This window comes from Oncorhynchus mykiss, chromosome 9 (genome assembly GCF_013265735.2).
Source record: "Oncorhynchus mykiss isolate Arlee chromosome 9, USDA_OmykA_1.1, whole genome shotgun sequence".
NCBI classification, from domain to species: Eukaryota; Metazoa; Chordata; class Actinopteri; order Salmoniformes; family Salmonidae; genus Oncorhynchus; species Oncorhynchus mykiss.
This window is the reverse complement of record NC_048573.1, coordinates 12,839,892-12,911,980: the sequence shown is the minus strand read 5'-3', so window position 1 is coordinate 12,911,980 and position 72,089 is coordinate 12,839,892. Positions and strand designations below refer to the sequence as shown.

Genomic DNA, 72,089 nt, shown 5'->3' with positions numbered 1-72,089 from the left:
TGGGATCAATATGATCACAGACATATTTGTTATCAGAGCTGAAAGGTTGTTAATTCAATTCTTCATGACTTTGTCAATCAACTTGTTCTTAATACATCAAAATTATTGTTTAGTGGGCCTCCTGAGTGGCGCAGTAGTCTAAGGCACAGCATCACACTGTGCAACTAGGGATCCTGGTTCGAGTCCAGGCTCTGTCGTTACCGGCTGTGACCGGGAGACTCTTGGGACGGCGCACATTTGGCCCAGCGTTGTCCGGGTTAGGAGAGGGTTTGGCTGGTAGGGATGTCCTTGTGCGCTCTAGTGACTCCTGTGGCAGGCTGGGTGCTTCAGCATGCTGACACGGTTGTCAGGTGTATGGTGTTTCCTCTGACACATTGGTGTCAAGAAGCAGTGCAGCTTGGTAGGGTTGGGTTGTGTCTCGACCCTTGCCTCTCCTGAGTCTGTAGAGTTGGGAGTTGCAGCGAGACTGTAGCTACCAATTGTATACCATGAAAAGTTTTTAAACATAAGGGGTTATGAGACAGATTTAAGGTGTGTATCATCCTAAGGTGTTCTAGAACATGACATGGTGTGTTGTAACACAACTTAATCAAGAGTTGTGCAGCACCTTGAAAGACACAAGGAGCACTAACACAGAAAAGGTTGAGAACTTGGTTTCGAGTTACGCCCAGTGCAGAATTAGATGCCCTTAGATTAGATTCTCTTTTGGTGCAGTTTCCTCGATCTAAAGCTCCTAAACACTTTGATGGCTTTTAGAATCAGGTCTAGTGCAGAATCCCTTCTTCTGGAGTTTACAAATACGGTAAATGGGATTCCTTCCTCCTGTGTATTCCAGGCTCTTGTAATGGTGTGCTGATAAACTCCTCACTGGTAAACATACATTATTATGCTCAAACAAAGGATATGATAAAAGATAGTTTTGTGAAAATACAAATTAATAAGTTTGTCCAGGTTAATAATTAATGAGTACAAAATTACTTTTTCAAGACATGATTCTGAAGCTTCCAGTGCTTTCATATTTCCTTTGCAAACGATCAACTGACAACAAAACATTTAACAGGTCTTTCACAATAATGTAAGACAGTTCAAATATTTGTCATATTCTCCAACATTCCTTTCACATTTCCACAAACTTCAAAGTGTTTCCTTTCAAATGGTACCAAGAAAATGCATATCCTTGCTTCAGGGCCTGAGTTACAGGCAGTTAGATTTGGGTATGTCATTTTAGGTGAAAATTTTAAAAAAGGGGCGGATCCTTATAAGAGGTTTAAATCATGGCATTATATTTCAAGGTCATGGATAAAAAATACAGGCAATGACTGCTAATGTTAGCAGAGTCTCATTATGCTAATATCTCTGACCTGATTCAGGTTCAGATGATGGTACATGGAAGGTTGTTCAGATGGGTTGTGTCACAGTACAGTTGAGTTAGAGGATATGATTGACTGTTGACAGTACAGTTGGCATTAGTCTGTGATCCTTGTCTTGATTGGCATTGGTTAGGATTGGCCAGCCTGTGGGTAACGCAAGATGTATGTTTTTCTGCAGGAAGACAGAGAAATAGCAAAAAATAACACGCAATAATGACAGTACATGAATGCATATTGAAGTTATTAATTGCTACAATGTTCATAAATTGCAATATGAATATGCAATTATTAAATATATCAATATGCAAAATGGTGTTGCTATAGCAATAACAACAATATGAATGTCAAAATAATTATCAAAAGTGGGATGCAATAACAAGTGGCGTGGTAGGCCAAAGCTAGAGCAGGCTAAAATGGCCATGGCTATTTAGGGTAGATTACAAACTGGCTGGTTCTAGCCCTGAATGCTGATTGGTTGAAAGCCGTGGTATATCAGACTATTTACCACACAAATATGACAACACATTTATTTTTTCTGTTCTAATTACGTTGGTAACCAGTTTATAATAGCAATAAGACAACTCGGAGGGTTTGTGGTATGTGGCCAATATACCTTTGCGTCAGTTAGCCGTGGTATATCGGCCATATACCACACCCCCTCATACCTTATTTCTTAAATATAACGTTTGGGGCAAGTATCAAACAATATATAAAGCTCAAAAAGCTATTAGGTCAACAAACCAGCAGTATCAACTAAAAAGCAAGCCTTCATTTGCATAAGAAACAAGTGCATGACAGGTGCAAACAAAAACATTAACAACTACATGTAGCGTCAAGAATACGAATCATGAATCAAAATGGCTGTTTGACTTGGACTACAGACAGTATAAGCATAGAGCGACCAATAGCAGCCGAAAGGCTACACAAAACAAATGTTCTTGTTCAGTGAATTCCATTTCTCTTTCCTTCTTCACGGTCATAACATTTTGTACTCATGTTGTCATTGAAGCATACTTTCTTGGATTGTTTTGGAGAGTTTCACCTGGACATTTGGTGGGCTCTTTCCTGGCTGAGTTCATGAAGGACCTGAATACAGAGGAGGCACCCGCAAACTTGCCTGTTGTTATACTTGACCATAGATTTTGCTAGATGGCACATCAGACATCAGACATCATGTTACCCCTGTTGTAACTTATGTTGCCCTGAACATTTTGATTGTGACATCATTTATAATCTCACAATCTCGCATTGTTTACGGACATATTCAATCAATCCCTATCCCAGTCTGTTGTCACCACATGCTTCAAGATGGCCACCATTGTTCCTGTTCCCAAGAAAGCTAAGGTAACTGAACTAAATGACTATCGCACCATTGCACTCACCTCTGTCATCATGAAGTGCTTTGAGAGACTAGTCAAGGATCATATCACCTCCACCCTACCTGATACCCAAGACCCACTCCAATTTGCTTACTGCCCCAATAGGTCCACACTGCCCTGTTACATCTGTACAAGAGGAATACCTATGTAAGAATGCTGTTCATTGACTACAGCTCAGCATTTAACCCTCCAAACTCATCATTAAGCTCGAGACCCTGGGTCTCAACCACGCCCTGTGCAACTGCTTCCTGGACTTTCTGACGGGCCGCCACCAGGTGGTGAAGGTAGGAAACAACATCTCCACCCCACTGATCCTCAACACTGGGGCCCCACAAGGGTGCATTCTCAGCCCTCTCCTGTACTTCCTGTTTACCCATGACTGCGTGGCATGCACGCTTCCAACTCAATCATCAAGTTTGCAGACAACACTACAGTGGTAGGCCTGATTACCAACAACGACGAGACGGCCTACAGGGAGGAGGTGAGGGCCCTCGGAGTGTGGTGTCAGGAAAATAACCTCTCACTCAACGTCAACAAAATAAATGAGATGATCGTGGACTTCAGGAAACAGCAAAGGGAGCGTGTTAGATATCCCTTCCCCTAACCCTAACCCTTTTAGCTAACCCTTCCCTTCCCTAACCTTAACCTTAACCCTAAATGCTAACCTTAACCCCCAATGTTAGCAACAACAACTTGGAATTGGTAACATATATGTTTTGCAAATTCTTAACATCTCATGCGACATGTATGATGGGCATCAACAAATTAATACATACCAAACAAAACATTAAATATCATATTAAATGGTGTGATTTATGTACAGAATAATACGAACTGCTCTGAGACCAGGTTGTTTTTAAATACACAGACACCAAAAATTGTTTTCACAAGACTTGTTTTAAATCTTTTTAAAAAAATCACAAACACCAGATCTCAGCTTATGTTCAGCACTTTTCATGGTTTCACTACACAATGATGGTATTTTCAGTCTTTCTATTTTAAATGGAAACTTCATATTCATCATCCCCAGCACCACCCCAACATCAACATATGTTTTGTAGCAAAAAACATAGAGGAAGATAAGTGTAATCATTAACCAATTAGTAGACAATCAGTAGGCAATACCTACTCATAATTTGTTAAAATCACACGATAAACAGAGATGATGTCATTGGAAACACTTATGTTCCTCTTCCTTTAAAAAAAAATTCAAACATAGAAACACCAATTTTCACATATGCTGATGTTGGGGTGGTGCTGGAGATGATGAATATGAAGTTGAAATATTACTACATTTCCTTTAAATAGTGTAGTTATTCTTGGACAAATCTTAAAAAGTATTTATTTGAATCAAGGTTTCTTTGGAGATATAATATGAAGCTATACATACTGTATCCTCAGAGGGTATCGGTGATTTTGACCAGATGGACAAATCACCTGCAGAAATGAAGCACCTTATGAACACCTATGGTTATAACTGGTTATAACTAGGTATGAAGAGTGTGAAGAGGCGACTCCGGGATGCTGGCCTTCTAGGCAGAGTTGAAAAGAAAAAGCCATATCTCAGACTGGCCAATAAAAGGAAAAGATTAAGATGGGCAAAAGAACACAGACACAGGACAGACAAACTCTGTCTAGAAGGCATCCCGGAGTCGCCTCTTCACTGTTGATGTTGAAACTGGCGTTTTGCGGGAACTATTTAATGAAGTTGCCAGTTGAGGACTTGTGCGGCGTCTGTTTTTCAAACTAGACAGTCTAATGTACTTGTCCTCTTGCTCAGTTGTGCACCGGGACCTCCCACTCCTCTTACTATTCTGGTTAGATCCAGTTTGCGTTGTTCTGTGAAGGGAGTAGTACACAGCGTTGTATGAGATCTACAGTGTCTTGGCATTTTTTTTTGCATGGAATAGCCTTCCTTTCTCAGAACAAGAATAGACTGACGAGTTTCAGACAAAAGTTATTGTTTCTGGCCATTTTGAGCCTGTAATCGAACCCACAAATGCTGATGCTCCAGATACTCAACTAGTCTAAAGAAGGCCAGTTTTATTGCTTCTTTAATCAGGAAAACAGTTTTTAGCTGTGCTAACATAATTGCAAAAGGGTTTTATAATGATCAATTAGCCTTTTTAAATGATAAACTTGGATTAGCTAACACAACCTGCCATTGGAACACAGGAGTTATAGTTGCTGATAATGGGCATCTGTACAACTATGTAGACATTCCATTAAAAATCTGCCATTTCTGGCTACAATAGTAATTTACAACATTAACAATGTCTACACTGTATTTCTGATCAATTTGATATTATTTTTAAATGGACACATTTTTGTTATTTCTTTCAAAAACAAGGACAACTCTGTGACCCCAAACTTTTGAATTGTAGTGTAGATAGAAAACTATTCCTTTAATCTCAACATTGAAATATTTTTTCCAAAATCATTTTGGAGCAAATTCCATGTGTAAGTGATACATTTTCAAAACCCTTAGCAAAGAACTCAATTGATAACACGCATATTCCAGTGTGAAAGCTGATAGATATGAATATCTATTGAATGTGAGAGGGATTTGGTTCAGTCGACAATAGAAAATGTATTTACTGTTTTGAAACATGAAGGATTTTGATGATTTGTTTAGATTTTTGTGCTAAGAGTTGTTACAATTGTGCACATACTTGCACCAAAGATATTGACTGAAAAAACTGTATATGGCATATAAGTTGTAAGTTCCTGTTAGCAACCACTAATGTAAGACATATATGCAATATCTATCATGAATATATCTATACTATAAAATTACTTATTTTCATTAGATTTTATTTAATAATCCCTTTTGTATTCCATTAGTAGAAACACTTTCAGTCAGACGATGGGGTGGAGAACCATTCTCTTACTAACAGGTCAGTACAGTAATTGTGTGTGCGTATGCGTGTGTGTATACATTTTATGTCTGTTTGTGCAAGTTACAGTTCTCTGTTGTTAGCTCTGGATGGAGGTTTGTGACCGTGTAAACAATAGATAATTATGCACTAAATGATAGTTTTGTTCACAGGGCTGTTTTTACCCTCTCCATGTCTCCCTCATCAGTACCACTTTGTGAACATGGGCAAGAACTGGACTGAAGCGCAAGCCTACTGCAGAGATAAGTACACTGACCTGGCCACCATAGACAACATGGAGGATATGAACAGATTGCTGAACTTAGAACATTTTGGTGATTACAATAATACTGTCTGGATAGGGATGTATGACGATGTTAACAGCTGGAGGTGGTCTCTGGAAGACAGTGACTACTACAGTGAGGGAGGGGCTGAGTTCAGAAACTGGCAGATTGGACAACCTGATAATGTGAACAGTAATGAACACTGCGTGGTCATGACAGAGGGTGGGGAGTGGCAGGATGAGGATTGCAACGAGAAACCTCCCTTCATCTGCTACACCTCCATCGGTGAGAAAGGTGTTTTCATTGCTGTATTTCAACTATAATATAATGCAACATGTTACTGGTGGTAATTGCAGTCTGTATATACAGAGGTGTAACAACACGTTTGTTAACATGCTTGTTACCATGCTGGTTTTCCAGTGAATTCTCCAATTCAGTGTTTTTGTTTCTTCTCAGTAACAACCATCACAAGGTTATAATCTCTCGTGGACAGATGTGCCAGGTGTCCAAGATTAGAAAGGTTGGAGGCTCAATAGGCTCTAATTACCTAACTGTGAATGTGCACGCTTCAAAATCTCCATTCTCCAATCTCTATCTCAAAATATCCACTCCCGGTCACGGCCGGCTGCGACAGAGCTGGACTCGAACGAGGTTCTCTAGTGGCACAGTTAGCACTGTGATGCAATGCCTTAGACCACCACGCCACTCGGGAGGCATTTCTCCCCTTTTTAACATTGCAAGTTACATCTGTTTCTTGTAAGCATGTTCCCAAGATAATTTTGCAAAGACACTCTACAATTAGCCTACAAGCTAAGCTAGCTAGCTATCATCAGAGACGGTATAGAACCCTTCCTCCAATATCTCTACTGTCATTATTCTAATGATTTCTATCATTTAGGGTTTAGGCCTATAGCTAGGGCTAGCTACCTAGTTGTTGTGTTTTCCAGCTAGCATTATTCTAATAATGGTACATGCTAGCTAGTGTTTACAATGAGCTAGCTAGTGTTTACAATGAAAAGGAACTACTCATGTGGCTTGACATCTAGCTAGCTAACATTAACGCTCTGGGTGTGTCTCACGTAATAGCATTGGGTACGGATACCATGAGGACAAGGTTCAGGGAATATAAGACCATTGAGTTCAGCTTGCTAGCTATTTGTCAGCTTTAGGTAGCTAGCTATCTAGTGTTAGCTGTCAAGGCATGGAAAGTATATACTATTAAGGCATGGAAAGTTTATTCTGTAGATGTTAACTAAGTTGGAGAGCTAACTAGCTAACCTAGTTGATAAGCCTACAAAAACGGCAGCAACATTTGCTTGCTAGCTAGCTAGTTTTTGATATTCTGCTGGACAATTTAGCGTAGGTAACATTATTTGGTTAGCTAGCATTTGCCAGCTAGCAAGCTATCATTAGCTAGCTAGCCAACACTATGCTAGCTAGCTAACTTCCGAGCACTATACTAAATCGTCCAGCACAATTTCTGTATCCAAAAAGCAAAACTAATTTCATGGAAAATCTACCTTCTCTGTCCTGTATGGATGTCTTAGTCTCCTCTACAACACATTGTTTCTTTCCTGAAATCGCTTATGTCTGGATTTTGCACACAACCTTCTTCTCGACCCCGGTTCTCTCTCTCTGAGTCAATGGGCTTGTTCATGGGCTTGTTCAACATTGCAGCTGACAGTGCAGGAGACAGCTGACTGATCGATCTACAGTGCCTTGCGAAAGTATTCGGCCCCCTTGAACTTTGCGACCTTTTGCCACATTTCAAGCTTCAAACATAAAGATATAAAACTGTATTATTTTGTGAAGAATCAACAACAAGTGGGACACAATTATGAAGTGGAACGACATTTATTGGATATTTCAAACTTTTTTAACAAATCAAAAACTGAAAAATTGGGCGTGCAAAATTATTCAGCCCCCTTAAGTTAATACTTTGTAGTGCCACCTTTTGCTGCGATTACAGCTGTAAGTCGCTTGGGGTATGTCTCTATCAGTTTTGCACATCGAGAGACTGAAATGTTTTCCCATTCCTCCTTGCAAAACAGCTCGAGCTCCGTGAGGTTGGATGGAGAGCATTTGTGAACAGCAGTTTTCACCTATTGTCAAGCCCCACTCTTTTTAGCTTGTTGTTACACCTCTGTACACCTCATATTACACCTCTGTAATATGGACTGCAAATACCACCAGTTACATGTTGTGGGTGCACCGTAACTACGAAATGTTACAATTAATTACAATACTTACTTGTATTACTTACTTACTTGTATTACTTACACTGTAATAAGGACATCTTAAAATGAAGTGTTACCAAAATACCCATCCATCGTGATTTCAAAATCCTACCGCTATTTGCAGGTGAGACAACAAACAAGTCAACATTTATTTTCATTGATGAACCAATAAAAGCCTTCAGTGAAGCTCAGAGTTACTGCAGAGAGTACCACACAGACCTGGCCAGTGTGAGGAACCAGACTGAGAACCAGGAGATACAGAAGATGGTGTCCAAGGGTAGTAAAGTGTGGATCGGCCTGTTCAGAGACTCTTGGAAGTGGTCGGATGGGAGTGACTCCTCCTTCAGGTATTGGAATCATACACAACCCAATAACAATGGAGGGGTTCAGTCCTGTGGTGCTGCAGTGTTCAAAGGAGGAAAATCGTGGACGGAGAGATGGTTCGATTGGAACTGTAAAGACAGACATCCCTTTGTTTGCTACAGTGGTGAGTTACTTTAAACTCCTCTACTAAAGCAGTGTTTCCCAGTCCTGGCCCTGAGGACCCAAAGGGGTGCACAATTTTCTTTGAAAACTCACCTGTTTCAAATAATCAAAGGCTTAATTATGAGTTGAATTAGTTGAATCAAGTGTGTTAGGGCTCGGACAAAAACAAAAATGGGCACCCTTTTGGGTCCCCATGACCAAGATTGGGAAACACTGAGTAATATCTGGATTGCTTGTAAAGAAAACTAAACCAAGAACAACCCAGAGCCCAGGCGCAGCCGGCCGCGACTGGGATGTCCATGGGGTTGGCCTTTAAAAAAAAAAAATTCACCTTTATTGAACTAGGCAAGTCAGTTAAGAACAAATTCTTATTTTCAATGACAGCCTAGGAACAGTGGGTTAACTGCCTGTTCAGGGGCAGAACGACAGATGTGTACCTTGTCAGCTCGGGGATTAGAACTTGCAACCTTTCGGTTACTAGTCCAACAACTAGGCTACCCTGCCGCCCCGGCTACCTGGCCTAGTGTCGTCCAGGTTAGGGAGGGTTTGGCCGGTAGGGATATCCTTGTCTCATCGCGCACTAGCGACTCCTGTGGCTGGCTGGGCACAGTGCACGCTGATCAGGTCGCTAGGTGTACGGTGTTTCCTCCGACACATTGGTGCGGCTGGCTTCCGGGTTGGATGCGCTCAGTGCGGCTTGGTTGAGTTGTGTTTGTGAGTTGTGAGGACGCATGGCTCTCGACCTTCGTTTCTCCTGAGCCCGTACTGGAGTTGTAGCGATGAGACAAGACAGTAACTACTAACAATTGGATACTACGAAATTGGGGAGAAAAAGGGGGTAAAAATAATTATAATAAAAAAAAAAGAACAACCCTATATTCTCCCATTTGTGGTATTGAGTGTTTAGGTCTACACCAGTGGAGTGTGTTCATGAATGCCATGGGAAGCCAGGCTTCCTCAAAAAATGTACCAATAAAAACAACGAAAATACATAAAAAATAATGTACCTTTCATCTCTCTATGTTTCATCAATTTCTTTCAATTCGCAAGAGGCTGATTGTACTGTATCTCACCCGGGAAAGCATCAAAGTGAACGAAATAGCGCCCCTTTGTTTTAGTATGTCAGGCCATCTATCTGATTCTCTCTGGTCAAAAAGAGTATGACATTGCTGCAACCCGTAGCATTGAATGCAAGGGAAGCAAGTGAGCTTTTGGCCTCCCTTGATAACAAAAATAATAGCCAATCAGCGTTGATCTAAACTAAGTGAGCTCAGATGTGAATGGTCCTGGTGCACCCCAAAAACGTTTCAAGGGAAGCCAGTTTGGAATTGGCTTCACACCAATCACATCAGACGCCAACAGTCATTGACAGAATTTTTTAAAATTGTTGCATCTCATTGTGACGTTTCCCTCTGGTGGCTAGCTAGCTAGCTAAAATCGTCCCTTTCCTAAATTCGCCAATAATGGAGATAGGGATTTGGACTTGTGGTTTTGCTTAATTCTCCGTTCGTTCAATGAGTATAATGACATTTCTGATCCAACCATAAATTCATACATCAAATCAAATTTTATTGGTCACATACATGTGATTAGCAGATGTTATTGCGGGTGTAGTGAAATGCTTGTAATTGTGCCCCTGGACCGAGGATGGAAGTTCAACATGTAGCTAGATGTAGTAGGCTAATGTTAACAAGCTGGCCTAGCGCATAATTACCCATGAAAGAAAGTTAGGCTAGCCAGCAAGCATTTTAGCCAGATAGCATAAGACAACAAAAACTTAAAGCGTGTACTGTATGACAGTCATAGACAGTTTAAGCAACATGAAAGAGGAGGATGGCATTGGTGTTTCTCTACACCAGTAGGGTGAATTAACATGCTTTTTCTACTTGCATGCAAGCACGAATACACACACACACACATACACAGAAATCAGTACAATGGACAGCCACATCATATTTAGCTTACGTTGATTGGACTAAATAATTGTTGGTATATTTTATTTGTCACTGTATTAGGCCAAGCATAGGTGATGTTGAAATTGAAATGATCAAATCAAACCAAATTTTATTTGTCACATACACATGGTTAGCAGATGTTAGTGCGAGTGTAGCGAAATGCTTGTGCTTCTAGTTCCGACAATGCAGTAATAACCAACAAGTAATCTAGCTAACAATTCCAAAACTACTACCTTATAGACACAAGTGTAAGGGGATAAAGAATATGTACATAAGGATATATGAATGAGTGATGGTACAGAGCGGCATAGGCAAGATACAGTAGATGGTATTGAGTGCAGTATATACATATGAGATGAGTATGTAAACAAAGTGGCATAGTTAAAGTGGCTAGTGATACATGTATTACATAAGGATGCAGTAGATGATATAGAGTACAGTATATACATATACATATGAGATGAGTAATGTAGGGAACATTATATTAGGTAGCATTGTTTAAAGTGGCTAGTGATATATTTTACATCATTTCCCATCAATTCCCATTATTAAAGTGGCTGGAGTTGAGTCAGTGTGTTGGCAGCAGCCACTCAATGTTAGTGGTGGCTGTTTAACAGTCTGATGGCCTTGAGATAGAAGCTGTTTTTCAGTCTCTCGGTCCCAGCTTTGATGCACCTGTACTGACCTCGCCTTCTGGATGATAGCGGGGTGAACAGGCAGTGGCTCGGGTGGTTGCTGTCCTTGATGCTCTTTATGGCCTTCCTGTGACATCGGGTGGTTGCTGTCCTTGATGCTCTTTATGGCCTTCCTGTGACATCGGGTGGTTGCTGTCCTTGATGCTCTTTATGGCTGGCATAATGAAGGCAGCACCTGCATTCTTTGCAACTTGCGGTAACTCTCTATGCGTTCAAAATCAATAGTTGTTTAGTAGTCAGAAAATGTTGGTAACATTAACTTACACGATCTACAGCACGGTCAAGCATCTTTTTTTACATGCAATATGTTATGTGGACTTTACCAGACAGATGTTGCTCTCTAGTTTTGTAATGAAACAATATATCTAACAGAAAATAAGGCCATGTTCATGAAAAAAAATGGTTCTGCCTCATCTTAACATCACTACTGTTTGCTCTATAATCAGTTAGTTCATATGCCTTGACACTGTGATCAGTGTCAAGGCATATGAACTAACTGATTATAGAGCAAACAGTAGTGATGTTAAGATGAGGCAGAACCATTTTTTTTCATGAACATGGCCTTATTTTCTGTTACAGCATATTTGATGACTGTCATTCATATTCCATTCACCCAGTTCAATGTAAAAGCAATATGTTTTGGCTACTACATGGTACTCAAATTTTCACTATACCCATCATGAGGTTGCTACAACCTAGCCTATGAATGAAAGTTTACAATGTAGGTGCACATAGGTCTGTCCAGTGACACATGGACAGTCACAGATTGAATACCGTCTTGCACGCTCTTGCTTGCATCTATCTGATATAGGGTGTAATCATTAGTTCAACCATTGCAAACAAGAGTTTCTATTGGACAAATTCAGGTATGTTTATCCCCGTTTTGTTCCGTTTGCTTCCTTTTAAGAAACGTTTTTCAACAAGAATGAATACACCCCTGATTGCAAATAGACAAATATCACTTTCATAGCAGCCACGCTGTATTCCTTCTTGCATCTATGCACTCTTGTTTGAGCAGGGTGTTTGAGTAAGCAAAACTAGCTAGCTGCATTTGCTAGCTAAGTAAGTGAAACTGAAAGTGAAAAATTATGACAGAATATCTCTCTCGTCTTTTCTCTCTTGCTTCTTCTTCAATTTGGAAGAAATGAATTTGTTCAAAACTGTTCAACTATTGTCTTTCTCTTTCTTTGAGTCAACTACTCACCACATTTTATGCACTGCAGCGCTTGCTAGCTTTAGCTATGCTTTCAGTAATAGTTTCATTCTCTGATCCTTTGATTGGGTGGACAACATGTCAGGTCATGCTGATTGAGCTCTGATAGGTTGGAGGATGTCCTCCGGAAGTTGACATAATTCATGAGCTTCCTAGGTTTTGTATTGAAGTCAATGTACCCAGAGTAGGACGAAACCTAGCTGTCCTCTGGCTATACCATGGTGCTACCCTACAGGGTGCTGTTGAGGCTAATGTAGACCTTCATTGCAAAATTGTGTTTTTTAATCAATTATTTGCTGACGTGATTACATTTAGTATAGTCTTATCTAAAAAGGGACATTTTTAAAATGTTTTACAAACTTATTTTTATGAAATTCACTGTCCTCCCCTTCCTTCTCTGAGGAGCCTCCACTGAGAGCAAACAACTCAATTAACACAACGCAATTAACACAATATGGCTTTTTTCCCGGTGATTTTACCCACGCAACGCTACAGGTCTACACAATGTTAATATAACTTTCCCGTCATTTTACTTTGTAACACGCACTGCGATCAACATGACAAACATTTTATCTACGTGTCTGTGTATTTCTATGCTCCTCCCACCAGTAAAGAAGACACAGCAGGTTGTGAGAGTGAAGCTGACCCCAAAGGACCAGAACATGGACCTGACTGATATTGTCGTGCAGAAGGCCATTTTGCAGCAGGTGAATCTCATGTCATACCAATTATCTCCGTAAGGCACACAGAGGGGTGGCATGTAGCCTCGAGGTTAGAGCAGTGGACCAGTAACTGAAATGTAGCAGGTTTGAATACTGTAGCCGACTGGGTGAAAAGTCTGTTGAGCAAGGCACTTAACCGTCATTTCTACAGGGGAGCTGTACAATGGTGACCCTGGCCGTGACCCCACTCCCTGCAGGTGACTCAGGGGGAGTTGGGATATGGTGACCCTGGCTGTGAACCCACTCCCTGCGGGTGTCTCAGGGGGAGTTGGGATATGGTGAACCTGGCTGTGAACTCACTCCCTGCAGGTGTCTCAGGGGGAGTTGGGATATGTTGACCCTGGTCATCACCCCACTCCCTGCAGGTGTCTCAGGGGGTGTTGGGATATGGTGACCCTGGCTGTGAACCCACTCCCTGCGGGTGTCTCAAGGGGGAGTTGGGATATGATGAACCTGGCTGTGAACCCACTCCCTGCAGGTGTCTCAGGGGGAGTTGGGATATGGTAACCCTGGTCGTGAACCCACTCCCTGCAGGTGTCTCAGGGGGAGTTTGGATATGGTGACCCTGGCTGTGAACCCACTTCCTGCAGGTGTCTCAGGGGGAGTTGGGATATGGTGACCCTGGCTGTGAACCCACTCCCTGCGGGTGTCTCAGGGGGAGTTGGGATATGGTGAACCTGGCTGTGAACCAATTCCCTGCAGGTGTCTCAGGGGGAGTTGGGATATGGTGACCCTGGCTGTGAACCCACTCCCTGCAGGTGTCTCAGGGGGAGTTGGGATATGGTGAACCTGGCTGTGAACCCACTCCCTGCAGTATTTTTCTGTTCCACAGATAAAGAAGGAGCTGAGAGATAAGGGGATGCCTGATGGCATCAAACTAAGATGGAAGGAGCAGCCCAATGAAAAGATATTCCACAAGGAAGAAAATAAGGATTACCAGAAGAAGAAGGAGATGAAAGACATCATGACAAAGAGAGAATTCTAAATTCAGAAGTTTACATACATTTTGGTTGGAGTCATTAAAACTTGTTTTTCAACCACTCCACAAATTTCTTGTTAACAAACTATGGTTTTGGCAAGTCGGTTAGGACATCTACTTTGTGCATGACACAAGTACTTTTTTCAACAATTGTTTACAGACATATTATTTCAATTATAATTCACTGTATCACAATTCCAGTGGGTCAGAAGTTTACATACACTAAGTTGACTGTGCCTTTAAAAGCTTGGAAAATTCCAGAAAATGATGTTATGCCTTTAGAAGCTTCTGATAGGCTAATTGACATAATTGTAGTCAATTGAAGGTGTACCTGTGGATGTATTTCAAGGCCTACATTCAAACTCAGTACCTCTTTGCTTAACATCATGGGAAAATTAAAAGAAATCAGCCAAGACCTCAGAAAAAAAATTGTAGACCTCTGGTTCATCCCTGGGAGCAATTTCCAAATGCCTGAAGGTACCACGTTAATCTGTACAAACAATAGTACGCAAGAATAAACACCACGGGACCACAGCCGACAGAAAGGAGACGCGTTCTGTCTCCTAGAGATGAACATACTCTGGTGCAAAAAGTGCAAAGGACCTTGTGAAGATGCTGGAGGAAACAGGTACAAAAGTATCTATATTCAAAGTAAAAACGAGTCCTATATCAACATAACCTGAAAGGCCGCTCAGCAAGGAAGAAGCCACTGCTCCAAAACCGCCATAAAAAAGCCAGATTACGGTTTACATCTGAACATGGGAACAAAGATCGTAGTTTTGGAGAAATATCCTCTGGTCTGATGAAACAAAAATAGAACCGTTTGGCCATAATGACCATTGTTATGTTTGGAGGAAAAAGGGGAAGGTTTGCAAGCCAAAGAACACCATCCCAACTGTGAAGCATGGGGGTGGCAGCTTCATGTTGTGGGGATGCTTTGTTGCAGGAGGGACTGGTGCACTTCACAAAATAGATGGCATCATGAGTTAGGAAAATTATGTGGATATATTGAAGCAATCTCAAGACATTAGTGAGGAAGTTAAAGATTGGTCGCAAATGGGTCTTCCAAATGGACTATGACCCCAAGCATACTTCCAAAGTTGTGGCAAAATGGCTTAAGAACAACAAAGTCAAGGTTTTGGAGTGGCCATCACAAAGCCCTGACCTCGATCCCATAGAAAATGTGTGGGCAGAACTGAAAAAGTGTGTGTGAGCAAGTAGGCCTTAAAACCTGACTCAGTTACACCAGCTCTGTCTGGAGGAATGGGCCAAAATTCACCCAACTTATTGTGGGAAGCTTGTGGAAGGCTACTCAAAACGTTTTACCCAAGTTAAACAATTGAATAGCAATGCTACCAAATACTAATTGAGTGTATGTAAACTTCTGACCCACTGGGAATGTGATGAATGAAATAAAAGCTGAAATAAATAATTCTCTCTACTATTATTCGGATATTTCAAATTTTTTAAATAAAGTGGTGATCCTAACTGACCTAAGACAGGGAATTTTTACTAGGATTAAATTGTGAATTGTGAAAAACTGAGTTTAAATGTATTTGGCTGAGGTGTACGTAAACTTCCGACTTCAACTGTACGTGTGCAACTGTATGGAATTACAATTATTGGTTTGTACATCAAGTTTTGGACAAATTAATGATATATAGCCATTGATTATTGAAGAATATATATGCCTCAAGATCTAAATTCAACTAATTTACCCCTCAGAAGCCAAAACAAATCTTATTTGAACTATTGTTTTTCTACAATGTAATTGTGAACAGCACATTATAGATTTAAATTCGATCACATGGATAGTCAATCCTTGCATCCTTAGCTCTATGAATTTGACAGTGGTTTCCCAGCCTCAGCTGTTTACCAAAAAGGGTGCCACTTTGTTGTTTTTTGAATCCAAGATTGCTCTTTAGAAGATTCAAGTTTTGTTCTTCAGAAGAAAGTATCCAAATATATAATGTAATGGTCACTTTTCCAGTAGAATACTGTTATGCCTCTTTTGAGAGCCTTTATATTGCTCCAGTCAGCTCTTGATATGCAATGCTTTGGGACTGTCGCTTACAGTGTGCAATGCCGTTTTCAAGAGAAATTCAATAATATGTAATAATGTAACTTTTTTGTACACTTAAACAGAGCTGGCACTTGTCAAAGACATGTCAGGAGTTGTCTGTATGTAAGGGATAATCAACAAGGGGCTATGCGTTCTATCAAAAATAATGCACAACGTGGAAGGTGTGTGCCACGATGTGCAGCGATGTGGCACTAACCTTCCAAGCCCAAAGTTTATTATACTACTTATACCACGGCTATAATTTAACACACTAAACATTTGTTGCTGGAAAATGATTTCATTTTCTGGTAGAAATGTCTTCAACATCCACTGAAGTTTAGATAGTGGCTAGAAGTGTTAATAGCTAGCAAGTTTGGATAGGTGCTACAGTAGTTTGCTTTGGTAACAAAACGACTTGTTAGCTAACCAAACCCTAGCCATGGTATATTGGCCATATACCACAACCCCCTGAAGTGCCTAATTTCTATTATAAATTGTTTACCCATGTAATTAGAAGAGTATAAATAAATGTTTTGTCATAACCGTGGTATACGGTCTGATATAGCACAGCTTTCATCCAATCAGCATTCAGTACTAGAACCACTCGAATTATACAAGCTCATTGTTGAATACTTGTTGCTGATTGGCTTAAAGTGCATTCTAGAGCATGCATTATTTGCCTATAACGCATGGTATATTCGCACGGTAGAATTCAATGGCTATAGTTCATTCTTACATGTTCTGTGTTTGTGCTGCTTTTGAAAGCAAAAGTGTAATTGAAAACATTTTCATAACAGCAAGCTAGGACTGATGGTTTGGTTAGCTGAGTCTGTTGTTTTGGTTACCATGGCAACTGCCGTAGCTATCTAGTAAACTCACTAGCTACTTCAGTGGATGTTGAACACATTTCTACCAGCAAATGAACACATTTCTAGCGGAAAATGTGCTAAATTATAACCATGAAAAAGGGATAATCAACTCAGGGCTCTATGTGTTCTCTGGAAAATGTCAGTTCCACTCTGCTAGTGTGTCGTGGAACACACTTTCCAGGTAGTTCATTATTTTCCATAGAACGCATAGCCCCGTTGATTATCCCTTTCATAATACACACAGCAGAATGCCTTTCAAGCCATTCAAAAATGTGTTTTCAGCAATGCTGTGGTATATACGTACACATAACATGTGTATACATCTATGTACATGGAAAAGTAATATGTGTGACCATTTTAATTATATACTAGTTTGCAGTGATTAGATTTTGAAGTTGTGTGTGTGACCATTTTATATATTCCCTCCAAAAATAAACACATTTTTAGCATTTATTAGTAGGGGGTGCTAGCTACATTACAGTGTATGCTGTCATACTCATTAAAAACTTTTTTGTTTCAGTTGATGATGGATCAGAACCTAATTTGAGATACTGGTATGATAAATGTTCATATACTATATTGTAGCAACCTTAAACAATACCTAGAGACCTCGTCAAGAGGTTCGGACTTCTGGGCATAACGGCAAAGGTGTTGCATTGACATTTGCTAGACCCAGATTTGAGTCCTAGTCTGGCCTCACTATCTGTCTCCTAGAAAATAATCAAGGTCCTTGCCATATGCCTAACCTACAGATACCCAAAACTACACAATTAATCACAATAGCAATACCATTGTCTTAAACAAATCTTAGTTCAGTCACCAGTTTAAGTTGAGTGGGGGTATTCATGGCATTTTCCAAATATGTCCCTATTTTACAAGTCTAAAAAAAGAGAGAACCTTTCATAATGTTGCCAAACAAAGACTTAACGAACTTGCCTGAGACTCCCTGTCTCTGCCAGTCTGTCTCTGCCAGTCTGTCTCTGCCAGTCTGTCTCTGCCAGTCTGTCTCTGCCAGCCTGTCTCTGCCAGCCTGTCTCTGCCAGTCTGTGCCCAGCTCTGGTGCCTGCTTTCCATTAGCATTTCACTTCTTTCTTATGAACATTTTATCAACTAGTCTTTGAGATATTAGGCTAGTAGGGTTCTTACTTTGCTTTTAGGTTTACTGAAAAATACTCTGTCTTTTTTCTGCCATTTTTTTACGTGGCTGGCTACACACACACACACACACACGCATGCACGCACGCCCACACACACACACGCACAGTGTGCAGGTGATTTACAGTAGGATATGGGCTTCTATCATCTCTTTTCTTCTATAATGGGCTTGGATCTACAAGGAAGCTAGCTGGTCAGCTAGCAAATGAGAAACGGATTGCAGTGACAAGTGTTGACAGCTGTATGAGTTCACCATAAGCTGCAACCTTTTGTAATTTTAATATGGTTTATGTTGTCATTTTATATTTGCTGGCTTCCCACAATAGCTGCATTTGCAGAGGTAGCGAGCAACAATTCCGTTTCTGTGGTATTTGCTATAATCTTTGCTATCGTCAGTTTACTCGACACACAGGTGCTTCAAAGTCCCCCAGCGACAATTTAGCTTTTGCAACGAGACCAATAAAGATATTTAAGACAATGGTAGAAGAGAATGTAGTTATTTTCAGTTTAGAGTTCAGTTTATTGCTAACCTTATCATAGGGACATTAAGGACATTAAAAGCACTACAGCTGCATGCTGATCTTGGAATAAACTGACGATAGCAAATATTCCATCTTTGACGACGCCACATAAATGGAATAGGTACAAGCTAGCTTGCTAGCTAATGTTTGATTTAGTTTGCTCGCTAGCTCTGAAAATTCAGCTATTGTGTGTGTGAATCCTGCCAATATAATACAAAATCACTATGGTGCTACTGACTGGATTAATCTCACGTTTGTTACGTGCATTAAGTGCCATTCAGACGGTAGACATGAACCCTCCGTTACCTTGCCAGTTAAGGAACACTGCGTTCAAATCAAATCAAAGTTTATTTGTCACGTGGGCCGAATACAACAGGTGTGGTAGACCTTACAGTGAAATGCTTACTTACAGGCTCTAACCAATAGTGCAAAAAAGGTATTGGGTGAACAATAGGTAAGTAAAGAAATAAAACAACAGTAAAAGGACAGGCTATAAAATTAGCGAGGCTACATACAGACACCGGTTAGTCAGGCTGATTGAGGTAGTATTTACATGTAGATATGGTTAAAGTTTTTTATTTTACCTTTATTTAACTAGGCAAGTCAGTTAAGAACAAATTCTTATTTTCAATGACGGCCTAGGAACAGCGGGTTAACTGCCTGTTCAGGGGCAGAACAACAGATTTGTACCTTGTCAGCTCGGGGTTTTAAACTTGCAACCTTCCGGTTACTAGTCCAACGCTCTAACCACTAGGCTACCCTGCCGCATAGACGATGAACAGAGTGTAGCAATAACGTAAAAGAGGGGTTGGCAGGTGGTGAGTGGCGGGACACAATGCGGTTAGCCAATGTGCGGGAGCACTGAGCACTGTTGAGCACTGTTACATCAAACCATTTGTTATGGGTGTAAGATGGCACAGTGATGCCATCTGTTGGTAAATGTTCATTACTGCAACTCATGTGTTTTAACAGAGTGCTTGAGGTAACCGGATGTATTGTGATGTACTGAACAAGACTGGTTACTCGCATCAATGCCTCTGTCTCGTCATTTAACATTCAAACATGGTGTCAGAGTTGGATAACTAACCATGCTCTCCGCTCTCCACATTAGAGTCACCTGTTCTGGTTTACCAAACAAATGCTTATTTGAGTAAAATTTCGCCGGAATTGGCATTAGCTAGAGTGAGTTTTCTAGTTAGCTTCGGTGTTGTTCGCACCGGTTAGACATGGCAGCGAACATTCCCCCTCCCGCCGTTATGAAGCTCAGCGGGGTTTGGAGCACGAACTGGGATACGTTTAGAGGTGAATGGGAGGACTATGCGCTAGCAACGGGACGTCTGGAAAAGGACGATGAGGTAGTGGCTGCCACTTTGAGGACTATAATGGGAACTGAATGACGACATGTATACAAACACATCCTGAACCTAACAGCAGCTCAGCAATCTAACGCTATAGCCATTCTTGATGCTCTTGAACATTACTTTAAGCCAGCAAAGAACGTCATCTACGAGCGTTATGTTTTCGGTTGTTGCAAACAGGAGGACGGGGAATCCATTGACAGCTTTGTCACTAGGTTAACGGAAAAGGCAGCTACATATGACTATGGTGCTTTAAGAGATGAACTGATCAGAGATAAGATTGTGCTTGGCATAACTGATGAGGGCATCCGCAGACGTTTGCTGAGAGAACGTGACCTGACGCTGATCTTTGCAGTGGAGACATGCCGTGCAGCAGAGCTTACTGATATACGGATAAGGTCTATGGAGCTAGAAAGGCAACATATGGACAATGTCAATGCTACATTCAGGTAGCCAGTAAAGAAATTCCCCTTTGCCACAGCTAATGCTAATACTACAGTCAACTCTGCAGTAGACAACCCCAATACATGCCGATATTGTGGCATTTCTCATGGACGAGGAAAAGAACTGCCCAGCCTATGGAAAAATATGCAAATCCTGTGGTACAGCTAATCACTTCGCAAGGGTCTGCATGAAAAGCAAGAGAAAGGAGGGTAAAGTGCACTCCATGGAAACAAACACAGATGAAGGGAACGACAGCACAGAGGATGTACATGCTAGCGAGTGCATAGGGGCAGTGAGGGCAAAAGGACAAAAGTGGTTGCCCCTGAGCAAGGAGACACTCCTAAGCAAGTACCATGATGTCTTCAACGCACCGGTTGAGTCAGTTCCCGGGGAAATCCTCTTTGAGTTGGACGCAGCAATCCAGCCTGTCCAGTGTGCACCCCGCAATGTACCAGTGGCCATGAAAGCAGCTACGAAGGCTCAGCTTGACAAATACGAAGCAGATGGCCACATCATATCCGTCACCGAGCCTACGGACTGGATAAGTAATATGGTTATCGTCAATAAACCAGACAAGCTACGGATATGCATTGATCCTAAACACATCAACCGGGCTCTGCGACATTCACATTACATTATGCCCACGTTCGAGGATGTTCTTTACAAGCTCCCAAAGGCCAGAGTTTTCACGCTCGTGGATGCCAGAGATGCCTTCCTGCAGTGCAAGCTCTATGAACCCAGCAGCTACATGACCACCTTTTGGACACCCTGGGGCAGGAAGAGGTGGTTGAAGCTTCCGTTTGGTGTCTCCGTGGCCCCAGAGGTGTATCAGCGGAAACAGCATGAGCTGTTGATGAGACTCAGTGGCGTGGAACCCATAGCAGATGACATCCTCGTAGTGGGCTGTGGAGACAGTGATGAGGAGGCAGAATGTGACCATGATGCCAAGCTGCTGGCCCTGATGGTCAGATGCAGAAAGGTCAAGCTAAGGCTAAGCATAAAAAAGCTTCAGTTTAAAGTGCCAGGGGTCTGCTTTCATGGGCACATCTTGTCCTCCACCGGACTGAAGGCGGATCCTGAAAAAGTGAAGGCTGTCTTGGAAATGCCCCACCCATCTGACATGAAGGCAGTGCAGCGCTTCGTCGGATTCGTCACCTACGCGGCTCTCTGAAGTGTGTGAGCCACTAAAGAGGCTCATGAACAAGGACACCATCTGGCATTGGCTCCCAAAACATGACGTAGCGGTGAGGGAAATAAAACAACTGCGATACTACAATGTGTCAAAACCTGTTACGATTCAGAGTGACTCAAGTCAGTATGGACTTGGCTGTTGCCTCATGCAGGAGGGCCAGCCTGTGGCATTCACCTCTAGGGCACTCACCCCAACAGAGCAGAACTATGCCCAGATAGAGAAGGAGTGCCTCAGCATTGTGTTTGCATGCCAACGCTTCCACCACTACCTGTACGGCGCGACAATATTACCGCAGAGACAGATCACAAGCCCCTTATTGCTATATTCAGCAAGCCTCTTCTGAATGCCCCAAAACGACTGCAGAACATGCTACTGGCCCTACAAAACTACAACCTCAAGGTGGTGTATAAGCCAGGGTCAGAGATGTGTGTGAGTGACACGCTCAGCAGGGCTACTGCATCAGGCACTCACACTTGCTCCATGCATGAACAACACACAGTGTGCAGCTTACAAACAGAGCAAGTGGATGTTGAACACATCAACCAGGCGGACTACCTCAATGTTATGGACCAGCTCCTTATACAAATCAGACAGCACACAGACAGGGACGAGCAACTCCAGGCATTGAGGTCTGTGATTCTGATGGGCTGGCCCGACTGCAGGGAAGAAACTGCTTTAGCCGTCAGAGAATATTGGCCAGTCAAAGAGGAGCTCAGTGTTCAAAATGGAGTAATATTCAAGTGTCAGAGAGTCGTTATTCCCCGGTCTCTGTGCCCTGAGATGTTGGTGCACGTGCACTCAAGTCACATAGGAGGTTACAGACAAGCACGTGACACACTGTATTGGCCAGGAATGCAGAGTGAAATCAAAGACTATGTCAGTAAATGCACAATCTGCAATGAATATGCCATTGAGCAACAGAGAGAGACGATGATGTCCCACGAGCTACCGATGCGCCCCTGGCAGATAGAAAGTCAAAGACTTTCTGCTGGTAGTCGATCATTACTCAGACTTTTGGGAGATTGACCTCCTCCCCGACCTCTCAGCAGAGACAACGATCAAACGCTGCAAGGCTCAGTTTGCCCGCTATGGCCAGCCAGAAAGGGTAATTTCAGACAATGGACCCCAATTCTCCGGAGTTGAGATCCGAAAATTTGCTGCAGGATGGGAATTCGAGCACGTCACTTCATCACCACGACACCCAAAAGCTAATGGGACGGCGGAGTCCGCAGTAAAAATCGCAAAGAACCTCTGCAAAAAGGCTCTGCGAGAGGGCAAAGATGCCTGGAAAGCAATTCTGCAGTAGCGCAATACCCCGACAGAAGGCAGGAATAGCAGCCCGGCACGGCGCCTCATGGCACGGCGCTTAAAAGCAGCTCTGCCAGTAGCCAGCACTCTCCTGGAGCCATATGTGGTAACAGACGTGCTGGTGAAGCTACGTAACAGAAGACAGGTCTCCAAGTTCATCTACGACAAATCAGCAAAATACTTACCTGAGCTCGGGGTGGGTGAAACGGTGCGAATGAAGCCACTACCAGGAGACCGGACAGGCCTCTGGAGACTCTGATCCTGTGTACAGAAAGTGGCACCACGCTCCTACTTGGTCGAAGTGAATGGATCACTGTACCGTCGCAACAGGGTTGTCCTTCAGATTGCTGAGCCAGCACCTACTCAGAACCCTGATGGCCAAAGGGGTCGCATGACAAAAGACAGAACCCCAGCAAGTCACATGGGGCCTGAGGCACTGGGCGAAGAGCCAGGAGATCACAGGTCGGCCGCTCCCTCGCCCATCAATACTCCCCTTAGACAGTCAGGTGACACGCCTGTGCGGGAACCCGCAGTCCTCGCAGACAAGCCTTTTCACGCTGCAGGTGTCTGTCCCAGCCACCAAAAATACTTAATCTGTAGGTTTCCCAACAGGGATTGTTTACAGACAGAGATAAAAGTGAAGAGAATATCAAAATGTGTTGTTGTTACCTGAGAAAAATAACAAAAAAATGCTACACTGGTCATGTTGGAAATTATTACTAGGTTTGTTTTGTTAGTGAATTGTCACCTCCTGTCCTATTTTATTAAAGAGAAGATGTTATGGGTGTAAGATGGCACAGTGATGCCATCTGTTGGTAAATGTTCATTACTGCAACTCATGTGTTTTACCGGTGTGCTTGAGATACCCGGACGTATTGTGATGTAGTGAACAAGACCGGTTACTCGCATCAATGTCTCTGTCTCGTCATTTAACATTCAAACACCATTGGATCAAACCCTTATAAGGCAAAGGGTGTGAGGTCGCAATCTTTTGAAACTTAAAAACGCGCTATTAAGTGTCTATAATCAGCACAAGTGCTTTCATTGTGTATTATTAATATTATTGAAATTATATAGCTATGCGTGTGTGTCCTCTGTACCTGGGTCTCTTTCTCTTGTCAATGACGGGGAAGTACATCCTGTGCATCCTGCATGTTGAAAAAAAAATAATAATCTTTGTCTAATCCGAGGTGAGTGATCACTGTCCTGATATCCAGAAGCTCTTTTTTTGCAGTAAGATACGGTGGCAGAAACATTATGTACAAAATCAGCTACAAATAACACGGAAAAATAACACATAATAGCACAATTGGTTAGTCGCCCGTAAAATGGCTGCATTGACAAACTGTCTGCAATAATAGTGTTTATCATTATTTTTGAATGACTACCTCATCTCTGTAGCACACACAAACATTTATCCGTAAGGTCCCTCAGTTGAGCAGTGAATTTCAAACACAGATTTAACCACAAAGGCAAGAGCTGTTTCCAATGCCTCGTAAAGAAGGGCACCTATTGGTAGATTGGTCAAATGTGTATACACTAACGGTCAAAAGTTTTAAACACCTACTCATTCAAGGGTTTTTCTTAATTTTTACTATTTTCTACATTGTAGAATAATAGTGAAGACATCAAGACTATGACATAACACATGGAATCATGTAGTCACCAAAATTAAAATATATTTGAGATTCTTCAAATAGCCACCCTTTGCCTTGATGACAGCTTTGCACACTCTTGGCATTCTCTCAACCAGCTTCACCTGGAATGCTTTTCCAACCTTCTTGAAGGAGTTCCCACATATGCTGAGCACTTGTTTGATGCTTTTCCTTCACTGTGCAGTCTGACTCATTCCAAACAATCTCGATTTGGTTGAGGTCGGGGGATTGTGGAGGCCAGGTCATCTGATGCAGCACTCCATCACTCTCCTTCTTGGTAAAATAGCACTTACACAGCCTGGAGGTGTGTTGGGTCATTGTCCTGTTGAAAAACAAATGATAGTCCCACTAAGCCCAAACCAGATGGGACGGTGTCTACCTGCAGTATACTGTGGTAGCCATACAGGTTAAGTGTGCCTTGAATACTAAATAAATCACAAACAGTGTCACCAGCAAAGCACCCTCACACCATAACACCTCCTCCACCATGCTTTACGGTGGGGAATACACATGCGGAGATCATCTGTTCACAAACACCGCATCTCACAAAAACATGGCGGGTTGGAACCAAAAATCTCCAATTTAGACTCCAGACCTAATGTCCATTGCACATGTTTCTTGGTCCAAGCAAGTCAATTCTTCTCATTGGTGTCCTTTAGTAGTGGTTTCTTTGCAGCAATTCGACCAGGAAGGCCCAATTCACACTGTCTCCTCTGAACAGTTGATGTTGAGATGTGTCTGTTACTTGAACTCTGTAAAGCATTTGGGCTACAATTTCTGAGGCTGGTAACTCCAATGAACTCATCCTCTACAGCAGAGGTAACTCTGGGTCTTCCATTCCTGTGGTGGTCCTCATGAGAGCCAGTTTCATCATAGCGCTTGATGGTTTTTGTGACTGCACTTGAAGAAACTTTCAGTCATTGACTGACCTTCATGTCTCAAATTATTGATGGACTGTCGTTTCTCTTTGCTTATTTGAGCTGTTCTTGCCATATGGACTTGGTCTTTCACTAAATAGGGCTATCTGCTGTATACCCCCCCTCCCACACACACACACACACAAACACACACACATCTTGTCACAACACAACTGATTGGATCAAACGCATTAAGAAGGAAAGAAATTCTGCACACCTATGTGTAATTTCATAGTTTTGATGTTTTCACTATTATTCTACAATGTAGAAAATAGTAAAAATAAAGGAAAACCATTGAATGAGTAGGTGTAGGTTATTATTTACACTTTGGGTGGTGTATCAATACACCCAGCCACAACAAAGAAACAGGTGTCCTTCCAAAATCATTAGCCAGAAAGGAAGAAAACTGCTCATGGATTTCACCATGAGGCCAATGGTGACTTTGAAACAGTTACAAAGTTTAATGCCTGTGATTGGAGAAAACAGAGGTTGGATCAACAACATTGTAGTTACTCCAAAATATTAACCTAAATGACGGAGTGAAAAGAATAACAAAAGCATTACATTATACGTCTGTTTGTTTGGTTACTACGGTAGCAGGTGTGTTATAGTTATATCATAGCACAGCATATTTATACTGCATTCCGTTTCTTTGTGTTCCTCGTGTAAAGAAGCAGCTGAGGGAAAAGGGGATGTCTGATGACGTCAAACTGAGATGGAAGGAGCAGCCTGAAGAAAAGAGGGATTCCAAAAAGAAGAAAATGAAGGAGAGAAAATCAGTTTGGACAAAGATAGAACTCTAAACTTGGAGAATTATGTTTCTTGATTTCTGGAAAGCTTTCCTATATATTATTTGATCTAATTTTAATTTTTTTAATGGTTAAGGATTGGGGGAGGGGAAGCTGATCCTAGATCTGTACCTAGGGAAACTTCACTCTAGAGAACATTTTTTCAGTCATCATTCAACACCCCATGTTGGCAGCCTAATGTCTATTCTATAGGCTTTAGCTCAGTCACCTGGCAAACACAGATGACCTAGGTTCAAACCAATGTTTTCACCTTGGTAGGCGTCTTCATCACTGGCCACTAATATTTGCCAGGTTAATGGAGGGAGTGCCTATTACCATGGTGAGCAAGGCTAGTTTATTAGCATGGTGAGCGAGGCTAATCTATTAGCATGGTAAGCTAGGCTATTCTAATTACCATGGTGAGCGAGGTTAGCCTAATATTATGGTGAGTGAGACTAGCCTATTATTATGTTGAGGCAGGTCAATAGGAGTCTTTGATGGATAATTTGGAGTTAAGGTGGGTTAGGGTTAGAAGCCCCAGAAGGTTGTACAATGTGGAGGCCAAGGCTCATATCTATTATTAAATTAATCTAAAACATAGGAACATCAGGTTTTTGACTGCACTGGACCTTTAAAGGGCAACTCCTACCCAGAACAATGAGGGCAGAGGTGGGTTGAGTTAAGAGGGTGACAGTCTGTTCCCAGATTGGATGATTATGAAAGTGTTTGGAAACTGGAAAGTTCCGACAACAACCCCACCTGCAGGAAATCTGATGCAACTCCACTGCCACTTGACCTACAACAACTATAGTTTACATACCTATTATGTTGGGAATAAAAATATATATATATATATGAATGTACATGTGTAATATGTGTAATGTATATGTAGTTATCTAATGTAACAAGATGGTGTCATAACCTGATGTTGTGAGGTTCCTATCGATATGATTGAAATATATGTATGTAAATTACATGTTACATCTTTTGAAAATAAAGCTTTTTTGTCCTAAATGCTTGCATGTTTGACCTGTGATTTAATATAGATATTTAAAATTAATTATGAACAAGGCATGCAGTATTTGGTATGTTTGGTTTGTGTGGTTCTACAAGTATTAAGATGTGATGTCACAGTGAAAAACCTTTCTGGCGTGGATAGGGTTAAAAAGCAGGGTGGAAGACACAACCTAGTATCTATACTATATATCTATTCACTGTAGAATAGGGTGGGGCTAGGCTTTACCTCAGCATTAGAGCTTCAATGCATTTTGCATACTTGAGCTGAAACCTGCAGTAACCTCAGAGAACATTTTCACATTTACTCAATTAGGGAAACAAATGTGTTTGCGAGACAAAGTGATTTGTTTGAGCAGTGCAAGATGACCAGATTTGTTGCCATGGAAACCGGGGCAATTTCTTTGGACGGGAGGGGAGCGAGGTTGATGAAGGTGTGTCAAATGTAGGGTCAAATGTAGTCAAACTCAATTTCTGGAGGGCCTTGTCTGCTGGTTTGGTTATTTCCCTTCAATTCCAAGTTAGGGGAGTTCCAAACTAATCAATGACCTTAATTGACCAATCAAATACAAGGGAAGACCAAAAACCTACAAACACTCAGCCTTCCAGGAATAGAGTTTGACACACAACCTGTTCTAGACAAATCAAATCAAATGTATTTATATAGCCCTCTATACATCAGCTGATATCTCAAAGTGCTGTACAGAAACCCAGCCTAAAACCCCAAACAGCAAGCAATGCAGGTGTTGAAGCATGTTAGAAAGGCCAAAACCTAGGAAGAAACCTAGAGAGGAACCAGGCTATGAGGGGTGGCCAGTCCTCTTCTGGCTGTGCCGGGTGAAGATTATAACAGAACATGGCCAAGATGTTAAAATGTTGATAAATGACCAGCATGGTCAAATAATAGGTCTGGGACAGGTAGCACGTCCGGTGAACAGGTAAGGATTCCATAGCCGCAGGCAGAACAGTTGAAACTGGAGCAGCAGCATGGCCAGGTGGACTGGGGTCAGCAAGGAGTCATCATGCCAGGTAGTCCTGAGGCATGGTCCTAGGGCTCAGGTCCTCCGAGAGAGAGAAAGAAAGAGAGAATTAGAGAGAGCATACTTAAATTCACACAGGACACCGGATAAGACAGGAGAAGAACTCCAGTTATAACAAACTGACCCTAGCCCCCTGACACATAAACTACTGCAGCATAAATACTGGAGGCTGAGACAGGAGGGGTCAGGAGACACTGTGGCCCCATCCGATGATACCCCCGGACAGGGCCAAACAGAAAGGATATAACCCCACCCACTTTGCCAAAGCACTGCCCCCACACCACTAGAGGGATACCTTCAACCACCAACTTACCATCTTGAGACAAGGCCGAGTATAGCCCACAAAGATCTCCGACACGGCACAACCCAAGGTGGAGCGCCAACCCAGACAGGAAGATCACATCAGTGACTCAACCCACTCAAGTGACGCACCCCTCCTAGGGACGGCATGAAAGAGCACCAGTAAGCCAGTGACTCAGTCCCTGTAATAGGGTTAGAGGCAGAGAATCCCAGTGGAAAGAGGGGAACCGGCCAGGCAGAGACAGCAAGGGCGGTTCGTTACTCCAGAGCCTATCCGTTCACCCTCCCACTCCTGGGCCAGACTACACTCAATCATATGACCCACTGAAGAGATGAGTCTTCAGTAAAGACTTAAAGGTTGAGACAGAGTTTGCGTCTCTCACATAGGTAGGCAGACCATTACATAAAAATGGAGCTCTATAGGAGAAAGCCCTGCCTCCAGCTGTTTGCTTAGAAATTCTAGGGACAATTAGGAGGCCTGCGTCTTGTGACCGTAGACCATTGGAATGGTGCATCATGCATGTAGGATACCTCTATGATAAATGCATAAATATCACAATGTATTTGTAGAAGACCATAATATTCCAATATTCTGGTAGAAGACCATAATGTTACAATATCAGTGACAATATGAACTCAAAACCTGTGTTTTAACATAATAGGAGTGATTATGATGTTAATGGAGAAGATTTCAGTAACCGACCTCTTCCACATGGATACAGTAGAAAGGGAGGCAAGTGATGTTAGTGAGGGGGAATACAGAAGGAGAAGGAAGAGTGCAACGTTTAAAAGGGCACTTACAACAAGAAAAGGAATGTAAACTAATATCAGGAATGTGAAGTATTCAGATTTTGTGTAATTATACAATATTCAACTCTTGTTACACCAGCATATCCAAACATTTGGAGGCATAGAATGATAGGAAAAGGGATAACTTTTTCAGGAGATCAATGATCAGTGGATGACAGATCTCTTGCATGTCGTCATCATAAACCTGACATTTTTAAAGAGACATTCAATAGGAAAATATTTATTTTACACAAACTCAAAAGTAACTTTGTTATTTCAATGACAAGAATGCATATCAACATTTTAGGTTTTATAATAAACTAATGTTCTTAAAGTGTGACATATGAGTTTTTAGGGCATAACATGTGCTTCAAAAGTAGCTCGAATTTATAAAGGCCCAATACAGGCAGTACCTCAATCAATAAAAAAACATTATTTTCTGGTGCTCCAAAATGTCATGTGGTGCTCCTAACTTTATAAAGTTGGGAGCACCATTGCTACCAATGGCATGTTTTAATTTAAAGCCCTGCCTGCGATATACTAGCATCCTATTCAAGGGGTGTACTTACTGCATCAAGCTGCCTTGTGCTACAGAAAGAGGTGACAGGCTATTGCCAAATAGGCCATTCTGGCTTGGACAATAATTACTTACAGTACTTTCTTATAGGCTTTAGCTCAGACGGTTAAAGACGTTTCATGCTTCCCAGTCAAAATAGTTTGAGCATATGTTACTATGACATTTTGTGACATTTTAGTTCATTTTGGTGTTCAGCAGGATATTTTCCAGCTGTTCCCTCACACACATTCTTTTGTTGAGGCAAGTCCGAGTTCGGTAGCTGAAGTCTATGCCCCTATGTCAGTGATTGGTAAACCTTACTACTCCTAGTAGGAGTGGGAACTATGGACGGAAATCTTCAATTAAGTGTTGTAATTCAATGAGAGACAACTAGTTGTATGCATGTTATTTCCCTTCACAAATACTGCACCAAACATCTTACAGTAGTTAGATGTAAAATGGTGCGACTAAGACCTCTTCAGCAAAAACATCAAATTAATGACAGATTTCTTGATTTATCTTAGATTAATTCAGACTATTTGAGAAAGGCTATGTTGTTGCTATGGTGTCTCAAAGGGATAAACAGTAATATTTTCAAGTGAAAATCTTTTAAGGGGGAATGTGAGACACAGACATTCCCTTCACTTAGCTGAGTTCTGCTAGGAGGAAACCGAACCTTGTATGCGGGCGCCTTAACATAGTCAACTGTGAACACAGGTGACCAGGGTTCCACTCCAGTTGATAATATCAATCATTGGTAAGTTATATTTGCTAAGCTAATGGAGGGAGTGCCTATTACCATGGTGAGTGAGGCTAGCCTAAGACGAGGGAAATGACCTGTCATTAGAAGTGATTGATGGCCGCTTGGAGCAAGGAAGTTGACAGAAGGAATGAGCACGGCCCTAACTGATGCGCAACCAAATTCAAATTCCCGAATGGCCGAGGCATACCTTTTTGAGAATCAGAGCTCAATGTTACCTTCGCCCACGTGACCATGGCTTTCCCCTTATGGAAGTGTTTCCTAATCCTGGTCCTGGGGAGACAAAGAGATGCATATTTTTGCACATTTAAACATAACATGTAAAAAGTTGTCTCAAGTTTTATGAGCTGAAATAAAAGATCCCAGAAAATGTCCAGACTCACGAAAAAAAATATTTCTCTCATATTTTGTGAACACATTTATTTGCATCCCTGTTAGTGAGCATTTCTCTTTTGCCAAGATAATATCATGATGCTGATTAAACAGCATGATCATTACACTGGTGCACCTTGTACTAGGGACAATAAAAGGGCGCTCTAAAATGTGCAGTTTTGTCACACAATACAATACCACAGATGTCTCAAGATTTTAGGGACTGTGCAATTGGCATGCTGACTTCAGAAATGTCCACCCGATATTTCCAGATAATTGAATGTTCATTTCTCTAACATAAGCCACCTCCAAAAATATTTTAGAGAATTTGGCATAAATTTAACGGTTACATGTTCATCAATCATTTCAGTCACCTTGTTCATGTGTGTCAGTGATTGTGAGCATCTGCGCTACTTCGGGGTGCAGGATAGTTTGGGATTTTGACAATGAAGCCCTTTACCTTCTTCCCCAGAGACAGATGAACTTGTGGATACAGTTTTTATGTCTAAGTGTGCAGTTTGAAGGAATATGCTAACTAGTGTTAGCGCAATTGTTAACTAGCATTGGCTCACGACACTACCTCTAACTTTCTCCATACTGGAAGCAGATACAGTTGAAGTCGGAAGTTTACATACACTTAGGTTGGAGTCATTAAAACTTGTTTCTCAACCACTCCACAAATTTCTTGTTAACAAACTATAGTTTTGGCATGTCGGTTAGGACATCTACTTTATGTATGACACAAGTAATTTTTCCAACAATTGTTTACAGACAGATTATTTCACTTATAATTCACTGTATCACAGTTCCAGTGGGTGATAAGTCTACATAAACTAAGTTGACTGTGCCTTTAAACAGCATGGAAATTCCAGAAAATGATGTCATGGCTTTAGAAGCTTCTGTTAGACTAATTGACATAGTTTGAGTCAATTGGAGGTGTACCTGTGGATGTATTTCAAGGCCTACCTTCAAACTGAGTGCATCTTTGCTTGGCATCATGAGGAATCAAATGAAATCAGCCAAGGCCTCATACATTTTTTTGTAGACCTCCATAAGTCTGGTTCATCCTTGGGAGCACGTTCATCTGTACAAACAATAGTACGCAAGTATAAACACCATTGGACCACGCAGCCGTCATACCGCTCAGGAAGGAGACGCGTTCTGTCTCCTAGAGATGAACGTACTTTGGTGTGAAAAGTGCAAATCAATCCCAGAACAACAGCAAAGGACCTTGTGAAGATGCTGGAGGAAACAGGTACAAAAGTATCTATATCCACAGTAAAACAATTCCTATATCGACATAACCTGAAAGGCCGCTCAGCAAGGAAGAAGCCACTGTTCCAAAACCGCCATAAAAAAGCTAAACTACGGTTTGCATCTGCACATGGGGACAAAGATCGTACTTTTTGGAGAAATGTCCTCTGGTCTGATGAAACAAAAATAGAACTGTTTGGCCATAATGAATATCGTTAGGTAGGAATCATGAGGTAGGAAAATTATGTGGATATATTGAAGCAACATCTCAAGATATCAGTCAGGAAGTTAAAGATTGGTCGCAAATGGGTCTTCCAAATGGACATTGACCCCAAGCGTACTTCCAGAGTTGTGGCAAAATGGCTTAAGGACAACAAAGTGAAGGTATTGGAGGGGCCATCACAAAGCCCTGACCTCAACCCTATAGATTTTTTTGGGGCAGATCTGAAAAAGATTGTGCGAGCAAGGAGGCCTACAAACCTGACTCCGTTACACCAGCTCTGTCTGGAGGAATGGGCCAAAATTCACCCAACTTTTTGTGTGAAGTTTGTGGAAGGATACCCAAATTGTTTGACCCAAGTTAAACAATTTAGCCTGTCTGGCACCAGTGGGACGGTAGCGTCCCACCTCGACAACAGCAAGTGAAATTTCAGGGTTCCAAATTCAAAACAAACTGAAATCCCATAATTAAAATTCCTCAAACATACAAGTATTATACACCATTTTAAAGATGAACTTCTTGTAAATCCAACCACAGTGTCCGATTTCAAAAAGGCTTTACGGCAAAAGCACACCACGCAATTATGTTAGGTCAGCGTCTAGTCACTTAAAACCATACAGCCATTTTCCAGCCAAGGATAGGGCTTGCAAATGTTAGAAATCGCGCTTAAATGAATCACTAACTTTTGATGATCTTCATCAGATGACACTCCCAGGTCTCCATTTTAGACACTAAATGTTTGTTTTGTTCAATAGTGTCCCTCTTTATGTTCAAAAACCTCTGTTTTGTTGGTGCGTTTAGTTCAGTAATCCAAAGGCACAATGCGCGCTCTCAACATCCAACAGCTTGGTTCATGTCTGGAAATGTCCACTGTCCACTCATTGAAAGTGCTGTATCTCCATCATTATTCAGAGTAAAAGCCTGAAACAATGCCTAAAGACTGGTCACATGTAGAGAAAGCCATAGAGATTGTGAACTGGGTCCTAAGTCTTTGTATGGTGGATAGGCAGTCTTTCAAAATAATAGTACTTCCTGGATGGATTTTCCTCAGGTTTTCAACTGCCATATCAGTTATGTTATACTCACAGACATTATTTTAACAGTTTTGGAAACTTTAGAGTGTTTTCTATCCAAATCAATTATAGCTTCTGGGCCTGAGTAGCAGGCAGTTTAATTTTGGCACGCTTTTCATCCAAAATTCCGAATGCTGCCCCCTACCCTAGTGAAGTTAAAGGCAATGCTACCAAATACTAGTTCAGTGTATGTAAACTTCTGACCCACTGGGAATGTGATGAAAGAAATAAAAGCTGAAATTAATAATTCTCTCTACTATTATTCTGACATTTCAGATTCTTAAAATAAAGTAGTGATCCTAACGGACCTAAAACAGGGAATTTTTACTAGGATTAAATGTCAGGGATTGTGAAAAACTGAGTTTAAATGAATTTGGCAAAGGTGTTTGTAAACTTCCCACTGTACATACATTTTTTTTTTCTACGAGTTCATCTGACTCTGGGGAAGAAGATCAAGGTCCTCATTGCCAAAATCCCAAACTATTCCTTTAAGCCTAACCTTAACCAACGCCTTAACCCTAATGTTAACCCTAAGCTTAACCAAAGCCTTAACCCTAATGTTAAGCCAAACCTTAAACAAAGCCTTAACCCTAATGTTAAGCCTAAACTTAACCAAAGCCCGGTTTGGAGTCATGGCAGCAGTGGCCATATTGTTTGACCTGTGGAAGTGGAAAAATACTTTGCATCTGAGCCCTCTAAAGAGCTCTGCATAGAGGAGAGGCAACCATTAAGAGAGACGACACCAGACACAGCAGGAGAACTCAGTCCACAGAGCAGAGAACCAGACAAGAGCAGACCATAGACCTCAGTCCACAGACCAGAGAATGAGAGAGAGACCAGACAAGACCAACTAAACAGGTTCTTATATTTTAATTAGATTTTCTGAATCCAAACTGAATTATCAATCAAACTGTGGGAAATGTTTTCTTTGGTGCTTGAGATTGATATTTAACTTTAACCTTGAACATGTCGTTTTTGGGGGGTGCTAATTGATTTCTATGCTTAAAAATTGCCCATTTTTGTTACTAGTTAATAACAATTTTGAAAAAAATTACATGTTGAGGAGTGAGGACAGTGTTAGAAGCAAATGTACAATTAAAGTGCAATATTTTCGTGTTGCAGAAAGGCAAAAACTTGTATGTGTGTCATTATAATCTAACAGCGTGATTTAATTTGAATATTTTAATCAACAACATGCGATTGATTGCCGTGATTATTTGATTACAGTTAAGTAAACCGATACATAAATATTTACCTTCAGGTTAGCTGTACTTTTGTCATTGTAAGGTACTATGGAGGTGGCAGGGTAGCCTAGTGGTTAGAGCGTTGGACTAGTAACCAGAAGGTTGCAAGTTCAAACCCCCGAGCTGACAAGGTACAAATCTGTTGTTCTGCCCACTGTTCCTAGGCCGTCATTAAAAATAAGAATTTGTTCTTAACTGACTAGCCTAGTTAAATAAAATAAAAATGGCTTCTGCTGACATTTTAAAACCTGTCCAAATGACAACAAACGTCTTAAGATAGATTTTGATAAAGATATTTTCAATATTTTAATGTCCTTACCTTGTCAATGGACTGCTTCAAGGGTACTGAAACCAATATGTCAATTTGTAAATTGAGTCAACTATCCCTTCAGCCCCTGCTAGCAATTCTATTTAATTTAACAATCCCTTTTATATTCCCTTAGTGGAAACACTGTCAGTCAGACGATGGGGTGGAGAACCATTCTATTACTAACAGGTCAGTACAGTAAATTAATAGTGTGTGTGTGTGAAAGTGAGAGTGTGTGTGTGTGTGTGTGCGTGCGTGCGTGTGTGTGTGCGCGTGCGTGTGTGCGCCTGCGGGTGTGAATCAGTGAGTTCGCGAGTAAGCATGTAAGTGGAGAAAGACTGGTACTCCACAGTGCCCCAGTATAGCTAACAACACAGAAATATACAGTGCTTTCGGAAAGTATTCCGACCCCTTGACTTTTTCCACATTTTGTTACGTTACAGCCTTATTCTCAAATATGATATTTCCATTTTTGATATTTAATAAATTAGCAAAAAATATATAATAAACATGTTTTTGCTTTGTCATTATAAGGTATTGTGTTTAGATTGATGAGGGGAAAAAACATGTTCGTCCATTTTAGAATAAGGCTGTAATAAAACAAAATGTGGAAAAAGTCAAGGGGTCTGAATACTTTCCAATAGTACTGTATATTTCTGTGTTGTTAGCTATACTGGGGTACTGTGGAAGCGGTGTTTATTTTAGCTGCTACACTGAAAAGCTGAACTTATCCTGGGTGAGCGGAGCAGGGCCACTTCATCAAGTATTTGAAGTTGTGAGTTGCGCCACAACATCTTGAAAATAGATCCACAGCGTAATTGTACGCTGAGTTGCACAAGCATCTCGTGAAGCTGTGTTGTTTACACCCTGGATTTATAGAAAACAAAGGTTAAGCATCCAGTGTAGCAGGCCTGTGATAATGGAACAGATAATAATGCACTAAATGAGAGTTTTGTTCACAGGGCTGTTTTTACCCTCTCCATGCCTCCCTCAGTACCACTTTGTGAACATGGGCAAGAACTGGAATGAAGCACAGAGATACTGCAGAGAGAAGTACACTGACCTGGCCACCATAGACAACATGGAGGATATGAACAGACTGATCAACACTGTAGACAGTGGTTATAATGGATCAGCCTGGATAGGGTTGTATAATGGTGTTAACAGCTGGAGGTGGTCTCTAGAAGATATGGACTACTATGGTGAGGGAGAGACTGAGTTTAGGAACTGGGACAGTTCAGATGGTAAATACACTGATCAGCACTGTGTAGCGACAGGAGAGTACGGGACGTGGTGGGATCTCATTTGCAACCAAAATCACCACTCGGTCTGCTACAACGGTGAGAACATGTTACTCTTTGGTGTATTTACAGCTCTATGTCTGTACAATTAGAACATTTTAAAATAGGAAATAAGTTATTATATTATCATAACTTTATGTTTGCAAACATATTTTAACCTGCATGTGCACTGACACTCTATAAAGTCATCGTGACACAAACACTACTGAAAACAAGTACAGTGCATTCAGAAAGTATTCAGAACCCTTGAATACTCCACATTTTGTTACATTACAGCCTTATTCTAAAATTGATTCAAAAGTAATTTTCCTCATTAATCTACAAAATACCCCATAATGTCACGTTCTGACCTTTATTTCCTTTGTTTTGTCGTTATTTAGTATGGTCAGGGCGTGAGTTGGGGTGGGCAGTCTGTTTCTTTTTCTATGATTTGGGGATTTCTATGTTTCGACCTAGTATGGTTCTCAAACAGAGGCAGGTGTCATTAGTTGTCTCTGATTGAGAATCATACTTAGGTAGCCTGGGTTTCACTGTTTGTTTGTGGGTGTTTGTTTCCGTGTCTGTGTTTGTTCACCACACGGTACTGTTTTCGGTTTCGGTTATTCACGTTTCGTTTATTGTTTTTGTATTTTAGTGTTCTGTTTGTCTTTAAAATATTCATCATGAACACTTACCACGCCGCATCTTGGTCCGATTCATACTACACCTCCTCTTCATCTGAAGAGGAGGAAAACCATTACACATAATGACAATGCAAAAACATGTTTTTTAAGTGTTTTGCTAATTTATTACATGTAAAAAACTGATATATCACATTTATGAAAGTATTCAGACCATTTACTCAGTACTTTGTTGTATCACCTTTGGCAGCGATTACAGCCTTGAGTCTTCTTGGGTGTGATGCTACAAGCATTAAACACCTGTATTTGGGGAGTTTCTCCAGTTCTTCTCTGCAGATCCACTCAAGCTCTGTCAGGTTGGATGGGGAGCGTCGCTGCACAGCTATTTTCAGGTCTCTACAGAGATATCCAAGTCCGGGCTCTGGCTGGGTCACTCAAGGACATTCAAAGACTTGTCCCTAAGCCACTGCATTGTCTTGCCTGTGTGCTTAAGATTGTTGTCCTGTTGGTCCGTCGCCCCAGTCTGAGGTCCTTAGTGCTCTGGAGCAGGTTTTCACCAAGGATCTCTCTGTCCTTTGCTCCGTCATCTTACCTCAGTGCTGACTAGTCTCTCAGTCCCTGCTGCCGAAAAACATTCCCACAGGATGATGCTGCCACCACCATGTTTCACCGTAGGGATGGTGCCAGGTATCCTCCAGACGTGAGGCTTGGCATTCAGGCCAAAAGGTTCAATCTTGGTTTCATCAGACTAGAGAATCTTGCTTCTCATGGTCTGAGAGTCCTTTAGGTACCTTTTTGGCAAACTCCAAGCAGGCTGTCATGTGCCTTTAACTTAGGAGTGGCTTCTGTCTGGCCGCTCTACCATAATGTCCTGATTTCGAGTCTCATATCAAAAGGTCTGAATACTTACGTAAATATTTTATTTCAGTTTTTTATTTTTAATACATTTGCAAAAATTCTAAAAATATGTTTTAACTTTGTCATTATGGGGTATTATGTGTAGATTGATGAGGACAAAAATTTATTTTATCAATTTTAGAATAAGGCTTTAACGTAACAAAATGTATACACTGTATGCAGTGCCTTCAGAAAGTATTCAGACCCCTTGACTTATTATTCTACATTTTACTGTGTTACAGGCTGAACTCAAAATGGATTTAATGACAAAGTAAAAAAAAAAAATCAGAATTGTTTAGAAAATTAATTGAAAAGGAAATACAAAAATATCTCATTTACATAAGTATTCACACCCCTCAGTCAATGCATATTACAATCAACTTTGGCAGCGATAACAGAGTCCTTTTGGATATTTTTTTTATATTTAAAAAATATGATTATTTAACCTTTATTTAACTCGGAAAGTCAGTTAAGAACAAATTCTTATTTACAATGACGGCCTACCCCAGCCAAACCCGGATGACGCTGGGCCAATTGTGTGCCGCCCTACGGAACTCCCAATCATGGCTGGTTGTGATACAGCCTGGATACGAACCAGGGTGTCTGTAGTGACACCTCTAGCACTGAGATGCAGTGCCTTAGACTGCTGCACCACTCGGGAGCCCAAAATTTAACTCTGTAACTGTTTTAAAATCACCATTGGCCTCATGTTGAAATCCCTGAGTGGTTTCCTTCCTCTCAAGAAAATGAATTAGGAAGAATGTCTCTATCTTTGTAGTGACTAGGTGTATTGATACCCTGGTCTTTGTGGTTAAACAATTATTTTTTTCACTGCTCGACTGAGGGACTTTACAGATAATTGTATGTGTGGGGTACAGAGATGAGGTTGTCATTCAAAAATTATGTTAAACACTATTATTGCACACAGAGTGAGTCCATGCAACTTATTGACAGTTGTGGCTGCTTTGTGTGATGTATTGTTGTCTCTACCTTCTTGACCCTTGTGCTGTTGACTGTGCCCTATAATGTTTGTCCCATGTTTTGTGCTGCTACCATGTTGTGTTTTTACCATGTTGTTGTTATGTTGTGTTGCTACCATGCTGTGTTGTCATGTGTTAATGCCTTGCTATGTTGTTGTCTTAGGTCTCTCTTTACGTAGTGTTGTGTTGTCTCTCTTGTATGATGTGTGTTTTGTCCTATATTTATATTGTATTTATAATTTATTTTCTTTTTTTATCCCAGTCCCCCGTCCCTGCAGGAGGCCTTTTGTCTTTTGGCAGGCCGTCATTGTAAATAAGATTTAGTTCTTAACTGACTTGCCTAGTTAAATAAAGGTTAAATAAAAAAAATGGTGACTTGTTAAGCACATTTTTAGTCCTTAACTTATTTAGGCTAAACATAACAGAGGTTGAATACTTTTAACTCAAGACATTTCAACTTTACATTTTTGATTAATTAGTAAACATTTAAAAAAACATAACTCCACTTTGGCATTATGGGGTATTGTGTGACAAAAATTCTCAACTGAATCCATTTTAAATTCACCCTGTAATGTAGTGTAGTATAGAAATCCCCATCACCTGGATGTCACCATTTAGTTTGGTGGAAATGATCCAACCATTATATCAAATCAAAATTGTATTGGTAACATACACGTATTTAGCAGATGTTATTGCGGGTTTAGCGAAATGCTTACCGACAGTGCAGTAATGTCTAACTAGTAATAATAAACAATTACACAACATATACCCAATACACACAAATCTAAGTAAAGGAATGGCATAAAGAATATATAAATATATGGACGAGCAATGTCAGAGCGGCAAGATAAGATACAGAAGAATAGAATACAGTATATACATACATATGAGATGAGTAATGCAAAATATGTAAACATTATTAAAGGGACTAGTGTTCCTTTTTTTATTAAAGTGGCCAGTGATTTCAAGTCTATGTATATGGGCAGCAGCCTCTAATGTGTTAGTGATGGCTATTTAACAGTCTGATGGCCTTGAGATAGAAGCTGTTTTTCAGTCTCTCGGTCCCAGATTTGATGCACCTGCACTGACCTCGCCTTCTGGAAGATAGCGGGGTGAACAGGCAGTGGCTAGGGAGTTTGTTGTCCTTGATTATCTTTTTGGCCTTCCTGTGAGATTTTGTACTGTAGTTGTCTTGGAGGGCAGATAGTTTGCCCCCGATGATGCATTGGGCAGACCGCACCACTTTCTGGAGAGCCCTGCAGTTCTGGGTGGTGCAGTTGCCGGTGGTGCAGTTGTCGTACCAGGCGGTGATACAGCCAGACAGGATGCTCTCAATTGTGCATCTGTAAAAGTTGAGGGTTTTAGGTGCCAAGCCAAATTTCTCCAGTCTCCTGAGGTTGAAGAGGCACTGTTGCACCTTCTTTACCACACTGTCTGTGTGGGTGGACCGTTTCAGTTTGTCAGTGATGTGTACTCTGAGGAACTTGAAGCTTTTCACCTTCTCCCCTGTGGTCCCGATGATAGGTGGGTGCTCCCTCTGCTGTTTCCTGAAGTCTACAATCACAACACTCCCAGAGCCCTCACCTCCTCCCTGTAGGATCTCTCATCATTGTTGGTAATCAAGCCTACTACTGTAGTGTCGTCTGCAAACTTGATGATTGAGTTGGAGGCGTGCTTGGCCACGCAGTCATGGGTGAACAAGGAGTACAGGAGGGGGATGAGAACACACCCTTGTGGGGCCCCAGTGTTGAGGATCAGCGAAGTGGAGGTGTTGTTTCCCACATTCACCACTGGGCGAGGTTCACACCCAGGGCCTCGAGTTTAATGATGAGCTTGGAGGGTGCTATGGTGTTGAATGCTGAGCTATAGTCAATGAACAGTGTCGTTTCTTTGGCTATGCCGGATTAAGTGATATGACATGCTATTCTATAAAATAATTTATCCGTAATTAATATCACCTGATTGAGCTAATCATGTAAATGTAATTAACTAGAGTCTGGCACCACAAAATAATATTTATAGAGCTGTTATCTTCCGAATAAACTCTTAAAGACCAAGTAATATTTTACATCAATAGCAGTCAATATGAATCTTCATCTTAATTCAGTCTCATCTGAAAGTTGTACATTCTTGGTTATCTGCACAAACCCTGGATAACAATTTGAATCAGCCATAAAAAAATGGGTTTAATCATTTATTTACTAAATACCTAACTAATTACACATACACATAATTAAATCATAACTTGATTACAAATTACGTCATAAAGGAAATGTCCCTAGTGGGCGGAACAGATATGACAGCTTTTTGCACAAAAGAAAAGGGGCTGGGTTTGAGTGAAAGAGCGGGAAGACTGAGGAACAAAGGGAAGAAGCTGTGCTATCGTAAATACAGTAGCTTATGCATTCTAAATTACCACCCATTTGGAAATGGAAAATGCAATAATTATTTACTCTGAGCTGCGCTTCGGTAGGTTGGTGGTAGATGGAAAGCCGTGTTGCTCAACCGAGTCCTTTGAAGAATGTCTCTGGTTGTCAATTGGATACATTGTAGTAACGTCGTTGGGTGATAGACGGGATACTCTGTTCCTTCCTAACCCTCGTTGCATCTGCTGTTGCTAACTCAACGGCTAGGAGTTATCACTTCTGTAGTGCATAAGAGTTCAAAGTTCATACCATTCGCAACCAAAGCTCATGCTGATGTTGGCTTCATTCTGTAGCTATTATCTGAACCATTCTGACATAGGACCGTTGTCCTCACGTCCTCGGAACAGGAGGTTATATTGTCGTCAAGGGCTTATATCTGAAGGGAGAGGAGGGCGTGTTTTGAAAGTTTTATAGCCCATGTCCCTTCACAGGGGCGGGCCACTGATAGGGCTCTGCTCAATCTTATGAAAACCCAAATCTCACATTTTAGAAGCTAAAATCACATTTCATCCCATCACAAATAATTTCATATTCAAACATTTAAATTGAACAACAATTACATGTGAATCCGATAACTCTGATGTGTAGACTTTCCATTGTAGAGTTTACGTCATCTTATCATTAATGAGAATGTCTCAGATGACAACCGAACTGACATCATATTCATTATGTACCACCGCATATAGTTATATACACCGCAGAGTATAGTTAATTTTCCCCCACCTTCTGATGTTCCCAGAATCTCTATGTTAACCAAGGGTTTTGCAAATGTAACCTCAGTAGGGTAGAAAGAGGAAAAAGGGGGGGGAAGAGGTATTTATGACTCATAAACCTACTCCCCAGGCCAATGTCATGACAACAGCATTTTTACATAGGTATTTCTCTTGTTCAGATGGAATAGGGCAGTGTGCAGTGCGATGGCATCGTCTGTGTGTCTATTGGGGCGTTAAGCAAATTGAGGTGGGTTTAGGGTGACAAGGTAGAGGTGATATGATCCTTGACTAGTCTCTCAAAGCACTTCATGATGACAGAGGTGAGTGCAATGGGGCGATAGTCATTTAGTTCAGTTACTTCTGCTTTCTTGGGAACAGGAACAATGGTGACCATCTTGAAGTATGTGGGGACAACAGACTGGGATAGGGATTGATTAAATATGTCCGTAAACAATGCCAGGCTAATTGTGAGATTACAAATTATGTCACAATCAAAATGTTCAGGGCTATGCTAGTTACAACAGGGGTAACATGATGTCTGATGTGCCTTCTAGCAAACTCTATGGTCAAGAAAAACAATAGGCAAGTTTGTGGGTGCCTCCCTGCAAACTAATTGTCTTACTCACGTCGGTCACAGGGAAGAAGAGCCCAGAGTTCTTGATAGCTGGCCACGTCGGTGGCACTGTGTTATCCTCAAAGAAGGCAATTATTAAGAGGCTAAAGAACAAGGAGCTTGTAACGCTCAATGAGTGAATAGGTGTGGAGTCAGGCGCAGAGAGCAAAAGGATGCGAGAAAAACACGCTTTAATGTCCAGAATAAATCACAGGAACAAAAATAGAAAACAATAATGTGAAAAAATAAAGGACAGCGAGAAACCCGAAATGCAAACACAAACCACTCTAACACATACAGACGAACAAGCCTGCACAAACAGAAGCGGGCTGAACGAACTTAAATAACCCCACCCTAACAACCAAACAAGAAACAGGTGAAACCAATTAGACACAACCAAACGAACACAGAACAAAGGATCGGTGGCAGCTAGTAGACCGGCGACGACGACCGCCGAGCGCCACCCGAACAAGAAGTGGAGTCACCTTCGGTAATATTCGTGACAGAGCTAATATCTTGCAATCGATGTCCTAGAATAAAATTATTGACTTAACCTTAACTCAGAGACCAAGCATATATTTATAGTGCATATATGTACTATATGTATAGTGTAATTAACAACTATCAATAGGCCTACCAAGATACAGTCATTTAGTTAATCAAATAATTACTCTGTAAAACAAGGAATGCATTTACTCAATTCAACTAATAGAATGTATTAATCACAAAATAAATAATACTCAACTCCAGTGTACATGAAATACATGATACATTACAGAATAACTCAGAGTAAATGACTATCACCGATAGGCTAAGACTTAACGTGGCTACAGTTCAGAATAATCTGTAAGAGAAAAACTGTGTGTGTGATACACACAGGAGTTTGGTAACAAGTTCTCAAAGTATGAACAAATGTGTATTCAAGTAGGAACGCAGCCCCAGCCTGAATTACTTAACGCTTCGTGTTACTTAACACTTCGCTAGTAAAAACAAAAGACACGAAAACAAACCCAGACTCTAGTCTATTCAACTCAATTAAAATAATCTGTCCAGACAACAGAAATGTGCTTAATAACCAGTCAACCCAACCTACAGTTTTAATCCAGTCACTTTAAAAATACATCAATCAGAAAGCATACAATGCAAGAAGACATAACACATTTTGGCAGCTCTTTATAAGCTCTTGAAAAAAAGTAAACACCACAATTTCATTCACACGGTAACATTCATTTAGTCAAATCAAGTTTTATCAGTCTTCACACCTCTCCTGGCGCCAGTGACCACAGGACTTCCGTGAGAACATCTCCTCCTGGAAACTGCCACAGCGAAAGTGTGACTCTCGTATCTGACAAGCAGAGGTAACATAATGTAGGTCTGATATCTGATTGGAGGTTAATTTGACAGAAATGCTATTTATCAACAACTCAGGTTATGAATCCAAGCAACTCAGATGCTTATAAAAGGGTTTCAGATTCATTGTTCTATCACTTTTTTGTTCCTTAACTTCTCTAGTGAGATACACTCTCTCTCTCTCTCTCTCTCTCTCTCTCTCTCTCTCTCTCTCTCTCTCTCTCTCTCTCTCTCTCTCTCTCTCTCTCTCTCTCTCTCTCTCTCTCTCTCTCTCTCTCGCTTTCATTATCTCTCCACCCAACTGACTTTTGGGGCATGGCCATTCAGGCTATGATTTCTCTCTCTCTCTGACAATTACGAGAATAATGCCTTGTAATGCTTGTTAATGGTTTGTTACTTAAGCTTTAAGTCTTGTATGTGAATCCATTCATTTTTACAAAGTAAATAAATACAATTGTATTTTGAATCCATTCTCAGATATTTGCCTATTACTGTAACTCAACCATAGTCTCTTGCATCCTACCAACTATCTTTATTGAGTCAGATAAACATTTTAATAGGCTAATTGCTTAGTCTTATTATCAGTCACATTTGGGTTATTTATAATATCCTAAATTATAAATATTACTACCCACTACAGTAACACAACAAAATGTGGAAAAAGTCAAGGGGTATGAATACTTCCTGAAGTCTTGTATCCGCCTTACCCTCAGATAAATAAGTAGTACTGCTAGGTTTTACACAGTCAAATGTGACAAATTGGTAAATTTCTTAGGTAAAAAATAACTATAAATGATACTTACATTCAATACTTACATTCAACGTTAAACATTTGCAGGGAAGACAACCATCATTTCTGAGAGGTTCATCTTGTCAAATGAAGGTATGACGTGGGATGAAGGGCAGAGCTACTGCAGACAGCACTACACAGACATGGCCAGTGTGAGGAACCTGGCTGAGAGCAGGAAGATAGGGAGCATTGTACCGAAGGGAAACTGGGTGTGGATCGGCCTGTTCAGAGACTGGAGCTGGTCGGACCAGAGTAACTCTTCATTCAGATACTGGCGTTCAAGAGCACCCAATAATCGCTACGGGAACTGTGTGTCGATGTTCGATAAATCAGGCAAATGGGAAGACTACACATGTGGAACAAAACTTCCCTTCTGTTGCTACGGTGGTGAGTTACAGTATATGTTATTGTGTGTGTGTGTGTGTGTGTGTGTGTGTGTGCGCGATTCAAATCAAATCAAATGTATTTATATAGCCCTTCGTACATCAGCTGATATCTCAAAGTGCTGTAAAAAACCCAGCCTAAAACCCCAAACAGCAAGCAATGCAGGTGTAGAAGCACGGTGGCTAGGAAAAACTCCCTAGAAAGGCCAAAACCTAGGAAAAACCTAGAGAGGAACCAGGCTATGTGGGGTGGCCAGTCCTCTTCTTGCTGTGCCGGGTGGAGATTATAACAGAACATGGCCAAGATGTTCAAATGTTTATAAATGACCAGCATGGCCCAATAATAATAAGGCAGAACAGTTGAAACTGGTGCAGCAGCACAGCCAGGTGGACTGGGGACAGCAAGGAGTCATCATGTCAGGTAGTCCTGAGGCCTGGTCCTAGGGCTCAGGTCCTCCGAGAGAGAGAAAGAAAGAGAGAAAGAGAGAATTAGAGAGAGCACACTTAAATTCACACAGATTCACAAACCTTCCATAACAAAGCAATCACTTACAAAGAGATTAACCTGGAGAAGAGTCCCCTAAGCAAGCTGGTCCTGGGGCTCTGTTCACAAACACAAACACACCCCACAGAGCCCCAGGACAGCAACACAGTTAGACCCAACAAAATCATGAGAAAACAAAAAGATAATTACTTGACACATTGGAAAGAATTAATAAAAAAACTGAGCAAACTAGAATGCTATTTGACCCTAAACAGAGAGTACACAGTGGCAGAATACCTGACCACTGTGACTGAACCAAACTTAAGGAAAACTTTGACTATGTACAGACTCAGTGAGCATAGCCTTGCTATTGAGAAAGGCCGCCGTAGACAGACCTGGCTCTCAAGAGAAGACAGGCTATGTGCACACTGCCCACAAAATGATGTGGAAACTGAGCTGCACTTCCTAACCTCTTCCCAAATGCATGACCATATTAGAGACACATATTTCCCTCAGATTACACAGATCCACAAAGAATTCGAAAACAAACCCAATTTTGATAAACTCCCATATCTACTGGGTGAAATTCCACAGTGTGCCATCACAGCAGCAAGATTTGTGTCCTGTTTCCACAAGAAAAGGGCAACCAGTGAAGAACAAACACCATTGTAAATACAAACCATATTTATGTTTATTTAGTTTCCCTTTTGTACTTTAAAATTACTTGAATCAACTATAGAACCAATTGCCCTTTACTGTTTTGAGGTATTGGGTCCGCTCACCAACAGAGAATTTACAAAATGGGACAAACACCAAATTGAGACTCTAAATGCATGCAAATAATGCATGCAGAGAAGAATTAGGCCGATACCCACTAATTCTCAAAATCCAGAAAAGAGACGTTAACCAGAACCTAATTGTTATGTCAAATTTTATGTTCATTTTGATGGCGTAGAAGGCCCTTCTTGCCTTGTCTCTCAGCTCGTTCACAGCTTTGTGGAAGTTACCTGTGGTGCTGATGTTTAAGCAGAGGCATCTATAGTTGTTTGTGTGCTCTAGGGCAATGGTGTCTAGATGGAATTTGTATTTGTGGTCCTGGCAACTGGACCGTTTTTGGAACACCATTATTTTTGTCTTACTGAGATTTACTGGGTCGACAGAATCTGTGCAGAAGATCTAGGTGCTGCTGTAGGCCCTCCTTGGTTGAGGACAGAAGCACCAGATCATCAGCAAACAGTAGACATTTGACTTCAGATTCTAGTAGGGTGAGGCCGGGTGCTGCAAACTGTTCTAGTGCCCTCACCAATTTGTTGATATACAGTGGGGCAAAAAAGTATTTAGTCAGTCACCAATTGTGCAAGTTCTCCCACTTAAAAAGATGAGAGGCCTGTAATGCCATTAATACAGGTAACGAGTGGAGGACAGAGGAGCCTCTTAAAGAAGAAGTTACAGGTCTGTGAGAGCCAGAAATCTTGTTTGTAGGTGACCAAATACTTATTTTCCACCATAATTTGCAAATAAATTCATTAAGAATCCTACAATGTGATTTTCTGGATTTTTTTTCTCATTTTGTCTGTCATAGTTGAAGTGTACCTATGATGAAAATTACAGGCCTCTCTCATCTTTTTAAGAGGGAGAACTTGCACAATTGGTGGCTGACTAAATACTTTTTTGCCCCACTGTATATGTTGAAGAGGGTGGGGTTTAAGATGCATCCCTGTCTCCCAAGGCCCTGTGAAAAGAAACGTGTGTTTTTTTTGCCAATTTTAACCACACACTTGTTGTTTGTGTACATGGATTTTATAATGTCATATGTTTTTACCCCAACACCACTTTCCATCAATTTGTATGGCATGCCCTCATGCCAAATTGAGATAAAAGCTTTTGTGAAATCGACAAAGCATGAGAAGACTGCCTTTGTTTTTTTGTTTTTTTATTTATTAGGGTGTGCAGGGTGAATGTGGTCTGTTGTACGGTAATTTGTTAAAAAGCCAATTTGACATTGACTCAGTACATTTTTTTCACTGAGGAAATGTATGAGTCTGCTGTTAATGATAATGCAGAAGATTTTCCCAAGGTTGCTGTTGATGCATATCCCACGGTAGTTGTTGGGGTTAAATTTGACTCCACTTTATAGATTGGGGTGATCAGTCCTTGGTTCCAAATCTTGGGGAAGTTGCCAGAGCTAAGAATGATGTTAACCTCTAGCGTCGAGCAATCCCGTATCCGGGAGCGTAATCATAGCCTCAAGCTCATTACCATGACGCAACGTTTCCTAAAATCGCAAATGAAATGAAAGAAATATATTGAAACACAAGCTTAGCCTTTTGTTAACAACACTGTCATCTCAGATTTTCAAAATATGCTTTTCAACCAAAGCTACACAAGAATTTGTGTAAGAGTATTGATAGCCTAGCATAGCATTAAGCCTAACATTCAGCAGGCAACATTTTCACAAAAACAAGAAAAGCATTCAAATAAAATAATTTACCTTTGAAGAACTTTGGATGTTTTCAATGACGAGACTCTTATTTAGATAGCAAATGTTCATTTTTTCCAAAAATATTATTTGTGTAGACGAAATAGCTCCGTTTTGTTCATCACGTTTGGCTAAGAAAAATACCGGAAAATGCAGTCACTTACAACGCCGAACTTTTTTCCAAATTAGCTCCATAATATCGACAGAAACATGGCAAACGTTGTTTAGAATCAATCCTCAAGGTGTTTTTCACATATCTATTCGATAATCTATCAGTGGTGGCAGTTGGCTTGTCATCAGAAGCAAACGGAAAAATACTGCAGCTGGAGATTGCACAATAATTGCAACGGAGGACACCAAGCGACCACCTGGTAGATGTAGTCTCTTATGGTCAATCTTCCAATGATATGCCTACAAATACGTCACAATGCTGCAGACACCTTGGGGAAAACGTGGAAAACGTAAGCTGACTCGTAGCTCCTCCACAGCCATATAAGGAGCCATTGCCATGAGGCGGTTTCAAAAAATGCGGCACTTCCTGATTGGATTTTTATCTGGGTTTTTTCTGTAACATCAGTTCTGTGGCACTCACAGACAATATCTTTGCAGTTTTGGAAACGTCAGAGTGTTTTCTTTCCAAAGCTGTCAATTATATGCATAGTCGAGCATCTTTTCGTGACAAAATATCTTGTTTAAAACGGGAACGTTTTTCATCCAAAAATTAAAATAGCGCCCCCTATACCCAAGAAGTTAAAGAGTTTAAATATAGCATTTTGGAATTTGTGGTCTGTATATTGTATAATTTCATTTAGGATTTTGTCCTGTAGTTCATTCAATGTAATTGGAGAATCCATTGAGTTCTGGTAGTCTTTAATAGTTGATTCTAAGATTTGTATGTGATTATGTACAGTTGAAGTTGGAGGTTTACATACACTTTAGCAAAATACATTTAAACTCAGTTTTTCACAATTCCTGACATTTAATCATAGTAAAAATTCCCTGTCTTAGGTCAATTAGGATTGCCACTTTATTTTAAGAATGTGAAATGTCAGAATAATACTAGAGAGAATTATTTATTTCAGCTTTTATTTCTTTCATCACATTCCCAGTGGGTCAGAAGATTACATACACCAAATTAGTATTTGGTAGCATTGCCTTTAAATTGTTTAACTTGGGTCAAACGTTTCGGGTAGACTTCCACAAGCTTCCCACAATAAGTTGCGTGAATTTGGCCCATTCCTCCTGACAGAGCTGGTGTATCTGAGTCAGGATTGTAGGCCTCCTTGCTCACACACAATTTTTCAGTACTGCCCTCAAATTTTCCATGGGATTGAGGTCAGGGCTTTGTGATGGCCACTCCAATACCTTCACTTTGTTGTCCTTAAGCCATTTTGCCACAACTTTGGAAGTATGCTTGGAGTCATTTTCCATTTCGAAGAACCATTTGCGACCAAGCTTTAACTTCCTGACTGATGTCTTGAGATGCTGCTTCAATATATCCACATACCTTTCCTTCGTCATGATGCCATCTATTTTGTGAAGTGCATCAGTCCCCGCTGCAGCAAAGCACCCCCACAACATGATGCTGCCACCCCGTGCTTCACTGTTGGGATTGTGTTCTTCGGCTTGCAAGCCTTCCTCTTTTTCCTCCAAACATAACAATGGTCATTATGTCCAAACAGTTCTATTTTTGTTTCATCAGACCAGAGAACATTTCTCCAAAAAGTACGATCTTTGTCCCCATGTGCAGTTGTAAACCGTAGTCTGGCTTTTTTATGGCAGTTTTGGAGCAGTGGCTTCTTCCTTGCTGAGCGGCCTTTCAGTTTATGTTGATATAGGACTCGTTTTACTGTGGATATAGATACCTGTTTCCTCCAGCATCTTCACAAAGTCCTTGTTCTAGGATTGGTTTGCACTTTTCGCACCAAAGTACGTTCATTTCTGGGAGACAGAATGCGTCTCCTTCCTGAGTGGTATGATGGCTGCGTGGTCCCATGGTGTTTATACTTGCATACTATTGTTTGTACAGATGAACGTGGTACCTTCAGGCATTTGGAAATTGTTCCCAAGGATGAACCAGACCTGTGGAGGTCTGAGGTTTTGGCTGATTTATTTTGATTTTCCCATGATGTCCAGGAAAGAGGCACTGAGTTTGAAGGTAGGCCTTGAAATGCATCCCCAGGTACACCTCCAATTGACTCAAATTATGTCAATTAGCCTATCAGAAGCTTCTAAAGCCATGACATCATTTTCTGGAATTTTCCAAGCTGTTCAAAGGCACAGTCAACTTAGTGTATGTAAACTTCTGACCCACTGGAATTGTGATACAGTGAATGATAAGGGAAATAATCTGTCTGTAAATAATTGTTGGAAAAATGACTTGTGTCATGCACAAAGTAGATGTCTTAACTGACTTGCCAAAACTACAGCTTGTTAACAAGAAATTGGCAGAATGGTTGAAAAACTAGTATTAACCTCTCTAGGGTACGTGGGACACGAACGTCCCATCTGGCCAACATCCAGTGAGATTGCAGAGCGCTAAATTCAATTACAGAAATGCTCATTATAAAAATTCAGAAAACAAAACATATTTTACATAGGTTTAAAGATTAACTTCTTGTTAAACCAACCACAGTGTCATATTTATAAAATGCTTTTCGGCAAAAGCATACCTAGCCCAGAACATACATAGCCCAGAACATAGCCCAGTTGACAAATTATTACAAACAGTAACCAGCCAAGCAGAAGCGTTACAAAACTCAGAAATAGAGATAAAATTCATCCCTTACCTTTGATGATCTTCATATGGTGGCAATCAGACGGCATTAATTTACTCAATAAATGTTCCTTTTGTTCGATGAAGTTTATATCCAAAAACCTCAGTTTTGTTAGCGTGTTTCCTTCAGTAATCCACAGGCTCAAACGCAGTCAAAACAATCAGACAAAAAAATCCAAATTGTGTCCGTAAAGTTCATTGAAACATGTCAAATGATGTTTATATTCAATCCTCATGTTGTTTTTTTAGCCTAAATGATCTATAATATTTCAACCGGACAATAACGTCGTCAATATAAAAGGTAAACAAATAATGCACTTGCGCATGAAAAAGCTCTGCGACACGGTAGGGTCCACTCGTTCAGACTGGTCTTACTCCCTCATTTATAAGAATACAAGCCTGAAACCATTTCTAAAGACTGGTGACATCTAGCGGAAGGCATAGGAACTGCAAATGGAGTCCTAAGTCAATGGATACTGTAATGGCATTGAATAGAAAACTACAAAAAAGAAAGAAAAACTACTTCCTGAATGGATTTTTCTCAGGTTTTCGCCTGCTAAATCAGTTCTGTTATACTCACAGACACTATTTTAACAGTTTTGGAAACTTTAGGGTGTTTTCTATCCAAATCTACCAGTTATATACATATAATCTCTTCTGGGCCCGAGTGGCAGGCCGTTTAATTTGGGCATGTTTTCATCCAAAATTCCGAATGCTGCCCCCTACCCTAGAGAAGTTAATGACTCCAACCTAAACGTATGTAAAATGCGACTTCAACTGCATATGTTTTTGCTGTTTGTTCTTTGTTATAGGGATGGATAACTCTTTGTGTTGTTGTTTGTTTAGTGTTTTTCCCAGAAGTGGTTAGAGTCTATGGATTTTTCAATTACATTAAGCTGATTTCTGACATGCTATTCCTTCTTTATCCGTAGGGTATTTCTGTATTGTTTTAGTGCCTTCATAGTGAAGGCGTAGACTCAGGTTTTCTGGGTCTCTGTTTTTGGTTGGATAGTTTTCTCAATTTCGTTCTTAGATTTTTGCATTCTTCATTAAACCATTTGTCATTAATTTTATGTTCATTTCATAGTGAAGCTGAGAGGTCGAATACACTGATTAGGTTTTCTACTGCCAAGTTAACACCTTCACTATTACAGTGGAAAGTTTTATCCAGGAAGTTGTCTAACTGGGTTTGAATTTGTTGTTGCCTAATAGTTTTTTGGTAGGTTTCCACATACTTTCCTTCCATCTATTGTAATGGTCTGGGTGGAGCTGGTGCAGAGGAGTCAGGCGCAGGACAGCAGAGATGAGTAACACAAGTAACTTTACTCAAATATTCCAAATAACATGTCGTAATACCGAGTCCACAATAACGGGCCGAACATACGTAAAACAATCACGCACAAAAACCATGGGGAAAACAGAGGGTTAAATATTGAACATGTAATTGGGGAATTGAAACCAGGTGTGTAAAACAAAGACAAAACAAAATGAAAATGAAAAGTGGATCGGCGATGGCTAGAAACAAGGAGAGGGACAGACTTTGGCGGAAGTCGTGACATCTATAGCATTTCTTAATTTTATTCAGTTCATTTGGCTTTGATGCCTCATTATTGAGCATTGCTCTGTTCCTGTAGTGTGATTTTGCTGTGATCTGATAGGGGTGTCAGTGGACTGACTGTGAACGCTCTGAGAGACTCTGTGTTGAGGTCAGTGATGAATTAGTCTATAGTACTACTGTCAAGGGATGAGCTGTAGGTGTGCCTACCATAGAAGTGCCCTCGAAGCCTACCATTGACTATGTACATACCCAGCATGTGACAGAGCTGCGGGAGTTGTGACCCATTTTTGATGGTTATGTTGTCTTAGTTGTGCCTGGGGTGCATATTGGGGAGGGAATGCTGTAATTTCCAGGTAGGAGTTTGTCCGCCTGTGTGCTGAGGGTGTCAGTCAGGTTCTTGTCCAGTTCTGGCATTTAGGTTGCCACAGACTAGTACATGTCCCTGGGCCTGGAAATGATTCATTTCCCCCTCCAGGATGGAGAAGCTGACTTCATTAAAGTATGGGGATTCTAGTGGGGGGATATAGGTAGCACACAGAGGACATTTTTCTCTGTTAAGATAATTTCCTTTTGAATTTCTAGCTAATGTAAAATGTTCCTGTTATGATTAATTTAATAGAGTGAGTTAGGTCTGCTCTGTCTCTGTCTCTGGCGCCGTCTCTGGCACCGTCTCTGGCTCCGTCTCTGGCTCTGTTAGCTCCCGCAGTGACGAAGACTCAGCAGGTGGTGCGAGTGAAGCTGACCCCAAAAGACCAGAACATGGTCCTGACTGATCCTGCCATTCAGGAAGCCATCTTGCAGCAGGTAAATTTCACCTTCTCTTCCTCGTTGAGAAATTAGAGCCATTTTAGTGGTGATAAAGGGTTACAAGTGAGGGTTACAAGTGAGAAAGGGTTACTGCAGTATCTAGCTAAATTATATACCATTGACTACAGATTTACCTGTTATCTATAACGACCATAATGTTTATGACTGTCTATGACTTATTTTATAATGTCTTATATAACTGTTATAAATAGATTATAAATGCATGCAGTAAAGTGTTAGCCAGTACTGACTGCATAGTTGGTAGACCAGCCAGTAAACAAAATTCTGTGTTCCTCAGATAAAGAAGGAATTGACTGAGAAGGGGATGTCTGATGATGTCAAATTGAGATGGAAGGAGCAGCCTGATGGGAAGATCTTCCACAAGGAAGAAAAGGGGAAGAAGTAAGAAGGAGAAACTGAACCGAGTATGAAGCTGTAAATACTATTACAGTAGAGACTAAGGGGACTTTTCTGACCAACATCCCATTTACAGCTCGACTTGCCAAAACCCTGAAAACTAACCCTTACCGTAACCCTAACAATATCCTTAACCAACCCCCTAACCTTAACCAAACACATAACCAATGACGTATATAAACCCTGGATTGTTGATGCTACAGTATTTATTGGCCATTGAGAGACTTTGAAGCCACCGGTCGGCCATATTGGCACTCCCTAGTAGGAGCAGTCCTCCAATGGAATTGAATAGAATTCTACAGTATTTCAATTAAAATGGACAAAATGACATGTTTTTAAGTATGTTTTGTTGTAGTGGGGACAGGAACATTAGTACTCTCCAAAAATAAATACTTTACGGAATGTTTTTAAAATATATTGTTTCAATTTTATGTTCAGCTTACATAGTATAATTTTAAAGTATGCATTAAGGTGTCTGTTATAGAATAAATATGTCAAAACGGATGTAGACATTAATAAATGCATTTCTATAGCTTCCAAAATATTTTTACAATTGGGGAGGAGTGCCAAGATAGCTGCACCAGTAGCTTGAATACAGAGCACGATGCCAGTCATCCAGGGTTTGTACACATCATAGCACGTAACCCTATTCTTAACCCTAACGTTCACCTGATTCTAACCAATTTGGATATTAAATATTGTCTTTCACCTCAGTCACGTCCCCTTAGTTTTTTCTTACTGTCTCATATCCCTTATATTCTAATTTTCACACTCTAGCCAGTAGTTATTTTGTAATAATGATACATTATGTCAAATTGCATTTGGATTGGGTTTTCGCACTTAATGCTGTTATGAATTGTTCAAACTATAATTCCAAGACATGTCTAAATGTTTCACCTTTCTTGTTACTGATTCAATGTATTTACTTTACTTGTTATTTCTCAGTTTCTAAGAGTACACAACTATCTTAACATGAAACTGTGTGATTGATAGATAGTAACATTTTTTTTTAAATGTTTTAACTACTTTATTTTTATTATGATTCATAATTATTTTCATATGGTTTATAATGTATTTTTAAACCATTCTTACAGCGATGTTATTTCCATTTCATACTGCATTTCTACTCTAGTATGGATATACAGTATATAAACATGTTAACAAATAATTGTCTCACTCTTTAAACTACTGTTGGTGTAATTACATTAATGAAGTGAAATACGATTGAAGTCAATTCTGAGTCTGACATGGTTGATTAGAAGTTAAGAATCAGCAACTTTATATTACCGTACCGTAATGTCATGTTTAATAGATAACTACTCATCACAACCACAAAATACAACAGTAGGGTTCAAATCAACAGTGTTTTACAAACTATAGGGTATGATATGTTTAAAAAAACACGTTTTCAACATTAAATCTATTAAGACACATTTTTGAAGACCTGTCTGTCTTTGAACTGAGACATATCAAACATTTAAATAAAATACATTAAGGTGAATGCACAGGGAACACTACATTTTAATTTAATTTAATTAACATTTTAAATAAGTCAGGGGTATTTACTATCACTAGAGACTGAAAAACCTATTTTATTGCTGTCTGTTGAGCTGAATCACTTGGTTTTGCTTTGCCTCAAGTGAGATGATGTCAGCTCACCTACTCATTGTAATTTACAGCAGTTGTTTAACTTCCCCAAAAAGGAAGATTTATGGGGAAGTGGGTTACATTAATTTCCCAAGCTGAGGATGAAACCAAAGTTGACCACAAAGAGTGCTTGGAGAACCTGCTGAAACTCGAACTTATGCCACGTTTCTTGTACTGAAGCCTGATGCAGTTCCAACTCTTAAGTTGCCACTGACAGTCCCAGCAGGAAGTGTGGATAACTGGCTAACATACAGCCCAGTCAAAAGTTTGGACACACCTACTCACGCAAGGGTTTTTCTTTATTTTTACTATTTTATACATTGTATAATAATACCGAAGATATCAAAATGATGAAATAACACATATGGCATCTTGTAGTATGCAAAAAAGTGTTAAACAAGTCAAATATATTTTATATTTGAGATTCTTCAAAGTAGCCACCCTTTGCCTTGATGACAGCTTTGCACACTCTTTGCACAATAAAAGTATTTATCAATTTACTTATGTCCTCCCTGTTGTCTATGGTGAACAGGTCAGTGTACTTACAGTGCCTTGCGAAAGAATTCGGCCCCCTTGAACTTTGCGACCTTTTTCCACATTTCAGGCTTCAAACATAAAGATATAAAACTGTATTTTTTTGTGAAGAATCAACAACAAGTGGGACACAATCATGAATTGGAACGACATTTATTGGATATTTCAAACTTTTTTAACAAATCAAAAACTGAAAAATTGGGCGTGCAAAATTATTCAGCCCCTTTACTTTCAGTGCAGCAAACTCTCTCCAGAAGTTCAGTGAGCATCTCTGAATGATCCAATGTTGACCTAAATGACTAATTATGATAAATACAATCCACCTGTGTGTAATCAAGTCTCCGTATAAATGCATCTGCACTGTGATAGTCTCAGAGGTCCGTTAAAAGCGCAGAGAGCATCATGAAGAACAAGGAACACACCAGGCAGGTCCGAGATACTGTTGTGAAGAAGTTTAAAGCCGGATTTGGATACAAAAAGATTTCCCAAACTTTAAACATCCCAAGGAGCACTGTGCAAGCGATAATATTGAAATGGAAGGAGTATCAGACCACTGCAAATCTACCAAGACCTGGCCGTCCCTCTAAACTTTCAGCTCTTACAAGGAGAAGACTGATCAGAGATGCAGCCAAGAGGCCCATGATCACTCTGGATGAACTGCAGAGATCTACAGCTGAGGTGGGAGACTCTGTCCATAGGACAACAATCAGTCGTATATTGCACAAATCTGGCCTTTATGGAAGAGTGGCAAGAAGAAAGCCATTTCTTAAAGATATCCATAAAAAGTGTTGTTTAAAGTTTGCCACAAGCCACCTGGGAGACACACCAAACATGTGGAAGAAGGTGCTCTGGTCAGATGAAACCAAAATTGAACTTTTTGGCAACAATGCAAAACGTTATGTTTGGCGTAAAAGCAACACAGCTGAACACACCATCCCCACTGTCAAACATGGTGGTGGCAGCATCATGGTTTGGGCCTGCTTTTCTTCAGCAGGGACAGGGAAGATGGTTAAAATTGATGGGAAGATGGATGGAGCCAAATACAGGACCATTCTGGAAGAAAACCTGATGGAGTCTGCAAAAGACCTAAGACTGGGACGGAGATTTGTCTTCCAACAAGACAATGATCCAAAACATAAAGCAAAATCTACAATGGAATGGTTCAAAAATAAACATATCCAGGTGTTAGAATGGCCAAGTCAAAGTCCAGACCTGAATCCAATCGAGAATCTGTGGAAAGAACTGAAAACTGCTGTTCACAAATGCTCTCCATCCAACCTCACTGAGCTCGAGCTGTTTTGCAAGGAGGAATGGGAAAAAATGTCAGTCTCTCGATGTGCAAAACTGATAGAGACATACCCCAAGCGACTTACAGCTGTAATCGCAGCAAACGGTGGCGCTACAAAGTATTAACTTAAGGGGGCTGAATAATTCTGCATGCCCAATTTTTCAGTTTTTGATTTGTTAAAAAAGTTTGAAATATCCAATAAATGTCGTTCCACTTCATGATTGTGTCCCACTTGTTGTTGATTCTTCACAAAAAAAATTACAGTTTTATATCTTTATGTTTGAAGCCTGAAATGTGGCAAAAGGTCGCAAAGTTCAAGGGGGCCGAATACTTTCGCAAGGCACTGTAAGGGGTTAAGCCACACCAGGAAGAAAGAGCTAGGAGCTGTGGAACTGTGAACCATTGAGAATGAGAAAGTGATATTACATCTGCTGGATTTACCGTGTATGACTTGGGGCCTCATTAATAAACTGTGCGTATGCACAAAAGAAGGTTTACGCCACTTTCTAAGCAAATTTACAACAAACAAACTTGATGGGAGAATGTGCAGTCCTCCACGGACACTTTGACCCATAGGTACACACATAAACTGGAGAAATGAGAAACTGCGACTTCTATGGCAGAAGAATGAAACTTTAGAAACGCTTTGAAATTGATACAATTGTGTAAAATAAATCAAAATATTACCTCTCACGTATTATATATGAAGAGTTCCCTAGATTGCAGACAAAAACCCCACAAAAAACATGATTTAGATTAATAAATACAAACGGAGATATCTGTTTTTGCAAAAGAACCCCTCAAATATGTTGTACAGATAATCTGGAATAATATTTAATTGGATCTGTAATTATTAAACAATACTTGCATGTTATGAAATGTATTCTCATAAATCATGTGAACAGTAGGACAAACTAAGTAGGACAAACTGTTCTCTTGGATCTCTGTGCTGTAGTGGGCCCAGCTTTACAGAGAAGCACCCGCAGAAACCAAGCCGTGCCTGTCCCACTTCAACTCCTTGGCAACCTCGTTAATAGCGTTGATGGTGTCTCTTTGCGTTTGCAGGACAGTATCTGTGAGGACACGGCCGTTGGAGGTTGTGACGCGGAGATGGGCACACTCAGCTCCTGTTCAGCTGCAGCACCACCGACCCTGCTGGAACAAGCAAGCGACTAAAAACAATAGATAATGTCACAATTGTTTGTGTAAATAAATGTTTAAACACAACTTGAATGCATTTGGTTGACCTCTTTTCAAACGAGGAAATACTAATTACATACCTGGATCATCTGGTGTGTCTTGCATGCCCGTGTCCCCTCCACCTCTGTCACTACTCCATTCAGGAGGGATTCCCCTATAATACTGGCGAGTTGCTCATCAAGGGGTTATTTCCGGTGTCCCCTTTCCCCCGACTGTGTCACAAACACCTTGTCTGTATAAGGCTATGCACCTTTTGGCCTCCACTTTTATGTTGGACCACTTATTTTTTTATTTTTGAGAGGGTCCGACCTTCTTTCACATCGGCTGCCACTCTAACGCCTTTTTGTCATATGTAATGCCCACACTGTGTCCACCAAACAATACACTTTTCTTTATTCAACCTCCCCTACAAGAACTTTCATTTCACCTGACTTTCTGTCAGGATTTGCAGTCATTGTCATCATGCAATCAGTATGGATGAATATTAATTATGGGCCTTTCACTGACTATTTATAAATAACTATGGCCGTTAAAAGGGTGGGATAAGACGCTTGCTCAGGTGCGCCAAATTTACAGTTGATTCTGATTTATAAAGGGAAACCGGCATGGGACGTGTGCGCACTGTGTTATCAATCAGAATATTTTTTGTGAGAAAGCACTTTCTGTGTTTCGTCCATACGCCACCTTTTAACTTGAATCCTCCACACAGTTTTGTAAATGAGACCCCTGGACTGTTTGGACTTACCTGTTGGCAGTTTTGGACTCGATTTGTGTACCGAACCCTGCTATCCTGGACCAAGTCTGCGATCTGGGGCGCTCCAGAAACAAACATTTAAGTACTATCCTGTTTGATAGAACTCTCTCTGGTGTTATTTTGTGTAGGTCTCCCACTGCATTTGTGTACAAACTCTCCTAAACCTGAAGAGAATTGTCACAGTATATATGGACACCCCTTCAAATTAGTGGATTCGGCTATTTCAGCCACACCCATTGCTGACTGGTGTGTAAAAGATTGCATGGCGGTGTGCTATCTCCTTAACAAACATTGGCAGTAGAATGTCCTTGCTGAAGAACTCAGTGACTTTCAACGTGGCACCGTCATAGGATTCCACCTTTCCAACAAGTCAGTTCATCAAATTTCTGCCCTGCTAGAGCTTCCCTGGTCAACTCTAGGTGCTGTTATTGTGAAGTGGAAACGTCTAGGAGCAACAACAGCTCAGTGGTAGGAAGTTGTAGACCACACAAGCTCACAGAACAGGATTGCTGAAGCACATAGCCTGTAAAAATAGTTTGCTCTTGGTTGCAACACTCACTACCTATTTCCAAACTGCCTCTGGAAGCAACGTCAGCAGACGAACTGTTCGTCGGGAGCTTCATGAAATGGGTTTCCATGACTGAGCAGCTGCAAACAAGGCTAAGATCACCATGTGCAAAGCCAAGAGTCAGCTTGAGTGCTGTAAAACCATTGGACTATGGAGCAGTGGAAATGCGTTCTCTGGAATGATGAATCCCGCTTCACCAACTGTCAGTCTGACAGACAAGTCTTGGTTTGGCGGATGCCAGGAGAACGCTACCTGCCTGAATGCATAGTCCAAACTGTAAAGTTTGGTGGAGGAGGAATAATGGTCTGGGCTTTTTTTCATGGTTCAGGTCAGGTCCATTAGTTCCAGTGAAGAGAAATGTTAACACTACAGCACATTCTAGAAAATTCTGTGCTTCCAACTTTGTGGCAACAGTTTGGGGAAGGTCCTATCCTGTTTCAAACAGGGTGGACCGCTGTTTCAGTCAAAGTATGCAAAGCTGTCAAGGAAAAGGGTGTTTACGTTGAAGAATCTCACAGATAAAATACATTTGGATTTGTTTAACACTTTTTTAGTTTATACATGATTCCATATGTCCTTTCATAGTTTTGATGTCTTCACTTTTTACATTCTAAAATGTAGAAAATAGTACAAATAAAGAAAAACCCAGGAATGAGTAGGTATGTCCAAACTTTTGATGGTACTGTACAGTTGTATTTGCTGAGTTCATGTACAGAAGTTCAGGTATGTTGACCTGTGGCGATTCTTACCTCAATAACCGTGTAGTATTCCATTAGACGCTACCTTGCCTTACTCTGTTAACTACCTAATTTTCCAACTTATTTAGTCAAGTAAATAAAAGCCCAAATAATGAATTATCTGTAGCCTTGAGTTCCGTTACAAGTGTTTGGGTCCTTGAAGTTTCCGAGTTAGATGACTTTCAGAATGAGAACATAGCCACTGACTGTTGATTTAATACTGTAATGAAACAGCAGGGAGCAGGTCTCGAACCCTCGACCTTCGAGCCCGAGGTCTGGTGCGCTATCGACTGTGCCGCAAAAGCATGCTCGTGCGGCAGAGTAGATTTCCGCGTTAATAAACCCAGGGTCGTTACACTACCCAGGGTGGTTACAATACTATTGTTGATATGGGACTGGTACAACAGTTAAGATAACTACTGATATAGTTAATTAAAGGCATCTCTATATAAAACATTTCATTTGGATTTGTTTGGATAGGATAACTAAGTTAATTATAATACATTTGATGAAATCATTATTCCAGTAATTATTAAATAAATTATCTTGAACATCCAAAGTCACAACAGAGATACTGTGGTTTACACACATGCCTTACAATTGATTATCCTCAAGATTACATTCTTACCCCATGACCTACGGTAACTGTACCTAATGTATTAGCAACTAACCTGCTTTTAGTTGCTTAAATTTGTAATAACCATAATTAATGTTCTGTAAATGTACATACTTTTGGAGCTCATTGTATATTCAAGTATTGGGACAGTGACAGATTTTCTGTTGTTTTTGCTTTATGGGGTATTTTGTGAAATTGATGATAATTGTAATTTCTTTAATCCATTTTAGAATAAATCTGTAACGTAACAAAATGGGGGAAAAGTAAAGGGGTCTGAATACATTTCGAATGCAATGTATATATATACAGCACCAGTCAAAAGTTTGGACACACCTACTCATTCCAGGGTTTTTCTTTATTTGTACAATTTCCTACATTGTAGAATAATAGTGAAGAGATAGCAACTATGAAATAACACATATGGAATCATGTAGAAACCAAAAAAGTGTTAAACAAATATATATATTTGAGATTCTTCCAAGGAGCAACCCTTTGCCTTGATGACAGCTTTGCCCACTCTTGGCATTGTTTGGGATGAATCAGAATTAGTTGGGTAACATAGATAAGATGTTTTATTTTCATAATATGCTTGTGAGCTTCATTTAGGAGACCAAACTGAACGATAATTTATAGCCAATGCTGTCTGGCGATGGGATACCCCTCTCTCAAGTAAAATCTTTCCTTGTGAAAGTTCCTATTATCTGTGTTTTGTCATGTCGACTAGGGGGGTGGATCTTTGCTATAAAAGATCTCAGTTGCGAAATGTTGACAACTCTCAACGTTTCATTAGAGATACTGAAATGTTGAAAGTCAAAATGCTATTGCAAAAGCTTAATTATTATTAAAGGTGAAGATTAACCTCTGGTGACTCCCCATCCCGCGTGCGGGAGCGTAATCATCGACTGACACTAATTAGCATAACGCAACGGACATAAATATTCCTAGAAAATATTCCTATTCATGAAAATCACAAGTGAAATATATTGAGACACAGTTTAGCATTTTGTTAATCACCCTGTCATCTCAGATTTTCTAAATATGCTTTACAGCCGAAGCTAGACAAGCATTTGTGTAAGTTTATCGATAGCCTAGCATAGCATTTTGTCCAGCTAGCAGCAGGTAACTTGGTCACGGAAATCAGAAAAGCAATCAAATTAAATTGTTTACCTTTGATGAGCTTCGGATGTTTTCAATCACGAGACTCCCAGTTAGATAGCCAATGTTCCTTTTTTCCAAAAATATTATTTTTGTAGGCGAAATAGCTCCGTTTGTTCTTCACGTTTGGCTGAGAAATCGCCCGGAAATTGCAGTCACGAAAACGCCGAAAAATATTCCAAATGAGCTCCATAATATCGACAGAAACATGGCAAACGTTGTTTATAATCAATCCTCAAGGTGTTTTTCAAATATCTATTTGATAATATATCCACCGGGACAATTGGTTTTTCAGTAGGACCGATTGGAATAATGGCTAACTCTGTATTTTACGCGAGAATCACTCTGGGAGCCATCAGGTGCCCAGTTGCGCAATGTAGCCGCTTACGGGTATTCTTCAACATAAATACGTAAAAATACGTCACAATGCTGTAGACACCTTGGGGAATACGGAGAAAAAGTAATCTGGTTGATAGCCCATTCACTGCTCAATAGGGACGCATTGGAACGCAGAACTTTCAAAAGATGAGTCACCTCCGGATTGGATTTTTCTCAGGCTTTCGCCTGCAATTTCAGTTCTGTTATAGTCACAGACAATATTTTTACAGTTTTGCAAACGTTAGAGTGTTTTCTATCCTAAGCTGTCAATTATATGCATATTCTAGCATCTTGTCCTGACAAAATATCCCGTTTACTACGCAAACGTTATTTTTCCAAAAATGAATATACTGCCCCCTAGTCACAAAAGGTTATTAAGCATTACTCTGACTGGTGTGTGATTTGCTCTCTCATCATTTGGTAATTAAGGAAATTTCCATGACATTTGGCGACGGGGATGGGATGTGAATCTACACTCGATGACCGCTCCCGACGACCTAGGTAATCGTGCACAAGGGATCCCTGAAACTCGGGATCTCAGGGAGACCACACTTCGGGAACGGAGCAGATGGACCAACCTAAGATCGGAAAGGCAGCGAGCCGAGTGGATACCACTTCCCGAACATAGTACATTTTTTTTTTTTTAAACAGGTGAGGTGAGGTGAGCAAACCACACTTGAAGTTGAGTTGGATAGGACTTAGAGCCGTCCTGACACTGAATTGATCACAGTGGGGATTGGTGCGGTCTGTGGGGGTGAGGGGCCAAGGTGACTGTGTGTTCTGTGTGAAACACGGTACTTGGTGAAGCCCTATTGGAAGAAGGACCTCATTCGGAAGGTGTCTGTGTGACTGTCTAAGTGACCCTCAGAGGTGGTGAATTCCAATTATTTTAAATGTGCTAGCCAGGTATGCCCTGGGTTACTCTGTGTGAATATTTTGTTTTGTAGGAGCGTTCTGTGTAGGCGAGGTAGGTTGACCTTGTGTGGGTAACCTTTTTATGTTCTGATGTTCTGTGTGGACATCTGGCCAGTTCTATGTGAGCATCTGACCAATCCTGTGTGGGTGATCATTAAAATTCTGTGTGAGTACTTAAGGAATTCCTGTTATAACGTTTTTTCTCTCCCTGTGTGTGTGTGTGTGTGTGTGTGTGTGTGTGTGTGTGACTAAGGAGCCATGGGAGCGTGTGAGTGCAAAGAACCAGGCATTCCGGACCCTCCTACTGGAGCCTTGAAGGTTATGGTAGATAAATGGTGTAGGGATGTTCTGGAACAGGTACTTCTATGGCATAGAGAGGGTGGTTTTCCTTTGACAGGGACACTAAGTGTGACGCTGTTAGATGAGATAAGACAGAGATTGGTAGAGAAGGAAGGTAAACTAGGAAAAAAGGATCAAATTGATTGGGTGAAATTCAGGAAATGGGAAAGGGAAGCTGACAAATGGAAGAAAAGACAGGACACATTTTGGGGAAAACCCTGTCAGAATATGATAGTTCAGACTGAGGAAGGAGAAAAGAAGTGGAAAGATGAAACAGTGAAAAGGAATAGGAAGGATGATGATGACAGAGACTGTCTCCCTCCCTACTGTACTCCTCAAACTTTCTACCCAGTGTTCCCGGACCTCCCTCCTCCTCAGCTGCCTCCTGCTGATCCGCTGGATGCAAGACCACTACAACCTGCAGCCCCACCCCCTGTCTCTCCCAACACCACGGTGATTGATCGTCTGGCACGGAGCCTGGCTGAAGTCCTGACTCCGGCCAGTCTCGCTGGAGGCTCGCTGGAGGCTCAGTGGGGGGAGCACGCCAGAAGGGTAAACAAATCAACAATCCTTTTCTCGAGGCTCGTTCACTCAGCTCCAGTGTGGAAAGTGAGGACGGATTGGCACCCCAGCTTAATCCCCCGCTGAAGGACTGTCTACGGGCCAGGACGGAGAGGCGTGTCTCTACCCCCTTCCCACACGACCCAGCATCAGACATGTATCATCAATACCCTCTGATGGCATGTCCCAACCCTCAGCCTCGACCTGATGATGCTAATGCTGCTGCTGCCGCAGCATGGAACCCCATTGTGTATGTCCAGAGGACGTGGAGACATGATGAAATCAAAGACATTGTAGAGGACCTACCAGAGCCAAGTAAAGACACTGTGAAATATTCAGCAGAGATGAGGGTTTTGGTGGGTCAGTACAAACCATCTGCTGCTGAGATAGCCCATATCTGTAAAAAGAAACTGGGACTCAGGTGGGCGGATGTACAGGGACAGTTTGATTGCAACTACCTGTGGGCTGAGAATGGCGCATATCAGGACCAGATAACGGCGCTGCTGGCCAGGATTGTGGAGATGTATCCAACTAAGACCGACTGGACTGCTATCAGAGAATGCACTATGAAGAAAGAGGAGGGCCTGGAGGCTTTCAGAAAGAGACTTGAGACCTGTTTCAGGCTACACAGTGGTATCAGACCAAACGAACATGCATATGGGGATCTGCTGAAAGACGCACTGGTGAGGGGTCTGACACCGGGCCTGGAGAAAGCTGTGAGGACTACCTGCATCTGTTAGGAGCCATTAGCAACGGTGGTACAGTACTGCAAGCTTGCTGAGAGACAACAAAGTGCTCAGAAGGAAGAAAAAATAAAGGAAGAAAAAGTAAAGACACAGAAACTACAGGCTGCCCAGATGACGTTTTACCAGGGAGCAGCCCCAGCAGGGACAGGACAAGGGGGTGGCGTGCGCAGGTGCTACAACTGTGGGAAGCCGGGTCATTTTTCTGCTGACTGCTCCGAGCCAACAAATCCACAGAGGAACAAAGGCAGGGGCGGACCGAGAAGAGGGGCCCGAGAGGAGGGGGCAAGAGGAGGAGGAAAAGGAGCACATGCATGGACAGCCCCATTCCAACAACAGCCGTGGCAGCCACCTCCCAACCAATGGCAGGTCGGGCCACCACACGGGGTCCAGCAACAGCAACAGTGGGGACCACAAGGAGTCCCTCCAGGCAGAGTACAACCTGGAGCCTGGCAGACGGGGCCGTCGGCACAGACGCCCCTGTACAATCCAGGAAAGGGACAGGGGGAGGAGTATTGACATGATGAGGAGACAGGGACAGTTGTACTAAAATCCTCAGAGCAACAAGAGCATTTGTTTTTAAAGTGTCACACCCTTCCGAGAGTAGAGCCAACAGTGGAGGCTTGCGTCAATGGTGAGTCATTAGTATTTCTTGTTGATACTGGGGCTGCTATGTCTGTCATTAACTGCAAGGCTATGATAAAACCTCCCATGTCTAATGAAATAGTCAAAACTGTAGGGGCTTCATTCCTCCCACTCAGAGAGCAGGTAACTATGCCTCTGCCTGTCTCCTTTTGTGAGGAGAAGTGTCAACATCAATTTCTCTACTCTGATCACTGTCCTGACAATCTGATGGGCAGGGACCTCCTGTGTAAACTTGGCATCAACATAACATGTGGCCAAACGGTTTTAACTTTTATTCATGAGGAAGAGGAGGAAGTGGTGGAGCAATTGATGTTAATGTCTGAGTGTTGTGACTGGTATTATGCATGGGATGTTGATGACGAGGTGCCCAATATTGCTCGTGTTTTCACAATGGCCAAAACCCATTGGGGCCACGAGGGCAGTTTCATGTCTGAAGCAGGCTTACAATGCACCTCCCATTTTTCACCATTGACAAGAGATCTCCATTATGAGAAACAATGGCTGTGTGATACATTACAGAATGAGTCAGTGCAGTGTGAGGGTTTATACTGTAGCAGTGATTTCTGTGCTTTAGGGGTTAATCTAACCCCTGCACAGAAAGAGCTCTACCTGTTTGAGGATAGCGCACCACATGTGTCCCTGGCAAAATCAGACAGAGTAGAATGGGTGGATACTGGAATTTGGATGAAATGCTTGGTTGATGCTACAGACTGGGAGATGCGCCCTGATGGGTCAACTTATTCACCCAGCACACTGACAAGTTGTTACCCACTCAGTTAGGGAACACCAACTGAGAGGGGTGTGCATGGTGTTGATCAGGTTTCTTTTTCTACCAATGTCATGTTGTTGAGTGAAGACTCAGGTCCCTGAATGCCTATGGGCAAGGGACAAGTATGATTTTGGGAGAATAAAGGGAGCTGAGCCAATGGTAGTCACTCCTAAAGATACCAGGCGCCCATCTAGGGCACTGTATCCACTCAGTAGGGAGGCAATAGCAGGTATTACTTCTGTTCATGCATCCTTGTTAGCTAATGGTGCCTTAATTCCCTGTCCAGAATCACCCTGTAACACCCCTATCTTGCCTGTTCGAAAACCTTCAGGTGATTGGAGATTGGCCCAGGACTTAAGGCCTGTGAACGATGCAGTTTTTGCCCGTGCCCCGGTGGTTCCTAATGTCACTACACTGTTGGGGGCGGTACCACCCACAGCAGAGTGGTTCTCTGTGATTGATTTGACAAATGCATTTTTCAGTATTCCAGTGGCACCAGAATCTCAGTTTTTTCAGCGGCTTTAGCACAAACTCTGGAGGGTTTTGTACCCCCTGAGGGCAGCACTCTGATTCAGTATGTGGATGATTTGTTGTTGTGCTCCAGCTCAATGGAAACTTGTGAAACTGGTACTCGGGCTCTGTTGATATTTCTCGCTAAGAATGGCCACAAAGTTTCAAAGAAGAAGTTACAGTTGGTTTCACAGACAGTGATGTATTTGGGTTATGACATCTCTCCCAATGGCAGGCAGCTGGGTAAAGAGAGGATACAGGCTATTCTCTCTGTCCCACAGCCGGTTACTCAACGACACATGATGTCATTGACTGGTATGGCAGGGTATTGTAGGGCGTGGTTACCTGACTATGCTGAAGTCGTGCAGCCGCTTGCTGACCTTATTTATGGCCACAAAATAGCTATGAATGACAAAATTAAGTGGACACCAGAGGGTCTGACTGCTCTGACCAGACTGAAACAACTCATGACTACTTCTCCCTGTTTGGGGCTCCCTGACCATTCTAAACCTTTTAACCTCTTTGTTTGTGAGAAAAATGGTTTTATGTCATCTGTTTTAACACAGGAACATGGAGGAAAGCAGCGCCAAGTTGGGAATTATTCCAAACAGCTGGACAGTGTGGCCAGAGGTCTGGTTTGTTGTTTGAGAGCTGTGGCTGCTGCTACTGAAGCTGTGTTGGCTTGTGCAGACATTGTTGCCATGTGTGAACTCACTGTACACGTTCCTCATGCTGTACATGCTCTTATTTCACAGGCAAAGACAGCCCATCTAACACCAGCTCGACTGCTCCATTATCAGAATGTTCTTCTGACAATGTGTCATGTGACCCTGAAGAGGTGAACTGTGTTAAATCCTGCTACTTTGTTGCCCACCGAGGATGATGGAGAGCCGTACAACTGTGCTGAACTGGTGGAGCTTGTCTCTAAACCAAGGTCGGATTTAACTGATGTCCCTTTGCAAAATGCACATTTGGAACTGTTTGTAGATGGCTCTGCTCAGAGTTCTGAGAAAGGACAACCATTGGTTGCGTATGCGGTTACTACTGCCTCAACCACACTGGAAAGTGCTAAATTACCCTCCCACCTTTCTGCTCAAGCAGCAGAACTCTTTGCACTCACTAGAGCTTGCATATTAGCTAAAGGCCAGTCTGCTACGATCTATACAGATAGCAGATATGCCTTTGGTATGGTACATGATTTTGGTACTCTGTGGAAACAGCACGGCTTCCTGACCTTCTCTGGTAAGATGATCTCTCATTCAAAACTTGTTGATAACTTGCTAAAAGCTATTTTACTCCCTTCTGAAATTGCTGTTTGTAAGTGCCTTGCTCATGCTAACTCTTCCGACCCTGTCTCCAAAGGTAATGCTATGGCTGACTTGGCAGCTAAGGCAGCAGCTGTCTCCTTGGAGGCCCCTGTGTTACAGATGGTTTTACTTTCTGATCATAACCTCTTCTCTCCCACTGATATCTCTGACTTGCAATCCTCTGTAGGTCCTGTTGAGTTGAGGAAGTGGAAATTCTGGCTGTTTCCCCTACTTAGCTATGTTGTCACATGGAAGGGATCATGTGTCAAAGGGGGGAGTTGTTGATTTTGTAAATACATTTTAGTTTGCACCTGGATTTTCTGTGTTTGCTGAACAATTTTGTGCAAAATGTGTGATTTGTATGACTAACAACATGGGAAGAGGGATTCCCATGCCACTATCGGCTCATCCGACCCCTGAAGGACCATTTGAACACATAATGATGGATTTGATTGAACTCTCTCCTTGTCAAGGTTACAAATATTGTCTGGTGATAGTGGATGCCTTCTCCAAGTGGGTAGGCATTCCCATGTCGACATTCCACTGCTATGGCAGTAGCCAAGAATCTCCTTAGGGATATCATCCCAAGGTGGGGGTTATGATCTAAAGTAACCAGCGACAATAGCTCCCACTTTGTAAACCTGGTGATACAGAACTTGTCTGAGACTGCAGATAGACCTCAAGACCCATTGTAGCAACAGGCCGCAATCCGGCAGTTTAATTGAATGCGCTAATCAAACCCTAAAATCTAAGATGGTGAAGCTTATGGCAGAGACAGGGCTTTCTTGGGTCACTGTGATCCCCCTGGCTTTGATGTGCATGTGAGGAAGGCCCCACAGAACCTCTTTGTATTTTGGGCCAGTACTCATCAAGAATAAATGCTGAACTTGTTTTTAAGACTGGTCTCTCGCTATTTCATGCAAATGATAATCTTACAACTTATTATGAAATAGATAGAGTGTGAATTTGGTTTTGGCTACAAAACATATAGGAATTTAGAATTCCTCTAACAATTGGTCCTTCGATCCCGGATCTAAATCCCTCCCTGTTATCTGGAGGTAGTACGCCGAAAATCGTGCACGGACTGGTCTTGACCCGTTTACTAAAGACCTGGCCTTTGAATTGAGGTTAAAATACAGGCCTGCGTATTACCACAGAATACAGGAAAGGTGACTAGATACAACGAACATTGCTTTCCCAGTCGGCGATAAGGTCAGTAATCTTTATTCTTGATTAAGAGGGAATGACTTAAATTATCATAGGATGGATTTAAGTTGTTCTCAGATTGAAAGTCAACTCTACAAATAGGCTATGCTTGGAGCGACATTTTAGTTAAAAGTCTTATAGGAACAGCGACTTACTGTATATTCCAACAGTGATCACTGTACACGGGTGAAAAGTAATGTCAGATCGAGCGATGAATGGACGGGGTCTTTCCCGGTTTTCAGTAGTCTGTGTTCATGATAGTGAAAAGTGATTGTGTGGTTGAGGTTCCGGGGAAGAAACGGAACAGGTGATTTCATACCATCAGCTTTCAAGAATAGACACTGCATGATTGGTTTTGGGACTGGCCTCGCTCCATTTGTTTTCGGTCAACTCTCCAAGTAGGCTATGTTTGGAGCGACATAGTTTAAGTTAAAAGACCTATAGGAACAGTGATTACTGTACACGGGGGAGTTAAATGTCAGATTGAACAATGTATCCAATGGAAAGACAGAACAAGTGACCCCATAGATATATAGTTCTTGATAATAGACACTGCAGGTTAGTGGTCTTTATTTAGATTATGGGGAACAATTGAGTTGCTTTCCGTTGGTCATTTTCAATCAACTCTACAGATTAAGCTATATTTGGGGCGACATTAGGTTAAAAGTCTTATAGGAATAGAAATAGCTGTATATTACAAGTAATTGCTGTACACGGGTGAGATTAAATGTCAGATTGAACGACGAGTGGACAGAGACTCTTGAGCCTCTGTCTATTTGTCCTTGGTCAACCCTACAAGTAAGCTGATTTGGAGCGACAATTTTAGCAGAAGATTTATAGGAACAGTAATGTATTGTACACGGGTGAGACTTAATGTCAGAATTTAGTAGATGAGGATTCCAATAACGAGATATTAACCATAAGGTGTTAAATATTGGAATTACTAGGCGTGAGTAGATAAGGATTCCAATAAAGAGAAATTAACTTAAAGTGTTTAAGATTGGAATTGTTAGGAGGGGCAGGAATTTATTATAATGGGTAGTAATCCCTCTAAACTGCTTTCTGAAGAGACGGAAGATTACCGTTATATGAAACAAAAAGATCGAAGGAATGTAGATTTCTGTCCTAAATGGGAAAAAAAGGTGTGGTTTTGACGGACGCCTAGATGTCGAAAAGTTAGAATCACTTATAAAACAGATACATAAGGAATGTGGATTTTTTTTTTTGAAAAAGCAGAATAAATAGGGGTTATACACAGCCGGAGTTTGGCTTTCAGAAGCAAAAAAGAGAGTTGAGGGTGAAAAAAGTACTAAGCCTAAAAGGAGCAAAGATGGGCTGCTCTCCGCTCCCGCAGATGAAAAAAAGGTTAACCAATTGGGCGTAGGTGAGGGTATCAAACTATATCCTTCTCGAATATGGCAAAAATACCGAGGTAATCTAGTTGATGAAATAGTGGTGGTGAGAATACGGCTGCAGGAGCTACCTGCGGGATTATCACCCATATATGTGAATCCTGCTGAAGCCGAGGGAGGTATAATGGAGGTAGAAAAAGGAATAAAGTCGAGAAAAGTGGATAAGGCGAGTCAAAAGAAAAAGAGAAAATGTTTTAATTGTAACGAAATTGGACATTTCGCCCGGGAGTGTAACACTCCCTGCAAAAGACGTCACCACCAATATTGTAGTTTAACTGAGGGAAAGGTCAGAGGCGACAATCGGGTAAAGAAAAAGAAGGGTCAGATACCATGGGAGCGAGATTAATGAGAATCCTAACTGAGGGAAAACTTTGGGCGTTTAAATTAGGGCTATTTTCTGTTGTCCAGATGCCGGAGTAACAAATACAGATAACTGTAAAATGGGTCTATTTGCAGAGAATCTCAGTCAGTTCCATAGCATGGGTGGCATAGTGGTGAGTGTAGCAGTCTTACAACCTGCAGTCCAGGGTTCGGTTCACAGCTGAGGCGTAAAAATATATATATATCTGAGATTTTGGTTGTAATTAAACTAATTGTTTTGCAGAGAAAGTTATAGTCACTAGCATTGGTATAAGATATAAACTGAACGTTTTAAATAGTTTGTTTGGTTCAAATTGAAAGACTAATTCATTCAACTTAAAATAAGGACGAAGCGAATTTTGATGCAAGACGATGTCTGTTCACTAAATTATCTGTTGGGAATAATATATTGGGAATAGAGTCGTAATTAAAATGCTAAATCAAAGACGAGACAGTA

The 72,089-nt window shown here is 41.2% G+C and overlaps 1 protein-coding gene across 2 annotated transcripts; it reads left to right on the top strand.

Moving 5' to 3' along the window:
- The first annotated feature begins 35,534 nt into the window (after positions 1-35,534).
- Positions 35,535-55,415, top strand: LOC110531492 (C-type lectin lectoxin-Thr1-like). Of its 2 annotated transcripts, XM_021614696.2 has the most exons (5): positions 35,535-35,583; positions 36,357-36,734; positions 45,133-45,471; positions 53,462-53,568; positions 53,870-55,415. In XM_021614696.2, the coding sequence occupies exons 1-5, from the start codon at positions 35,553-35,555 to the stop codon at positions 53,975-53,977; spliced, it is 963 nt and encodes a 320-aa protein (XP_021470371.2). In that variant the 5' UTR covers positions 35,535-35,552; the 3' UTR covers positions 53,978-55,415. The 2 variants fall into 2 exon arrangements, with proteins under 2 accessions (XP_021470371.2, XP_036843266.1); XM_036987371.1 differs by lacking the exons at positions 35,535-35,583; positions 36,357-36,734 and adding an exon at positions 43,690-44,302.
- Positions 55,416-72,089: the final 16,674 nt, after the last annotated feature.

What these genes read in the sequence shown, in the direction of transcription:
- LOC110531492 (XM_021614696.2), top strand. Translation starts at nt 35,553, where the DNA reads ATGGGGTGGAGAACCATTCTATTACTAACAG. An exon ending in AACCATTCTATTACTAACAG is followed by an intron (nt 35,584 to 36,356) that starts GTCAGTACAGTA and finishes TTTTGTTCACAG; the next exon opens with GGCTGTTTTTACCCTCTCCA. An exon ending in AGGAAGCCATCTTGCAGCAG is followed by an intron (nt 53,569 to 53,869) that starts GTAAATTTCACC and finishes TGTGTTCCTCAG; the next exon opens with ATAAAGAAGGAATTGACTGA.